We start from the raw sequence: 72,089 nt of genomic DNA, 5'->3' as shown, positions 1-72,089 counted from the left end.
TTTTGGGTGTTTGGCCGAGCTCCTCCTTCTATTTGTGGTGTGGGTCTTGATGTTGTTCCACAAATGGAGGGACCTACAGTTTCAAGCCGACTCCGAACGGCACATATTTTTATGAGGAGCTTTTTCATGGCAGAAATACACTCGAAGGTTTGCCATTGCCTGCCGAGGGGCTACCCTTATTAGAAAAATGTTTTTCTGGTGTTTTACCGAGATTCGAACCGACGGTCTCTCGGTGAATTCCGAATGGTAGTCACGCACCAACCCATTTGGCTACGGCGACCGCCGGTTGGGAAAAGTATGCGTACCAGATTTTCTAGAAAAATAGGACAAGTTGGTGTCTGTCCTTTACCTTCTTTGACATTCGCCATAACAATCCTGTACCCATCACCTCATGGTTTTTCGTCAACTTTCTAACATGGCTTCTTAAAGCTTATCATCTTGCTCCTTTCCACATCATGCGTTCCCACCCTTCATGTATCCGCCCGGGCTCGTCAGGATTCATCCAAATGGCAAGATGATCGCTGTGTGTATAAGCGTCGTGCACCTGCCAGTTTGCCGAACGAACAAGTGCTCTGCTGACAAAAGCAATGCCAATTATTGATCCCAAACCATTCATTTCGAAGGTGTTTTTTTCACCCGTATTCAGAGAGCAAACCTTTTTCTATTTGTATATCTGCCACCCCATTCCAGGGCCAAAGCATTGAAGTCTCCTGCAATTACGTTGTTTTATCTCGAACGTCTTTCGCAAGCTCATCAAGGAAGTTTTCAAATTTGCCTTGCGACAACTTCGGTGGTGCGTAGCGACTATAGAAGTGAATACCACTAATTTTGTATTATACGTGCATAGCGTACCATGGTGCTACAATGAAAGTATTGCCGCATTTAAAAACAAAACAGATATTCCTGTCGTGAAAGTATTGTTATATTATTATATTTCGGGTTTCTGTTGATTATGAAATATATTGTTACGAATTTTCTTTCATTAAAATTCAATAAATCTCCTTCAATAACTCTCTGAGTGCGATCACTGGATTGTCGAATAAAACAAGCAAATTATTGGCAACACACTTCCTTCACACGTTCAGCTTAACACTGAATCACTCTATTACTTTTCGCTTATTCGTTTACAAGTTCCAACTGAATACCCTATGCGCATGCGCCACGTGCTTAATGACTATCGTAATTTCTAGACCGGGCGACTCGTATCTTCTGGCGAGTTCTGTCGTAGGAGCAGCTTACTAGTCGCCTTCTTCGTCTGGGTCTAATTCATCTAGCGGTAGGCCCAGAGACGGCGCACCGTATCGATATCTGTTAACAATATTTTAAAATTGATCCTTATTGAAGCGAAAGAGGGTTTAATGAAATTTATGGTAGACGTAGGCCGTGGGTGGGACCATAGCATCAAGATCGGACGCGTATTCATTTTTCTGGGCAACTTGATTGCAGCTAGCCTTTTCTCTACTCTCTCAAGCTTTTATCGAAATATTTTTTTTTTTTTTTTTTTTATTAGAAAATTGAAAAAGTAATGAATTACAATCACAATGAAATTAAAAAAGCATTAGCGACTAGGCCATCAGCTTAATAATAAGGGCGCATTTGAATTGATTAATTTAAATTCCATTTCTTTCCGCATTTAACTCGATAATCAAAAACACGATCGACAAAAATTTGCGCGATACGAATTGTTCTTCTCTAAACAGTTGTCACTTTCGCCTATGGCAAGACAAAAGTAAAAAGTTGACAGTTTTTGTGAATTCCGGCGTGGCGCACATCACGCATGTGGGGTCTTCGACTTAAATACACATAATCTAATTCGTAGTCTCTCAAAATCGTTGCCGCACCGGACGCGATGGACACATTGCGACGGGCCTATAAAGTTTGTTGTTGGGAATTTTCATACCGTCTTTTCTTCCTCCGTTGTTTATTATCGCTGCATTATTATCAAATTGATCCCAGCGCACTTTGCTTTTCGATATATATGTATTCACACTTATTTATTGTTGGATGGCAAACCCTTTTTCATATACATACATACATATATTAGTTTCAAAAATAAATTTATATATAAGCTTCAATTTCTGAAGTGCATTCGTTTCGGTTTCGAGAGTTATATTCTGTTGATTTGCCACAAGGAGCATTTTCTATTGTCTATTTACTAAAGTCGCGAAGAATTTTCCGTTGTATCCCATATTTACAATATGGATACCTATAAGTATACGATATACTATACGTATAGTAGATACCGTTACGGAGTTCGAGTCCGACTTCAATGGCACACCGTCGAGTGAACATCGAAGTATTCATTACGGATCCAACAGGAGGAGTTGCTAACAACTGAAACACTTGCTCTTAAGGGTTTAGCTGCGTTAAAAAGAAGAACAAAATGTGTTACTTTACATATTTGCGAGGCACGTCGACAATATTCCCTCTGAGAGATTAGAACAAGCTGACCCGGAAGATTAAGACACGACCAATGGTTTCCCCACGTCCTGGAAAAATATTTGCGAAAGATATAAAAATAAACGATTCTGGTGAATATTATGTTGAATATCCTCTTCAACCTGGATGCAGTCGAAACTGAATGTGGCAGTTCTATCATCATCTCTTTAAAATCACGAGATTGGTATATCAAGCTGGAATGCAATTAGCACATATTTATGCTTCACGAAATCGCCAGAAAGTATCTATCGCTTTGGGAACAGACGATAAAAAACAAAGCAGAAATTTCAAAGTTTACGAATATAGACAAATTTTTTTCAAACGCTTGAAACCATATCAGGGTTAAAAAGAAGATATAAAGCACATTAAGCGCCAAAGGTGCAAAGTTTACATAGTCCCAAAGGATAGGCAACTTTCATGTAAGTGTCGCCAAAGAAATGTGCTAAATATGTGTAAATGAGGAACACAGGATGCAAAGCTGTCCAAAGCTTCACAAGTAAGCAGTAACCGATAGAATCAAATGCGTTAATAGCAATGACTGCTATTTGAGAATGCGAAGACATCCCAAGAAAAGAGAGGCTTAGTGAAAATGGTATCTACTGTGAGGAGTTATACTGACCACTACGAATCGCAAATAAGATGGAAAGTGCATCGTACCTTACCATTTGTTTAATAAAAATCGTGAGCTCAGCTTATTTGCACATCCAGTTTATTCAAAATCCAAATTAAAAAGAGAACGACAAATGGGCGAACAGTAAATAGCAAAATAAAGAAGAATAGATAATAGCAAAAGAAATAAAACCACAGGGTAATTCCAATGACATAGTTTAAGAGAATTTCATAATCTTAGACATCCTCGCCGGTTGAAACGTTGGTTTCAATGAGATCCTCCAAAAGAAGGCATAGCTTCTGCACGGCCCGGGTGCACGAACCATGTGCGGTTGCAAGTGTAACATTTCCGACTGCTCCGTCGGTGCCTGGGTGGAGTTCAGTGACGCGTGCTAGCCTCCACTGAGTAGGTGGTAGATTTTCGTGGCGTATTACCACGATGTTACCCAGTATTATGTTAGGAACTCGTCGTTGTCACTTTGTCCTCGCCTGTAAGGTTGCCAAATACTCCTCATTTCATCTTTTCCAAAAGAGCTGATGCATCTGCCGTAACCATTGCCAGTGCTTCACTCGGTTGGCAGGAATCTCCGAAACGTCTGGCTCTGGGATAGCTATTATTGGAGATCCTATTAAGAAGTCTGCTGGAGTTAATGCATACTTGTCATCCGGGTCATTGTGCAATGGGTACGAGTGGGCGAGAATTCAGACAAGTCTCGATGCGAGTCGCCAACGTCTGTAACTGAGAGTACCAAAGTGCTTGCGTACCCACTACGCGTACTAAGTGCCGCTTTGCAGACTTCACAGCTGCTTCCCATAGGCCTCCCTGATGAGGAGCGCTCGGCGTTATAAAATGCCTCCGGGTACCCAAATCAGTGAGTGAATACTCCGTTCATTAAACCAGGCGGCTAAGTCTTCCTTCAGAACGCAGTTTCCGCTGTACAAGTCCCTGCATGGACCTCGCCGGCTACCAAACCGAGTAAATACGTCCAAAAAAGCCGGTGTGGAGAGATCATCAGCAACCTCAATATGGGCAGCTTTCGTCGCCGTACAAACAAAAATTGCCAAGTACGTTTTCACTGTAGTAAGCGATCTTTTGGTTCCAATACGCAAGTTGAACGGGCCACAGTAATTAACACCGGACGCAATGAAGGGTCGAGCTGCCTGAACCCGATGCCGAGGTAGCGAGGCCATTTGTTGTGTTAAAACAGCTCCCCGGTTGCGACGACATATGACACATTTGAGAATCAGACTACGTACTGCTACTCTCCCATGAATAGTCCAAAAGCGACATCGAAGAGTTTGAAGAGTCAGCTGAGTTCCGCCGTGAAGAGTGTCGATATGTGCCTGTGTAATAAGCAGCCGGACTAGCCCCGTCGACTTCGAAAGAATGATTGGGTGTCTATGTGCCTCGCTTAGTTTCAAAGTGTCGAATTAAACCAAAAGTTACCGTGACTAGGTACCAGCGATTGGATACCCGTCTTGGATATCAGCAAAATCACTTGGAACAAATTGATAAGTAAACAAATAGATAAGTAAGCAAAACAAAAAAAAAAAAAAACTGAAACAATTGCGGCAGAGAGAGGAGAGCGGCCTTCAGCTGTACTTGTTTATCAAAATTAAACACTGTGCGGCGCGCCACCTATGCACTGGCATAGAAATCTTACACCACCTGCATTATCGACGCCAAATCGAATAGGACAAAAAATTAATTTGCAAAGAATACCTCCACCGGGCGGTGGAAATTCGTTAAAAAATCGAGCCACTATTAATCGCTCCCCACCACTAGGTGGCGCTGCAAACCAAACTGATGCCGACAAGTGTGGCTCAAAACAAAAAACAAAAAATTACTATAATTGCGAATCTCAAATTTTCTTAGAAAACAAGATCTCTGAACTTGAAGCAATATGTATACAACTTAAGCAAGAAATGATTCAACTTAAAGCTGATAATGCTAAGCTAAAAGATGAAAATCTAAATTTAAAAGGTTCACTAAGTACAGGGACATTGAAAGATAAAATTATCGCTAATTATGAAAATGATGAGGAAGAACTTAACCGAGAAGCCGACTGGATCCTAAAAAAAACAAGAAGGCCAGCTAAAAAGAGAAAAGCTGATGAATCGTTGGAAGACGCTGACCAAACAACTCCTACAGCAAAACCAACAACAGCATTGGTGATGAAAAAATCAATTGCTAAGCGTCCGTCCCCTATAATGGTGACAAATGTAAGTGATTACCAAAAACTATATTATTATATAAAAGATAACTCGGAAAACGAATTTAATATTAAATTACTAAATAATGATGTGCACAAAATAAACATGTTTGATGTAAATGACTACAGAAATGACCACTAGATATGTTTCTTGCCAGCTTTGAACCGACCTATAAAATAGAAGATATATTCAAGATAAATAGAATATTAAATACTGTAGTTAATGCAGTTAAAGGTTCGACATTAATACCACAATGTAAGAACTTCCAATCCTATGGACATACTAAAAATTATTGTGGAAAACCACCAAGACGTAAAATGTGGAGAAAAGCACCTTACACCTATTGTACAAAACTGTCAACTGAAAAACCAAAATGTAGCAACTGCGGAGAAGCGCACCCAGCAAACTATAGGGGATGTGCAGTTGCCAAGGAACTGCAAAAGCTCAGAAATAAATCTCGCAATATTTTAAATACTAAATCGCATGAAAAAGAACCTGAAAATAAAAATTTAGAAACAAGAGCACAACAGACATATGCTACTATAATTCGATCTGATAATGCACCGCAGCCAACCGAAAACTTTGATACTAGTCAAATCTTACAAAATATTTTGTCCAAGCTATTAAATATGGAAGAAGCTATTACAAATATTGATGAACGATTAAAACAACAAGAATATAATTGCGGAAGGAGTATCCAAAAGAAGAAGTAAACATTTTGAATACCTTCAAAGTAATGCTATGGAATGCAAACATGAACATGAGTTACAAATTGTTTTAGACGAAAACAACATAGATGTCTGCTTAATAGCAGAAACACATTTCACAAAACAGTCGTTTATAAAATTTAAAGGTTACAACTTGTATCACACAATACATCCATCAAATTCAGCAAGAGGAGGTAGTGCCATAATCATCAAAGAAACGTTAAAGTACAGTGAAGCACCAAAATATCAAACGGAAAAAATTCAGGCAACACTAATTAAAATTTATACACGCTGTACATAACGCTAGCAAGTCTATATAGTCCACCAAAACATGCACTTAAAAAAGAAGATTATATTGTATTCTTCAAACATGTTGGAGATCGCTTTATTATAGGTGGCGACTTCAACGCAAAGCACACGCATTGGGGATCCAGATTGACAACAACGAAAGGAAAGGAGTTACTATGTGCAATAAACCAGTATAATTGCGAAACTTTTTCATCAGGGAGTCCAACTTACTGGCCCTCAGATCAAAACAAAGTTCCAGACTTAATAGACTTTTTCATAGTAAAAAATATCAGTTGCAACTATCTACAAGTAGAAGAAAGCGCTGATTTAAACTCTGATCACTCACCAATTGTATTCACTTTAAGCGAATACTTAATATCAAAAATAAACAAACCAACACTCGTGAATCATATAACCGACTGGCAAAGTTTTAAGGTAATTCTAAAGGAAAATAGAAATCTGAATGCTTCCATAAAATCGAGAAAGAAATTAGACGAAGAGATCGAAAAATATATCAAAATTATCCAACAAGCGGCCTGGCAATGCATACCGGAAATAAAAAGAAGACTTAAAAGAAATAGTTATCCGAGGGAGATTTTAATGATAATAAATAATTGACGTAGATTGAGAAGAAAATGGCAACAAACCAGAGCACCACAAGACAAAGTCAAACTCAATAAACTCTCTACACAACTAAAAGAAGAAATAAAACAACTTAAAAATGACTCCATTAGAGATGCTCTAGAAAATTTAACGAGCGATAAACGTACGGACTATTCACCTTGGAAGGCAACTAAAACCTTGAAATGGCCTATTATGCATTTCCCACCAATAAAAAATTATGATGGCAGCTGGGCCAAATCTAACGAACAAAAAGCTGAGAGATTTGCCGAATATCTTCAAAACATTTTTCATCCTAACGAAGGAGATGAGCTAGAAAATATACCTCATCCTATTCGACAAAAAATCGATAAAATCCCCTTGACTTCCTTTAAAGAGGTAAAGGACACTATTAAAAATAAAATAGATAGCAAAAAAGCACCCGGTTATGACCTTATAACAGGGAAAATATTAAAAGAATGGCCCAATAATGCTATTGTCAAATTAACACATTTGATTAATGCTGCATTTCGTTTAGAATATGTACCGCAACAATGGAAAATAGCGGAAGTTATTATGCTTCCAAAACCAGGAAAGCCACCACACGATGTGACATCATACCGACCAATATCGTTGTTACCAATTTTATGTAAAAAAAAAGAAAATAAACAATTGGCGCGTACACTTCTGTTAGGTGTTTGGCCGAGCTCCTCCTCCTATTTGTGGTGTGCGTGTTGATGTTGTTCCACAAATGGAGGGACCTAGAGTTTCAAGCCGACTCCGAACGGCAGATATTTTTATGAGGAGCTTTTTCATGGCAGAAATACACTCGGAGGTTTGCCATTGCCTGCCGAGGGGCGACCGCTATTAGAAAAATGTTTTTATTAATTTTGCTTTCACCGAGATTCGAACCAACGATCTCTCTGTGAATTCCGAATGGTAATCACGCACCAACCCATTCGATTTTTGAAAAAATCTTGCTAAAAAGATTAAAACCATTGTTAGATGCAAAATGCCTTGTACCAAACTATCAATTTGGTTTTCGAAATGAGCACTCAACGATTGATGAAGTGCACCGCATTACTAATGTAATTGAAAAATCACTGGAAGAAAAACAAATCTGTTCTGCGGTATTCCTCGATGTATCGCAAGCTTTTGTGGCATGAGGGACTAATCCATAAACTTCAAGCAGCTCTACCAATCCAGTACTCAAACATTTCAAAATCCTACTTAACGAGCAGATACTTTAGAATAAAGCAAGCAGATGTCTATTCCGAACTGAAAGATATTAATGCAGGTGTCCCGTAAGGCAGTGTACTCGGGCCAGTTTTGTATCTCTTGTATACTAACGATATACCCACATGCAGCAATACAACAACTGCAACATTTGCCGATGATACTGCTGTATTAGCAACTGATGAAGAACACTTAGAAGCAATTCAGAAGTAACAAGCATCAGTAAAAGCAATTCAAAATTGGTCCAAACCAAACGAAACCAAGTCTGTGCATGTTGACTTCACTAATAGAAATATAAATTATAAACCAGTATTTATCAATAATAGCGCAATCCGCTGGGTTTTGCGATGAACGTACATAATGCCATTCATCCCTCAAAGTTAACTCTTGTATTTGCCGGACCCTATTTGATATATAGGGTTTAAGCGTCTCAGGCTGCTTTCGCAACCAACAGAGGGTGATAGTAGAGTCTGACCACAAAGATGCTACTTGGTCGACTAATCCTAATGCCCTTCGGACGTTTCGAAGAGTCTCAGGTAGTAACTGTGCCGCACATACATAGCTCTATGCGAGGTATAGTGGCTCCTCTTAGGGGTGCTACCTTGGTTCGGGCCGTAATTAAAGCTACGTGAACGTCCCCCTGAGAATTTGTTGTTCGAGCGTACACCACGGCAGCATATGCCTTTTGGTTGGCATCGCAGAACCCATAAAGCGTGGTAGTCGGCCCTTCTTTCATCCCAAGCCAACGAGGTATCCGAAGCATGTTGAGAGCAATAAGGTCATTGCGAAATGTTAGCCAAATTTCGCGTAATTCCGTTGTTAGAGCAGTATCCCAATCAATACCTGCGGACCAAAGAGTTTGAATAAATATATTACCCACCACCACTACGGGTGACAAGAATCCTGTTGGGTCAAACAGCTTCGCCACCTCGCTGAGCACACTGCGCTTTGTGTATATACCGCCGGGTTGCTTGAGTTCCACGTTGAACAGCAGGATGTCGTCCACTGGACTCCATCGCAAACCTAGCAAAGAGGCAATTGATGCATCAATAGGGCATTCCGTAGGTGATAAGTCTTTCCCTAATGGAATCAATACGGCGGCGTCAGTAGAATTTATATATATTTGTTTTGTTGCTAAAGTGATTGCACTTTCGACGGTGCTACAACTGGTGAGGAAATCATCCACGTAGAATGATGAGCCCTTATCGCATTATGAGGACTCCATGCCATGCCAGACGTGACAGTAGACAGTCGGTAAGCACTTACTTCCTCTGATGGAGATTCACGCCAAAGTATACGCCGAAAGTCTCTGTCTTGCGGTGCCACGAGAACCTGGCGAAACATCTTCTCCACATCGGCTGTGATCGCGTTGGCATAGCGTCGGAAGCGGAGGATAATGTTGATTAACGAATCTTGAATGGGGGTCCAACCAGTTGGATATCGTTAAGCGAAAGCCCGTTGGAGGTAGGAGCGGATGCATTGAACACCACTCTAAATTTTCCCAATACAGCATGGTGGGGAATATAATAGCATCCGGATTGAACAACTGGCTCAACAACTCTTTCATATTCCCTCATAAACGCTATATATTTTGCATGCATGTCCGGATCAGCTGCCAGACGTCGCTCCAAACGCGAGAACTAACGTCGAGCGTTGACATAAGAGTCGCCTAACGGTTGACCATCTTGACGGAATGGCAATCTCACAACATAGCGTCCGTCGGTCATACGTTGGTGTGTAGTGGCAAAGAACCGCTCGCATTCATCATCCGAGCTCTTAGTTGTCACCGGTACTTCTTCGAGCTTCCAAAAATTACGAATGAGATCCTCCAAGTAAGACTCGTCTCTAATCTGCGCGCAATAATTGCCAACTGTTGTACTCGAATGGCCTCGAATGACGGACGCTGGCCCAAATACAACCCAACCAAGTCGGGTAAGCTGTGCGTGAGGTTCATCATGCCCTCCATGTATGACATCCCCTTCTACAATCGGAGATTAGCCAAATGTCTCCATTGCCCAATATCGACACTAACCGCTGGTGTAACTGAAGTAATCGAACCAATAACCAATGCATGAATGTCCAGTTCAAATTTAGAAAAAATGCTTTTTATCGTAAATCGGACGCTACCCTTGGTCCTCGAACATGCAGCTCCACTAATTCCCTCCACCATAATCTCACACTTGCTCCTATAAAGACCCAAACCATTAGCCAAACCCTCCGAGATCAGACTTACTTGAGATCCAGGATCGCATAATACACGAGACACCCGTTGCTTGAGATCCTTGCCGATGACGTGGGCACGTGCTGTAGCTAATAGAACAGTCTGGCTTCCCTTTTCGACGCTAGTAACGATTGTATTGCTTGCTAGTCATAATGATGGTGGATGGGATATAATGTCTGGCTTAGCCACAGAAGAATCTACCTCGTTGCTTGAAATAGGTTGTTGTGATTTGTGGCGGCGAAAAATAGTATGATGTCTGTGGCCGCACTGGCGACAGTGACCAGAAGAACAAAGCTTGGATGAATGCCCGGACCGGAAGCAATTAAAGCATAAGTTAGAACGCTTTAAAGCTTCAAAATGTTGCTCTGGTTTCAAAGCTAGAATCACCGGACCACGCATAACCTTGTGTGATCCTCTACAGTGTTGACAGTTGCCATCATCAGTTGTGGCGAGGTTAGACTTTAGAAGGCGGAGTGTGTTTTTCTGCTTTGACGAAGAATGCAGCACTTCATGATGATCCGCTACCTGGCAAAATTCTGTCGAAAGACTGTGCGCTCGTTTTTCTAAAAACGCTAGCAACTCATTTAAAGTGGATAGCTCGGTAGGGGAGCAATTCATGCACCATTCTCGCTGTGTGCGAGTAGAGAGTTTAGAAACCACAATGGGGAAGGTAAGGGCATCCCACTTGTCGACAGGTAACTTCATTACCGCTAACGCTCGCAAGGACTCGTTTACCACATCAACGACACCCAGTAACGCCCTGGACGTATCCTCAGTCTGTGACTTCATGTTCAGAAATCTAGCAACGTGGATCTCCGCTAATTGCTTAGGGTTGTCATATCGATTTTTCAGCGCCGTCCACAATTCTTCATACCCACCCGAATACAAACCTCCTACCAGCGGAACCGACTCTGCCTTAACTGCCTGGCGCAATTTCCCCAACTTGTATGCCACCGGCAAATCCCGCTGATGAACCAATGTCTCAAATGTATCCTTAAATGCAAGCCACTTATAAGCGGATCCGTCAAACGATGGTATACAAAGCGGCTCTATTTTTAATTCCATTGGCGAAACTTTGTGCGAAGTGTTGGCAGGCAGAGGTTCACCCTCCAACTTCTTTCGTCGTTGATTCAGCGTTGCGCACAAATCTATGTAGGTAGCTTCGGTGGAGTCCCACCATCCTGAATGTACCTCTAAGTCCTCCTCCTTGGCTGCGGCAACCAAAGCCTCATGATTTGTGAGCATCCGATCAAAATGGACGGCAGCAGATTTTATACGCAGATCAATTTGAACGACATTGAGGTCACCAGCCTTTGCCTCTTTCATTTGGTCATATATCCGCAAAATAGCGGCCGCATGGAACTGGCGTAGATTTAATTCCGACATGTTCCAACCTCGAATAAGTTATCTGCAATTATCCAGGAAATCAGGCCTAATCCAACGCGAAGCCTTTGTGCACCGTAATCGTGCGAATTAAGCTGATGTTATAGTGAATTTATCGTCCTCACAGGAGGCACCAAAAAATGTTTAATAAAAATCGTGAGCTCAGCTTATTTGCACATCCAGTTTATTCAAAGTCCAAATTAAAAAGAGAACGACAAATGGGCGAACAGTAAACAACAAAATAAAGAAGAATAGATAATAGCAAAAGAAATAAAACTACAGGGTAATTCCAATAACATAGTTTCAGATAATTTCGTAATCTTAGACACCATTCAAACACGATTTTCTATCAAATTTAAGTTCGGACCGTCACTCAATTCTTCTGGAATGTGACGTGCCTTGCCAAAAAACCATCCCTGCAGAAGGAATACATTAGAGTTTTGTTAGAATATGAATTATTACGTCATATGGACAAAATTACAGCCAACTTACGAACAGAACCCAGTGGCAACTACTCGTGGTGAAGAAGAGAGAACCTCCACCAAACTGCAAGTTGTACCCAACGCCTAATGCCCGAATGCCAATGGAATGAGACTTTACGGCGTCCTTGGTCCAGGTACGGTACTCCAATCTGATATGACTATCCTGATCCTCCGCTGGTGATTATACAAGTATGTCTTCAATACTGATATTGAGAAGATGTACCGCCAAATAGTCAGCAATAAATATCAGAGTAGGGAATAGTACCCTAAATAATTACTGCAAGAAGCGAAGAAAGACTCTGAAAAATGAAAATTTTGTGATAATGGAAGTCTTATATTAACTACCACTACAAAATTAGTTGCAGTGCAAAATGCCCAACTCTGATACACATACAAAATACCAGCGAATAGTTTCTCACCACCCAATCAGTCTATGCGAGATAAATACTGTTATTTTCGGCATTAATTGTGATCCTTACCTAGCAATAAGGACATTGCTCCAATAAGCTGACGATGTAGCATCCTTCGAAAATGCATGTATGTACATATCTCGACGACGTTCTTACCGGGGCACATAGCATTGACTGCGCAATACTAGCTAGGGATGAAATATCGCAAGCTTTACAGTCTGCTGGGTTTCCATTACGAAAATAGATTTTCAAGTATAACAAAATTCTAAAGGGCATTTCAAAAGCTCATTTGATCAGTGAAGATTTTCTAGCATTCCAAGTTACTAGTTCGGTAAAGGCACTTGATATAAGATGGAATGCTTATTCCTACTATATTTCATAGATGAACCAATAGAAAACCACGACGATCATACAAACAGAGCGATTCACCCGGTTGGCTCGCCCTAATAATAATTACAGCCAAAATTATAAACCGAAATATTTGGTTAACAGGTACATCAGGACAAGAGCGCGTCTGCAGCTGCCCTAGACCACTGGCAGACCTTTATGCGGAAATCGACAATATTCGCATACTCCGTTGGGTGCACTACCACCAGTGAACAACGCCGAAATGGTTTTTTCCAATCTTCGAAGCACTTCAAAAATCATTTTAGTTTTTATCTTGTTCAGCTCCTCCTTCGATGCAGTATTTATCTCGACAATCATAGCGTAGCGTCGTTCTTTCACGAGCCTCTTCAGTTTTGGGAACAAGAAAAAGTCATAGGGAGCCAGATCGAGGGAATAGTGTGTTGTTTTTGGTCAAAAAGCTACGATGTGTGAGCAGGGGCGTTATCGTGATGCAAGACCCTATTTTTGTTCTTCCACAAATCCGGGTGTTTCTGGCGGATTGCTTCGCGCATATTGCGCATAACTTGCAGGAAATATTCCTTATTGACCGTTTTACCCTGTGGCAAGAACTCATGATGCACAACGCCCCTGCTATAGAAGAAAACGGTAAGCAAAACTTTTACATTCGACCGAACTTGGCGCGCTTTTTTCGGTCTTGGCTCGTGCGGCAGCTTCCATTGGTTTCCACGTCATAACCATAAACCCACGATTCGTCACCAGTTATGACCCTCTGAAGCAAATTTGGGTCGTCGCGGACAGAGTCCAACATCTCATTAGCAATGTTCCAGCATCGCATGAAATTGGTCGAAATTGAGCAGTTTTGGTACGAATTTCGCGGCGACCCGTCTCATGTCCAAGCCATTGAAAAAATCGAATAGCACGAGTCAATCGATATGTCTAGGTCCTCAGCAATTTCTCTAACGGTGATTGGGCGATTGGCCAATACCATTTTTTTCACTTCATCAATTTTTTCGTCTGTTGTTGAAGTGCTCGTGCGTCCGGCACGCTTTTCGTCGTTCACATTTTCTCGGCCTTCTGAGAACATTTTGTACAACCGACATGACTACCAACATATCGCCACAAAAAAATTGAAATTCGAATATTCATACGTAACCTGCGAAACTTCAAAATTCGCGATACTTTTCGAACACACCTCATATGTTTGCACCTTTACATGTATGTAAATACGTGTTCTAAATGCTCGACAACCGCAGCTGCTTGTTCGTCAAGTGTGCGCAGAGGCATACAATAAGATATAGAAAATACGGGCAAATAGCTTTTAAAAAAGCTATGGAAAGCTGGGGAAATTTCAAAGCCAATATTGTTTGTTTTCTGATAATACGTAAATATTAAATTAATAGGTTCATTTACGTATGGCGTTATTCAATTGATAAAAAGTGCACAGAACTATGTGCACATATGGAAAAATTAGAAACCTGGACTGAAACAGAGGTGCGGACTCAGAATTAACGGTTATCATGCTCAGCGCCTGTTTTTCTTGTTTGGAGCGGCTGAATTCAGCACAATGGCGCGGTTTGCGGGCCATTAGGACCGATTCCAGTAAGATCCTAATTATGACATACTGGAGTGGAAGAGGATTGCAAGCGGGCTGGACCAGTGTATCTCTGTAGACGGTGTAAGCGGAGTGAAATCTTGTTGAAACTACTTTAGGAGGAGCTCTATCATAAGCATGATCCCACCAGAAAAAGTAGCAACGGCAAGTAATACACAGGTGGTGACCAGCCAACGACGGGCAAACAAAATGGCTGCTCATACAATATCCACCCTCGTCAGGTATTCCTACAAGCCAGCAGCAGCTAGTGATCACCCCGAAGGAGAGCAATGGCCAGCAAACTCGGACAATTCGCAACCCTGCGCCCAAAACAGGGCTGTTAGTGGAATTGATCAAGCGCATGGGAAAAGATATCGACGGTCTTTAACAGTACATTGAATCTCGTCGAAATGTACATGGCGACATCAGAAAATCAATACAGCTGAAAATCGATGAGCGCACCACCGGCGCTTTGTCTGCACCAGCGCATACAAACAACGACAGCTGAAAACACTGCAACTCTATCCGCAAAAAGAGAGAGAACTACAGCTAGTCCTAATGCAGCTCATGGAACAGAAATATCGCCAGACCCCAAGAAGAGAAGGTCGAAATCTCCACAGAATTTACATCCCAAGGAACGTAAGGAAAAATGTCAGAGAGTGCAGAGTAAAAACAATAGAAAGACCTACGGCTCACTTCGCCCGCATTCCGGTGTGATCATATTCGAAAAAGGCGGCAGGAACCACACACGTTGACATGCCTCAGACTATTAAATCCAATGAGCGAAATCGGCGATAAAGTGAGGACTATTGACAGAGCTCCAAAGAAACAAGGACCGCAATCATCTACATAGCGAATCTCCTACTGTTTTCAAAAAAGCCCTAGAAGGTTGTGAAATAATCAACTTAAAGACTCATTATAATACGATTGCAGAGGAAGCACAAGTGAAGAAGCTAGATAAATCTGCCATCAAAAGTGTGCATGCCACGTACGGCGGTATCCAATCAGCCTAAATTTCGCTGCATGCTGTGGATGCCGAAAAGGTTCAGGCGCTCAGTTTCCTTAGGGTAAAATGGGTACGTTGCCGGGTATCAGAGATCATCTCTCCAAAAAAATGTTACAGATGTTGTTAATACGATCATGTAGCGACAGTATTCAATCATCTGATGGCACGAAACTCTGTTGTCGTTGTGGTGAGGACGGCCACTTGGCAGTGAGCTGTAGTAATGTAGAAAAATCCGCACTATCCCAGGGCATACAATGCTGCTCAGGACCTACTCGGGCAAACAGTCGTCGAAAAGAATGTGGGCATCGTAAAACTTTCAGAACTCTTCGAAATGTTGAACTCCCACAGTTGGCTCGCAGACACCGAAGAACAAGCAGTAATCTGGGCAGTAAACGACAAATTTACTCAGAGCAGAATGTCCACACCTTGTAAGGGGTACTCGTGGATGAAGCTGGAATATATTTTTTGTGAGGCGCATAACACGATGGTCAATCGAAAACTTTACCTCAATGGTAGAGGCACTAGCGATAGACTTTAGAGGTAAGCGACCGATTCTACTTGCAGGTGACTTCAACGCATGGTCCAGAGGTTGGGGCAGCACGTATACAAACGCAAGGGGGGAAATTTTAGAAGAAACGATTGCAGCAATGGATCTTGTATTGCTTAACACTCGGGGGGTATATACTTTTGATTGCACTAGAGCGCTCTCTATAATTGACCTAGCATTTGCCGATCGTACCACAGCGAATCACACAAATTGGAATTTGGACGATTAAGAAGATAGTTGTGATTAGCTGTGATTGTGACAGCTGTCCGGTTCTCATGGTACAAGTATTTTCTGTCCTCTTTCCCCACAGGTAGCCATCCCAGCGAGATGGAAAATTCAACATCTAATTCTCCTGCTTAAACCTGATAAACAACCCGACTTACCTTTGTCATACAGACTCCTATGCATGCTGAACTCAGTGGAGAAGGTAATCGAACGCATTATCTACGAACGACTTCAGGAGCATCTAGAAGGCTCGACAGGTTTCCCTGACAACCGATTCGGCTTCCGGAAAGCTAGATCTACGGTCCAATTCTACCATTTCACCTACCTACCTACCTATGATTGCATTGACGTTTCTTGACAGAAATTACATTGCTGAATAAAGCTAATTTTTTAACAAAAAAACAACCGTGTTTTCTTTATTAGACTCTTTTCAGCTCATGTGTTATATGTAAATAAATGTATACATGCGGCTTAGTATCAGAAAACAAGTTTTTTTAATGTAAAATCACGTGATTTTACTTAAATAAGTATATATAAGAACATCATTTATATTCAAATATTAAGATATATCAAAATAATATTTATACCTACTAAAATTTTAATGGCGCGATTTTTTATTACAAATTTTCACTTTATTGTAAAAAAGTATAATATTTACGATATATTAAAATTTTAATGCATGTATAATATTTGAATTATTCACTATATTTCATGAGTGTGGATATAATGGCATGTACTTAAACTTTTAAAAATTCGACATGTTTTGAAGCGTGGTGGTATACCCAGAGAACGTTAATGTATAGAGAAGTCTCAAGACCTACGAATAGTGTGAATTGTCAAAAAAGATGATCTAACCACCGCCGGGGTGTGGTGAAACTTTTAACAGAGCTGATTGCAGTGAATTCTCTCTTTCCTATATTGGCTCTGCACAGTTTGTTTTCCAGAGAACGGTAATGTATATCATAACGTTCTCTGCTTTTGCTTCTGTAGAAAATCAAATTGACAAATGGCCGACTGCAAGGCATTTGACAGGCATTCTTTGACAAATGAAATTTGTTGAAAATTACGTGCGTTTTATATTATTTTATACAATATATTATTATTTTTTTAATACAAATTTCATGAGGCGAGATTCAGAGAACCTGCCAGTGTTTTTGCATATTATTCTTAAATTTGTGTATATAAATACAAGTGTATTGTGAATGTATGTGCGTAGAAAATAAAATTGTCTGAATATCGACGGCATTTTGCAGCCATTTTAATGTATGTAATTTCTATGTTTATGTGTTTATTCTGTTTTTTACTGTCGAATTATATTATTGGTATATGTTTATTTAAGTTCCTCTTACCAAATAAATATTATTATCCTTAAGAAAATTTAAACACTATTTTTTTTAATTTTTATTTTTATCAACAAGTAAGTTAACTACTCATATATACATAGTATATATAGTTATATGCGCCTCCGTTAGTTTCGGACAAATTTTAAAATGGGGATTCTTTTTATCTATATTAAACATCACCTTGAAGCTTGTCACTCCATCTGATGTTAAGATGTCATATTTCATTAAGGTATTTCGGACGGACTTTATCAAGTGACAATAATCGTACATGCAAAAAATCTTTGTGTCTTCGTGCAAGAAAAAGGGGATACTTCTCAGAAATTCCTAAAGTATTGAAGATACTAGTGTTGGAGGGCCTTTTATCGCAAACTATTCCTTTCAAATTTAACCCCATTTTTTTTAGTTGTGCGATATTTTTTTCCAAAATGGACAATAATGTCTCCGTATGTATACCACCACTGGAGATATAATACGAAAACACGTATTTCCATTTGGAGCACAATCCCTTAACCATAAAAAATAAACATTTGTGGCTGCTCAAAAAATTGTTTGTCCTTGGAGCCAAAATACGCTTCCATATCCCTTTTTATAGCTTTTTTGAGGAGTAGTTCTTGTTACTCATATGGGTTTGAAGTCCACGGAAAAGGTGATAATCACAAGGCAATATCCGGAGAGTATGGTGGATGCGGCATTAGCTCCCATTCGAGCTCGTTCAGCTTGCCTAACGTTTGCCTTGCGGTATGAGGTCTTGGGTCGGGCCCAAGCCTGTCCGCCTCGAGGAAAGGCGTACAATGTGTAACCCTTTTCTACGAAGCAGAATCCCACGTAACAGCTCCGTTGCTTCTTTGTCCTGTTTAAAAATTAAGTTTTATTACTACTTTGTACGAATTTATAAATATTTTGAATAAATTACTTTTTTTATTACTTCTTTTGCACGGGTTTTTGAAAAATATTTACAAACATATCCCCAAATTTAAAATACCCGCCCATAATTATGAAAGTGGTGTAAGTCATATATTTTATGGTTTCGAGATATTTAATGAGTGAGTTAAAAAATATTTGTATATTGCTACATTTTAATTTACAATTTTGTTAGGAAATTTATTTTTCTCTGGAAATTTATTTTTCTCTGGAAATTTATTATCAATATGAGGTTAGGTTAGGTTAGCCTGGTTGGCAACAAGCCACGAATAGACTTCTTGGTCCCTAGCGATACCATATGGAGACCGACCTCTATGAATACCGAAAGTAGACATCATGTAGGATGTCAGCACTTTTGACGAATCTAAGTAGCGCCAGGAGATCCGCTTTTGAGACGTCCTGCAGACCCTTAAACAATGGGGCTCCCAGGCATTTTAAACGTGTTTTTAATAATGATGGACAAACGCACAGAAGGTATTCTAAAGTTTCCTCAACATCCTCTCTGCAATTCCTGCATTTGTCCATGTAAGCAATCCCTATCTTGTACGCATGTGCAGGCAATAGATTATGACCTGTTAGCATACCTTTGATAGTTCTGCAGTCCTTTCGCGAGAGCGTAAGTACGAAATGAGTCATTAATTTGTCGTAAAAGCTACAAATGACTTTTGCTGTTTTGCATGTGGTCAGATTAGTCCACCTAGCTTCCACCCGCCTTTTCATGTAGTCGTCCATTTCATTGTATATTGCATTTAGCGGGTTTGGTATGTCGTTCTCTTGTTCAAATGGTAGTCTAACAGCACTTTTTGCTATCTCATCTACTACTCATCTCCCCATAATGCCTTTGTGACCAGGTACCCAATAGATATGCAGCCTACTGCTTGCGGCTAGCCTTTCTATGGCCTTCCTGCTCCGTCGAACATTTTTGGACTTAATAAAACATGAGCTTATTGCTTTTATTGCTGCTTAACTATCCACCTAAATATTAATTGCTGAGTTCTTTCTTGTTCTAGTGTAGGCTAGCTTTGCGGCTTTCCCCACAGCAAAAGCTTCTGCTTCGAAAATACTGCTGTGGTCTGGCAGCTTGATAGGCTGCCTTATCCCTAGTTTTGAGCAGTAAATACCCGCTCCCACTCCCTCTTAAATTTTAGAGCCGTCTGTATAGATATGAAAAGTTCCATGACCAGGCTTCAAGCCTTTGCGCCATCCTTCCTCTTCAATTGTATCGCGAAACCTTCTCTCTCAATTAAAGTACGGAGTCATGTAGTCTGTGCAACCTGAGCTCCACTTTCCTATTGAGCTGTGTCCGATGGTTTTACAGGGGAATACTCCAGCAGCCACCAACTTCCTCGCGGATTTCGCTGCCATGGTTTCCGCCGTAAGGTCAATAGGTGGCATGCTGAGTATCATTTTCAGCGCCGCCATTGGAGTGGTTTTCATCGCTCCTGTTATGCACAGAGCAGCGAGTCGTTGAATCCTTTCCAGTGGCATTAAGTATGTCAGTTTTCTTGTCGCAGTCCACCATACTAAGGCCCCATGCAGCAATATCGGTCTAACTACTGCCGTGTAGCACCAATGCATCAGAGAGGGTGATAGACCCCAAGTAACGCCCGGCATTCTTTTACATGCGTACAACGCATTACTGGCATTTTTAACCCTTTCCTCAACATTATGCTTCCACAGCAATTCACTGTCTAGTATTACTCCGAGGTACCTTGCATGATCTTTGAGAAGTAGTTCGTTGTTGCCTAGCTTCAGGAGGTTCCACGTCGGAACCTTGTACTTCCTGGTAAAAGGTACCATGTCCGTTTTTCCGGCGTTTATCTTTAGCCTTGTGCGAGATGTCCATTGGTGTACCGTTTTAAGTGTGTTATTCATCACATAAAAGATGGTGTCCAGGTACTTTCCCGTAACTACTATAGCTGTGCCGTCTGCATATGCCACTAGTTTTGGCGCCCCTCCGCCAAATTTCTTGAGCAGTTTGTTTGCTACAAGTAACCATAATAGCGGCCATAGTACCCCACCTTGCGGAGTGCCACTGCATGCATATATGGTGACGCTCGTATCGTTCCATTCCGCTCTTATCTTCCTGCTAGCTAATAGCTGCCTTATCCATAGATAAATCGCGGGCTGCGCATTAAGTGACTCTTCTTCTTCCTAATTGGCGCTATAACCGCTTACGCGATTTTGGCCGAGTTTAACAAAGCGCGCCAGTCGTTTCTTTCTCGTGCTAACCGGCGCCAGTTGGACACACCAAGTGAAGTCAAGTCCTTCTCCACCTGATCTTTCCAACGCAGAGGAGGCCTTCCTATTCCTCTGCTACCACCAGTTGGTACCGCATCGAATACTTTCAGAGCTGGAGCGTTTGTATCCATTCGGATGACATGACCAAGCCAGCGTAGCCGCTGGATCTTTATTCGCTGCGCTATGTCTATATCGTCGTAAAGCTCATACAGCTCATCGTTCCATCGTCTGCGATATTCGCCGTTGCCAACGTGCAAAGGTCCAAAAATCTTACGATTGGGGTATCGGGATCTTGCGTGGCGTGTGCGCAGTTTGGCTGCAACAAGGTATTGATCCGAGTCGATGTTGGGTCCTCGGATCGTACGTACATCTAATACACTAGAAGCGTGTCTTCCATCTATCACAACATGATCGATCTGGTTTCGCGTTTTTCGATCAGGAGGCAGCCAGTTAGCTTGGTGTATCTTTTTATGCTGGAATCTGGTGCTGCAGACTACCATGTTTCGGGCCGCGGCGAAGTCGATCAGCCTCTGTCCGTTACCGGATGTTTCGTTGTGCAGGCTGAATTTTCCGACTGTGGGACCAAAAATTCCCTCCTTGCCCGCCCTGGCGTTGAAGTTGCCAAGCACGATTTTTATGTCGTGGCGGGGGCAGCGCTCATAGGAGCGTTCCAAGCGCTCATAGAAGGAATCTATGGTCCCATCGTCCTTCTCTTCCGTCGGGGAGTGGGCGCAAATTAGCGATATGTTAAAAAGTCGCACTTTGGTGCGGATTATTGCGAGACGCTCGTCCACCGGAGTGAACGACAGTACTTGGCGACGAAGTGTCTCTCCCACAACAAATCCAACACCGAATTTGCGCTCCCTTACATGGCACAAGGTCCTACGCTTTTCTTGCCTTGTCCCGTCCATCGCATTTCAAGAATGGCAGTGATGTCAGCCTTTACTCTCGCGAGGACATCAACCAGCCGGGCAGTGGACCTTCCCCATTGAGGGGCCGGACATTCCAGGTGCATGTCCTTAAATCGTAATCCTTATTTCGTTTGCAGTGGTCGTCATCAGTATAGGGAGGTCTCATCCGAGGCTTTTTTAATCTTTTCAAGGTGATATTCCAGCTATCCTGGAATGTTTCGCCTTCTCACGTTAGCTCACTCCCGAACGGGTTTTCGGAAGCTACCCAGAGGATACGTGGGCTAATCCCGGCCGTTGTGAGCTGCTTGAACCATATGCAGAAGAATCGTCCTGGCCATTCCCAAGTGAATGGCGATCAGTAACTATCCCCACTTGCGTGGACCTCTACACATGGAACCATCCTCCATATATCTCCAGGCCTCTGATATATCTAGAAATACTCCAAGAGCATACTCCTCATACTCTAACGCCTTTTCTATGTTTAGTACAAGTGAGTGAAGTGCAGTTTAAGTAGATCTGCCTTTAGTGTAAGCGTGCTGCGCCTGGGACAATACGTCCGGCGCAATTGTGTCTCTAATGTATGTGTCTAGAATTTTCTCTAACGTCTTCAGGAGAAATGAGGTCAGACTAATGGGTCTGTATTCCTTCGAGTAGAGAGGGTTGCTTTTTCCAGCTTTTGGAATAAACACAACTCTCGCTTCTCTCCACAATACAGGAACATAGCTGAATCTCAAGCATCCCCTGAATATCCCCTGAATACCTTAACCATGGTACCACAAGATGGATTACCTTTTGGAGCATGGCTGGGAAGATTCCATCCAGTCCTGGCGATTTATATGGGTCGGAACTTTATATAGACCATTCTATCTTGTTGGTCGTAATTACGTTCGTCGGGATGTCGTGCACAATATCTCCTCTAGGTTCGAGATCTATAGTGTCCGCACATCTGACAACCCACTCCCCGTTAATTTTTCGTATTGTTCTTGGCATTGACGGATAACAGTTTCCTAAGTCTAGCCACTTCGTTAGTGTCTTCCATACTGCTACAGAAGTCCAACAGAACTTATTGTCAGCAACTTTGGCTAACCTATAGAACTCATGTACCCTAAGCCTTTGTGCTCCTAATTCCTTGTTCCACCAAGGAGGCTTCACCTTGCGTCTATAACGTGCTGGGGGGCAGGATCTGCAAACAATTCAACGCCTTTCTCAAGTGTGACGTGTGACCTGTGACCTGTATTTCCGGGGTATCATTGGTGTTTTTGATAGTATATCCCAGTTCGTATTCCTAGGATTTCTAAAAGATATAAGTTTATTTTTTGAGCGTAATATAACCTGAAAGCTCATGTATCTGTGATCAGAGGACGAGGGCCTACTCAACATTTCCCATTCCTGTACCATAACATGCTTGCTTGTGTAAAGTGTTAAATCAAGTACATTCTTCGAGGTTGGTCCAACATATGTTGGTTCTTCACCTCTATTAGCTATTTCTAGGCTACTCTGAAGAATATAGTTAAATAGTGACTCACCTCGGTCGTTGATGTCTGCACTACCCCAGACCATGTGATGTACGTTAGCATCAGTTCCTACCACCAGAGCGTGCTTCTTTCTGGCAACTGTTTCTACCAGCTCTCGAAATTCTATCTGTGGTGCTTCTTCATCATGTGGCATATAGCAAGACCCAAAGAGTAACGACTCATCCTTGCAGCCTTCCAGCGCCACCACTGTCAGATCGTCTGAAGAGAGATTATTATCCATATAAGAACATATACTTTTTTTAAACATTATCGCTGTTTTTACCTTATTCTTTGCAATCGGGATGTAGGTGTTGTAGTTGTGTGACTTTAGACCGGAGACTATGTTGCCCGATGCTGTCCATGGTTCCTGGACTAGAGCCACATCGGAGCCGACTGCGTCTATGTTGACCAGGAGCACGGCCGAGGCGTTCTTACTTTTGTGGAGGTTTATCTCAAGGACCTTCACCATCTGGCTTCAGTACCTTCTCGGGGTTGGATACTTCCTCCAGCTCACCCTTCTCCACTTCCTATATATTGAGGGAGGCTTCAAGCAACTCTAAGGGAATGCAGCTGCGATCTACAATTTCTTCTGATGCCCCCTCCCACAGGTCTTGGAGCGTTTTTACTGCTTCCTTTAGTCATGTGAGCGTGGGACCATCCTTACATTTTATAATTTTGACGCATCTGAACCACCCTGTTCCGTCGAATGCTGGCCTGGGTGCGTTCGGCTCTGCGTCCATTTTCGTATACAGGGTTTCCAGTAGATTCATTTCCACTACCCTCCACTGTTCCTGCGACATTCGCCCCAGCTGGTCACTACGGTCAGTGAGTGCCACTATGAGGTGCCTCTTGGCAATTTCACTGACCGCTGCCGCTGCTTTCGACGTCGCAGGTCTTTCGTCTCCGTTTTTCGGTTTAGCCATCTCATCCCTGTGCTTCTGCTTTTTCGATGGCACTGATGCCTCGCTATCCGTAGAACGCTGCCTCTTGATGGCTAGCTCTTCTTCTATTTTGTTCGCATACTTCGGATTGGAGGCTGCGAACATTGGTTTTGCTGCGTAGAAGGCCCGGCCATTTTTGATCTCTTCTCTGGCCCAAGCCAACCGTTCCTCCTCTTGCTTCGTCAGGTTAGACTTGCTGCCAAATCGATCACAAACTTTGACCGACTTGATGCTTGGCCTGTTCTTGCTATCCGAGGCAGCACCATTGGACCACACCGGAGAACGGAGAAGAGCCTCTTCCTCAGATGTGTTTGTGCTCCCGACGCTTTCGTGGTCCGAGTCCTCGTGGACAACGGCACCTCCGCAATGAACAGCGTTATGTGTGTGTTTACCAGTAGCATTATGACGACTGTAGCCTGCATTACGACCACTGTAGCCCGCTACAATGGAAGTTTGTCGTTTAAATTGTTATTTGTATTCATCTTTTTCGTACGACTACCAGCTCGACGAGGCGAGCGCAGTGGTCTATTTAAATAATTATGAATATGAAAGATTGTATGAATTTCATACGAAAATGTGGCTTTTAAAGCTCTAAACTTAGACCATATTCAAAATTAATTGGATGTCCTATAAATGACTTAATGAAGTAAAGAACTATGAGTTTTATTTCAAACAATAATTTTTATGAAATAATTCATCATATTATCAATTATCCATCAGATGTATTTTTTTACGCGATTGTTTCGCAATCAATCAATCCTCCCTAATACTATATCATTTGAACATACATAGGTACAGGGTGGGCCATATAGCGTTTGCTTTTTGAACCACCTATTTTTTTGAGAATGGTAACACAAATGACATGTCAAATGTGTTCATAATTTACTTAAAGGCTTGACATTTACGAAATGGGACGCTATACGCTTGAACAAAATTGGGAAATATTGAAAACCTATTTCCAAAGTGGTGAGTCTTCTTCTTCTTTTCTGATTTTCACATCGGTGGCTACGTCAATAAGCAAAATTGTCGGGTTTGGGGCTTAGAAAATCCACACGTTACTGTAGAGAAGCAAATGCATCCACAACGAGCCACTGTTTGGTGCGGTTTTGGTCTGGCGGCATCATCGGGCCATTTTTTTCGAAAATGAGGGAGGAGCCGCGGTTACAGTAAATGGCGAGCGTTACCGTGACATGCTCAACGAGTTTTTGTTTTCAAAAATTGAAGAGTATGACATGGACGACATTTGGTTTCAACAGGACGGTGCAACTTGTTACACTGCCAACGTTACACGCGAACTTTTGGCTACCGTTTTTGAAAACCGAATAATCAACCGAAATTCCGATATCAATTGGCCGCCTCGGAGCTGTGATTTAAGCCCGTTGGACTATTTTTTGTGGGGAGCCGTTAAGGACAAGTGAAATGCGAACCATCCAGACACGATTGATGCTTTAAAACACGAAATCGAAGTTGCCATTCATGCAATTGGAGCCCAAACAATCGAAAATGTGCTTAAAAATTGGGTTGATCGAATGGCCTACTGTCTAGCCAGTCGTGGCAATCATTTGAACGATATTTTTTTTCATTCATAAATGACAATGTTCAATCCTCAAAATTAAAAAAAAAAATTTGAAAAAATATTGATTAGGTTTTTTTTATAGCCGATTCAAAAAGCAAATTTTACATGGCCCACCCTATACATATGTGTGTGTTTCCCAATTAGTAAGCTTACTTTACTGAAATACAGCACAATATAAAAACACACATTCATGCTTATGTTTGCACATTTCATATTATTGAAAAACTTACCTAAGTTGAGGGTGGGAATAGCACACTTCTTTAAGCATTGCCCCCCATAACACATGCCTCAAAATGTTTTATACAAACAAATGAGTTGTGGGGTGGAAGATTATCCGTACTGGGAATATGCAGATTCTGCCTCCATTTTTCGGCTAGTATGGTCTCCTGTGGGAAGGAAAACAACTTCACTTCGCTATTTTTTAAATTGCACCCACGCACACGACACGTTCTGCTCATTTTAAATAAAAAAGTTTTTCTCAAACTAAAGTTCATTTGATGGCGCAAATAACGCAAAAATCAATTCAAATTCAAAAATGATTTTAATTTGCATGCAAATAAAGAGATGAAAAAGCACCTGTCATCTAACTTTGCGCACCAAAGGGAAACTTTCCAAAATAAATGCTCTTAATTCTCAATTTGCTGTTAAATTTCGCCAGTTGAGCATATTTCTGTTAACTTTGGTGAAAAATGTGGCTGTGGTGTACTTCGCGCGCAAAACGAGTACCCCTGAAAATTCCATGCGTTCCTGTCATTGAGACTTCTCTATACATTAACGTTCTCTGGTATCACTATGATTCATATTTACTGTTATTTTTCTGTTGTGGAGAGAATGACGTGGGAAAAATGTCATCGTTCATTAATGGGGTCCTGGCCAATAAGAAAAACTATATCAAATGTGGCGGCTTGTGCAGGAACACTAAAAATAATTTGCGATGCTCAAATACACGAGTTTTAACTGTTCATAAAAAGAAGAAGAAGATAGCGTTCAATTTTAGACAAAGTTGACACAGTGGATAATTTTTTTCTGGCTCGCACCTCTGAGTGGAACAAATCTGCCGCTGTGTTGCGTTTCTTATTTGCATTTGAAAGCGGAAGCGGCAATATCGTCGCAGACGTGCTGCGACTTTGTCAGCTTTACAGATAAGTTTTAATTAAGTGGGCAATGCCCAACGGTAATAGCATGCTGGGCGGCAACGGATGTATCGTCTAAATTGACGATGAGACAAAATCCATCGGTGAGGCAAAATCCATTGAGAAAACAGGTACATGCAGCATTTGTGAAAAGGATACTGAAGCAGTTGCTGAGCCACAAAATGATGATGATACCGATGATGCAGAGAGTAGCAGCACAAGGCGAATTGAGTATCTATGCTGGCGCCTTTAGGACTATAGTCGCGTCGCTGGGGAGAAAAAGAAGATGGTGTATTACGGCAATTTGGTGCGTTAGTGCATGAGAAGCTATTGGTACAAAATACCAATTTTACGAAACGGTTTTTTGTTAAAAACTTTTGAACGGTTTAAAAAAATTACGCTCCGTTTTTGGAATATACTGGGTCTAAAACGCTTCCTTTGGTACCCACAACAAATTTAATAAATTATGGCCGTTGGCCTGTATACTAGACAATTACCGAGATCACTACTGAAATACCAATACTTTTATGATCGAGAATCGCTGCGACCTGTACCGGTGATACATGAACATTATTTAAAATTTAGAGAAATAGTCTGCACAAACTGCCGCAAGCTATTGCTAATTTAGGCATCATAAATTCATGTATACACATGCTAAACTTAATATATTTAAATATAGGTACATATGAGTATTTGAAAGAGGTTTTACCAGTGTTGTTCTTATCATGGACAAATAATAACAACAAAAAAAATTAAAGTTAGAACTACTGGTCACCTTGCACTTGGTTACGATGTACACATAACCAAGACGTTATTCCTTTTTGCGGCGAATAGTTTTAAATACATAAATATGAGCAATAACATGAAAGAGTGACGGACGAGAATAATTAAGGGTAGTAACCGAAACTACCCACACAATTTGTGGGCGACAGGTTATGTCGGCTGTCTCTTAGGACTATGAAACTTACTCATGGCCAAATGTTATTTTTTGTTATTTTAATTTTGTTCTTTTTTGGACACTTTCACAAGCATTATTAGAAAAACAAACTGTCAACACTGGCCCGCAAATGCACCAGTGATAGTGTGTCCCACAAATTCCAGTCGTACATTGAGGTAATATACAATAACAACCAAAAAGCCGTGTAAACACTACACATTTTAGGTGTGAATCTAGCAAATTAGATTCACAACTTTTTTTCCAAAAACATTTCACCACCCTACAAGTAACAATTTATCATACTATACTATGTATACTATATATAAAAATAACTTGCTACTCATCAATGCGCCAAAGAGCTGAACTACACCCTCATCGCTACCCCACAGCCTGCTGCTTGTTCAACGCTAGGCACCCTATACGCCCGTGCACCGTTTTCCGGGCAAAGAAGACAATAGACAAACTACGGGAAACGCTCCTAGGTCGCTACTGGGCGAATTGCTTATCGGTATCGCGCAATTGCACGAGGGAGGGGAGATGCAGACAATGCGGCGAAGCGATGATAAAATATCCGTCTATGCATCGAACATTGGCACGGAGCCCAGGTTACTCCGTTAAACTGAAGAAACTGGAGCGGAAACTAGTCCTTTCCGGTGCAAGCGTGGATCGGAAACAAGGTCTCTTTTGTTGGTCCGACGTAATAGGAAGACACAAGACAACTGACTGGCGTCTAGGCCTTGCCAGCTACCATGGCCACCCGCTTTCCGGGCGGGAACCTTAGCTGCGTGACTGATGCTACTGCCGATGACTTCAACAGCGCCAGCAGCAGTCGTAAAAACTAGGGCTGGAGGGCAGCTCCTCTTGGTGCGCGCCCTCATCGATGTATGTACGTATGTGCGAAACTGTAATCCGACATTATAATGTCAGGAATCCTACCAGGCTCTTTCGGCACCCTCCTGGCACAAAGCACTATATTTGACTGGGTACTGTCTGGGGTGTGCCCCTCCTAAAAATTAGATATTATATATATATATACTCATATGTACATGACATTTTTTGTGAACATACATCAAAAATAAATAGCAATGAACTACAAAAGCAAACACCGAATAATTAAAGCCAAAACTTCGTTGTACTAATTTCTTTTCGCCCTTACAGCAAGAAACAACTCTGGCGGCTTTAGATGTTTCAAACTTAACGATGGATTTCCAATGGCTGAAACCAGCGCCCTCACGCAACCATTGTTTATTGCAAGGGGGCCGGTATGTTTAAGCCACACCCTAAAAACCTAAAACCTAAAGCTGATGCGACCATTTTGCTAGCCAACCGGTTCTGGCCGTTGCAATGTTAAGACCGTTAACCCATTTTCCCGCCGAACTGTTACAACGTAAACTATGCTAAAGCGCTGTTCCGCGAGGTTATACATACCGGTATATGTATGTGTTTTATGTGTTTGGCCGAGTTCCTCCTCCTATTAGCCATTGCCTGCCGAGGGGCGACCATTATTAGAAAAAGCTTTTGCTTCATTTTGGTGTTTCACGGAGATTCAAACCAACGTACTCCGAATTCCGAATAGTATTCACGTACCAAGCCATTCGGATACGGCGGCCGCGAGGTTACTTTCCTTTAAATTTAACTATAAAACAATGCTTGAAATTCAGAAGCGAGGAATCTATCCAAAAAAAAACTTTAATTATACCTAATTTATATCTACTCGTACTCAGTAGGTACTGTAGGTATATATTGTACTACAAAATAAAGTGGTGGTGGGATAGAAATAATACGCTTTCCTTTTCAAATCAAAAAACATTGGGGCGACCGTGAAAAACACAATATTCATTTTGCGTCGCCACCTTTGAACAGATGGATTTTTTAATAGGCTACAAGTTGACTACGTACCTATATATAGGTTTTTCAAAAGCCTTTCACAAGCTTATGATTAACAGGTGTGCGTGTCTCGACGAAGGTATTCTCCACTCCCTTCCTGAGGCGTGCTCCAAGGAAGTATTCTAAGACCTTTACTATTTAAATTTACATAAATAATATACTATATGTACTTCACGTTTTGAAGATCCTTGCTCTAAGCAGACAATCAAAAAGTTTTTTCGACTGTAAAAATTCTAAAGATGTAGTACGGCTTCAGTATGATTTTACTAAATTATATTTTTGGTGTTGTAGCTTTAACTTGGATCTAGTTTTTTCAAATATTTCTAACATCTTTCGTTCGTCCCAAGTTCTAATATGCTGCTCCCTTAAATTTTCTAATCTCATGACTTCCTTCCCTATAAATCCCTCTCTTTTTAATTTACCTAAAGTCACTTGAAAGCAGAAGACTCTCTCTATATTTTGTGTTTGGCGTGATAAATGACAATACTGACTTCCCCCAAATTCTCCGGGATATTTCGTTCCTTATGTAAACAAGGTTCTAGGTTCTTATTTTCTTCTTATATCAAGAGATTTAGTACGAGAACTAAATGAGATTTTAAACTGTACTCCGCTTGATTTTTCTTCATCAAAAAACATGTTCTTTAAATTATTAATTTCAATATTATTTTAATATTTTCCTCAAAATATTTCAATCTAGATTATCGTTTTAGTCAGTAAGAACTTTTGCAGTTTATTTACTATCTCGATAAAAATAAACAAATAACTATAGAGGGATGGGAGGAGACTATATGTATAAGGAATCCCCATCTCTTTTCGAACCTGAAAGACGCATAACCTTATATCAGGTGCTCTTTAAGAGCTTGAGAACATAAAATAATAATACAAAACAGAAATATTGTTGAAATATTTGTTTTATTTATTATAATATGGTCCATAAATTAATGGCATTTATTTTTGGAAAATAATGCATGGTCAATTCCATCAGTCCTAAAGGGTTTTCCAATAACAGGTGTTACAGGTGAATGGATTGCGCTATCGAGAGATGATCAACCATTTTTTATGGCCAGAATTAAAGGGTATTGATCTGGACAACGTTTATTTTCAACAAGACGGCGCTACGTGCCACACCATTGATCTTTTACGGGAAAAGTTTCCGGACCGTATTATCCCTCGAAGAGGTGATCACAATTGGCCACCGAGATCTTGTGGTTTAACATCTTGTGACTTTTTTCTTTGGGGCCACGTGAAAGAGAAGATCTACGTCAACAGCCCAGGGTCGATTCAAGACCTCAAAGATGGAATTCGGGGGCTATTGAGGACATAGGGCAGCCACTTTGCAATTCGGTTATGGAAATTTTCAGAAAAGGATATTGTCCTGTAAGCATGGTCGCGGTGGTCATTGGCCTAATGTTATTTTCTACTATTAACGGCGTACTTTCCTCTTTATAATGAAATAAACATCCAATCATTTATATTATGTAAAAAATAACATTTTTCTTTGAATATCAAATGAACACTAATAACCCCTTTTTTCTTACTACTTCTTCCAATAAACCTGGCCGTATGGCGTGCCAGGTGGTTTGAATGTTGCAATAAATCGATTGTTAAGTGCGCTGTATGGCAAGTTGCGCCAACTTGTTGCCGTCGATGTTTAAATGAATAATTTTTCCAAACATATTTAGAAGAAATAAAAACCGATGATGCTGCCAGCGTGTAAAGCGCACGTAAAATAGGCGAAGTGCTTTATAAACATCACGAACAGATTTATTTTTTTCAAATGAAATGCCCACAATTTAGAGGCGCTGTTCTGGCGTCAAACAATTCATGAAGTCTTACCAAACATTACTGAACAAAAATGCTAGCACAGTTTGCCATTCTCAGCTGTCTAACTAGAGTTATCGATATCGAGAACTCTCATACAGCTAGAAAACACCCGATAGAAGATGTAAGTATTACAGAAAAACCTAAATCAAACTTCTTAGAGAAAAGCGTGCATACATCGTATGTATGTTTATTTTCATACCACGTTATAACAATTATAAAAAGTGAAACATGGCCTTTTTAACTTAACTTCTAACCGGAGTTAGTTTTAAATCATAAATAGAAAAAAAAAAACGTAATGCCCGTTGTAGATATATTCATAATTATTAACTTCTTTTCATTCAAGGGGGACACATGTTGTTGGATATGTGACAACTGCGAACCGTATGAATATGTAATAAATGAGTTTACATGTAAGGACTGTGGCCCAGGCTTTTGGCCATATCCGGATAAATTATCGTGCTTTGCTCTGGAAGTGTTATACATTCGCTGGCAATCCTTATTTGCTTTGATCCCATTGGCAATTGCTTTATTTGGCATTATAATGACCGTCATCGTTATAGTATTATTTGCTAAGAACCATGACACGCCGCTGGTGCGGGCTTCAGGACGCGAACTAAGCTATACTCTGTTGTTTGGAATTTTAGTTTGCTATTGTAATACTTTTGTTTTGATAGCCAAACCTACGATAGTATCATGTATTTTACAACGATTTGGTATTGGTGTCGGATTTTCCATCATTTATAGCGCACTATTAACAAAAACCAACCGAATATCGCGTATATTTCATTCAGCGTCGAAATCGGCTCAACGACTAAAGTATATAAGTCCACAATCTCAGGTGTTTATAACAGTATCCCTTATAGGTAAATATAAAACTATGAGCTAGAAAACCTTAATTGATAATATGTTAATCTCACAGCTATACAAGTGCTGATCACCATGGTTTGGATGGTAGTCGAACCGCCAGGGACTCGTTTTTATTATCCTGATCGAAAAGAAGTTATTTTAAAATGCAAAATGCAAGATATGTCATTTTTATTCTCTCAACTATACAACATGATATTGATTACGGTCTGTACACTTTATGCCGTTAAAACACGTAAAATACCAGAAAACTTTAACGAATCCAAATTTATTGGATTAACAATGTACACAACATGCATAATATGGCTGGCATTTATACCTATTTATTTCGGAACGGGAAATTCATACGAGGTAAGTACATTTTTAACGTTAAAGCACATAGATCCCTTGAAAATTGTGTATTGAAATTTTGAGCTATTTTTTAAATTACACTTTACAATATATAAAAAGAACTTAATTTCGACAACGATTTTTGGTAGAGGTGATAAGAAAATATACGTGTATCGCCAATTTGAAAGTTTACGTCAGAATTTTTTCAAATTTCCACCTTTTGTGCACTTTTTATGGTAAATCGGCATAGGAAACTGGTAAAGAGGAGCAAAAAAACCGCATATACATTTACGTCTGAGTTTCATTTTGGTTAAAGTTTGCGATTTTTGCACATTCGTATGGGATCTTTACATTTTAGATATACCATATCATGTGTTTATCAGTTCTACGTAAAAAAAAACAACAGGGGACATTTTTCTTTAACATTTTACATTTTTGACTCTTCAATACTGGGATTGTTTTGCCTCTTTTGTGGAAAAGCGCAAGACATACTCATAGCAGAGGACATATATGTACATAAATGTATGTATACAAATGTAGGACCCACCGCAAATAAGCCTTCAGTTTCATGCCGTCTCTAAACGGCATAAGGTTGTTTCTATGAAGAGCTTTTAAATGGCAGAAATAAGTCAAAGCGTAATGTATGTACTATATAGTAGATAACTTACTATGGTATGTTGCATTTTTTTTTAAGCCTCGTTAGCGTGTATTGAAAAAATAGTTTTGGTAAAATTCCAATATGCCTATGTAAGTAAAGTTCGATTTTGTCTTACAGTGTTAAAAATCCTAATAATTTGATAATGTTTTAAAAAACCTGCAGAAAATGTTTTGTTACGTCACTTTTACACAAAAACTTCTATGCACATCTATAGGAGTATTTGTTCGTTTCCGAGCGGCCTACTAAGAATTAGGACATTCATACGATTTCTCACTGTAAATACTCTATTCCTAAATTTTCAAAGTACTGGCGGTAATGTCATCGCTTTTGCGGACGACTTTACGCTAACAGCAGGAGGGCGTCTCCAAATTCTGACCGAGCTGTGAAAGAATTCTCCCTACCTTGTGGATAGCTGGTCTAGGAAGAGTGGGCTGAATGTCAATGCCACAGAAATCATAATAGTGATATTCACAAATAATTATAAAATACCTGCTTTCAAGTCTCTTCACTTCTTACACTTGCTATCGGGGTCAAGTACCAAGAGCCAACTGGATCACAAGAACCCAAATCAAGGATCTTTAGACTCTATTAGACCTTATATTCATAAATATATTATCTAATGAAAATTCAGGTCTAACTGCATCACAAACAGATTGCATGAATGCCGACCCTGGAAACATTTCATGTTTTCTAGGAACACATGAGCTAGATTACACTGCTCCACAATTCTATTTTCAAAATATAATACTTTTTTCTACACAATGAAAATCTTTATTTATGGTTCAAATCTAAATAATGTGGTCGAAATTAGCATCCAGTCTTACAGCTACCGTACTATTGCAGCCTCTTTGAAGTTGAGTTAATAACCGAAAAGGTGGCTGCGTTGTGGATCAGGGAATCGTCTGTCGCAGTTGGCATGGAATCTCTACATTACCATAATACTTCCTCTAAAGTAGCAATTGAATGTAGAGCTATAATAAATGAACTGGCAAAGTAGTGCACCACGAACGTTGTCTGGGTCCCTAAACATAGAGGCGTTCGTGAAATTTGCAGTGCGGATGAGCTGGAAGGGAGAGAAACTGGCACAGAATAGGGCTGACATAGAAGGAATGAACACAGATCTAAATCTGTCTTCACTTCTATCAGTAGAGGTCGGTACGGAGAAACCATGTATAAAGGTCCATCAAGCCCACCAAGAGGCGCTGGATTAGAGTTATAACAAGGTCGATATAAATAATAGTGTAATGATATTAGCGTTAGTAGCGTAACGTTAACACTAAATTTAGCAGATGTTTGAATATACTTGTTTTTACCAAAACCATTAAAAATGACAAGTCGTTAAAAGAAGTACTTAGCGAGGTTTCCAGCCTTTATTTACCTTTAAAAGTGACAAAATAAATTTTAATAAATAAATAGATTTATGGGAATTACCAATTAATAATAACAATAATAATAAGACATTGCATAGGTATGCAAATTCGATTTTACGCAATATACGCAGAAGGTTTCATTAGTTTCATTCATTTAACCATTTTCAAAGCATGGTGATAACTATATAAATAAGTTGCAGCAAGGAGCGACCACATTTCCTGCTTTGACTGGTACTGGTATAATTGTCAATAACAGAAAATATATTTGTTGCGAATATATATGAAATAATATAAAGTTCATAAAACTGATTATTTAGTTATAACTACACTAATATCATTACGGAAAGAAAATGTTATATGTAATATTGAATGGTCTGGTAAATCTAGTGTTAAAATTAACAGCATCGTATTAAAAAAATTACCATAAATAAACTTCAGGGATTCTGTGATTCGTCCATACACTCTTATAGTTAGGGAATCTACACATACACAATGGACAGCACTGGAGTTATTCACCATAGATAACTAGATGCGATACTCGTGAGAGCGGTTTTAAAATGTGCATTTTTGAAGTGAAACTTCTTAGGCGTCGATGGACGAGCGAGAATGGAGTGTAAATATTCAAGGCCATGCAACGTTTTGGGCACTATCGTTCTACGGGAGAGAAAAAAGATTTAACGTAGAGGAAAAGGAGAGAGAGAGCTATATCTTATATATATTTTATGGCTGTTCGGCGCCGCCGCGACTATTTCAGACTGTTCAGCACTATGGCAACTAGAATAATGACCGCTTCGACTGCGCCTATTAATGCATTAGAGGAATAATACGCATTTAGAGGAATAAAGTGAGTGCCCTATGTGTGCGGTTATATGCACGTGCATATGTGTATATTAATAAGCATTGTTTTGCTGGAAGTTCAGAATACAAATATATATAATACTTACGTACATAAGCTATGGCGTCAAGTGTGCATACGCACATACAAATATGTACATGCATATGCAAAAAATAATTGTTTTAGCATTTGTTAGGCAGGAATTTGATCATTCGGATATTTACTCCCTAATTATTGCATGAAATATGATAAGACGATGCTCGTGAGGTAGGTCATGGTTGCTTCAGTGTATACATATGCGCGCAACACTATATTTAATGATGCAATTGAACATTGTTGTCGCATATATGCAAATACGTTTCTTTGAAGTTTTTTTTTTTTTTTTTAATTTCAAAGTTAATAGTTTATCTAGAAAATGTATACCTATATGTAGTAAAATGTAAATCGAAAAATATTTAGGTCATGGTTGCTGCAGTGCGTATGCTCATACTATGTAACACTATAAGAATTGAAGATGCAATTTAACTTTAGCACAAACATAAATAACATAATATGCATATCTATGTATATATTGTGCAACACTTACTTGTATGCTCTATGAATTCTCGTCTAAAATTATTTTTGTAAATTTTGTCTATTTGAATCCTCTGCAAATGTTGTGAATTTATTTAGATATATATTCTTTCTCATTCGTCAGTAATGCCACACCCGAAGAAACATCGATTGGGTATTTTTTAAAAAATTGGGAATTTTCCGTTTCCACACGTTAGTATTTAGTGTGCGGTTCCCCAGAAGATTTATACCACCCGTATACACATAAATACAATAAATATCAGCCCAATCCGTATAAAATATGTAAATAAGCAAATTATTCGATTTAAATTAAATTACCCAACATAAAAGTAGGTAGTATTTTTTTTTTTGTTTGTCCCCATTTATTTTATACATCTGTCCTTTGACATTAAGTATGTTGTTTAACAATTTGGTCAGGATTTATATACATCGCTTAATGGCCAGTGTCAAAAGCGATAAAATTAAAATAAACGAAATAATAGCAATTAAATAATATACAATAATACAATACAAGTTTCACTTTACGTGATTACATTTTACAACTATTTTTAATTATTTTTTTTACATATATGGTTTTTTAGCATTTATTATACTAGGTCGCTTTGTCGGGTTCTCTTTAAACGCCTTTTCCCGTTTCTTTCCCTTTCAAGAGGTTTGTTCATTTCTGCATTACTGTGTGTGCGTATTTTTTCAAAGTGCCTTGTTGTTATCGTTTTGATTTCTTCGTCTACTCTTGCTATATTGAAAGTCCTGTGGATGTCATCATTTTTTGTGTACCTGTCAGACATGGTCAAAATTCGAAGAATCTTTGATTGCTGTCGTTGGATTTTTTCTATATGAGTTTTTTTAGCCGTTCCCCACACCTGTAATCCATATAGCCAGATTGGTTTAATCATAGTTTTGTACACTAATAGCTTGTTTTGTGTAGTGAGCCTGGACTTAGAGCAGACTAACCAATGAAGTTGTCGAAGTTTTTCTTTTATTTGTTTAACCTTTTGCTTTATGTGGTGACTCCAATTTAGTTTGGAGTCCAAGTGAATTCCCAGATATTTAGTAGTTGATTCTGTTGTAATTGCTTTATCATTTATTTTAATTGGAACTGCAGTAAATTTTGTTTTGTTAGTAAATATAACCTGTACGGTTTTGTCTTCATTTATTTTTAGGCACCAGTTATCAAACCATTCCTTAACTGCGTTTGTGTATCGCTGCAGTTTTTCAGTAGCGATAATTAAGCTTTTGTCTGATGCTAATAGTATTGTATCGTCTGCGAACGTAGCAATTGAAGAATTAGTTTCGTCAGGAAGTGGTATATCTGCGGTGAATAAAACATATAGTAGAGGTCCAAGAACGCTTCCTTGCGGAACTCCAGCAGTTATTTGATGAATACCTGAACATTGATTGTCAAATTTAGTACAGAAGTTTCGGTCGGTTAGAAGCTTTTTATGATGAGATAGTAGTCAAAAGGTAGCATTCTTTTTATTTTGTGGAGTAAGCCTTCATGCCACACTTTGTCAAACGCTTTAGCTACGTCCAAAAATACTGAGGCACAGTATCGATTGTTTTCAAGATCTGATTGGATTTTATTTGTAATTCTATGGATCTGTTGAATAGTCGAATGTTTTTTTCTAAATCCAAATTGATGATCCGGTATTATACGTTTTTCGTCTAGAAGTTGGCTTATCCGATCATTAAGTAATTTTTCAGCAATTTTAGATATTGTCGGTAATAAGCTTATTGGTCTATATGATGACACGGTAGTTGGATCTTTACCCGGTTTTGGCAATACAATAATCTCTGTCACTTTCCAGAGCTTCGGAAAGTATTGTAAGCGAAACATTGCATTAAAAACGTTTCGCAAGTATATATATGCCTTGGTTGGTGGCTCCGCTAATGCTGTTCCTGTTATCATGTCATATCCGGGAGCTTTTTTATGTTTTATTCCTTTTTTGATGCAAGCTATTAATTCGTGTGTATTCGTCCTTTTTATTTTTGTAAAATCATAGTGGAAACTGTTTTGGTTGTTGATTTTCTTTTCTTCGTCATTTGATAGAACTTTTTCGAAGTAATTTGCCAATGTTTTCGCTTTTTCCTCTTTTGTAACAGCCCATGAATTGTCATCTTTTTTTAGTGGTGGTTGATGTTTTATTTGAGTTTTTAATTTTTTAGTACATTTCCATAAATAGTAGTTTGTATCTTGATAGGGAGTCAGATTCTTCAAACAGTTTTCGATTTCTTTGTTATTTCTCTTATTTAAGGTATCCTTAAGAATTTTTGTAGCTAGGTTTAGTTTTCTCTTGTCGTCAGGTGATCTATTGTAGTTTTTTGCCATCTTTTTCTTAACTTTCTTTTTTCTATAATTTGCTTTTTAGTAGTAATGTCAGTTGTTGGTGTATTTGTTCTATTTGCTTGCTTTGGTGCCGATCTGATCCCTGCTTCTAGTACTACGTCATTAAAATGGATAATGGCATGTTCAATGTCAAGTTGCGTTTTTAATATCACATTTGGTATAAGTTGATCGTCAATATGGTGGCGGAATTTTTCCCAGTTGGTTCTGTCATTAAGTACGCGAAAAGATGTATCTATAGATTTTATATGACTTACATATTCAAGTAATATCGGCGAGTGGTCAGAAGAAAGTTCATAGCACGACTGAATTGTCAATTGGTTATGGCTTAGGTTTTTGGTTATGCAGAAATCGATCAAGTCTGGAATTTTCTTTACGTCAGTTGGCCAATAGGTAGGTTCTCCGGTACTTATAAATCTGCAATTGTTTTTATTAATTGCGTTAATAAGAATACGCCCCTTTTTGTTGGTGAGTCTTGAGCCCCAATCAATGTGTTTTGCATTGAGATCTCCAGCTGCAATAAATCTATTGTTAAGCGTCTTTATGTATTTGTCATATTGATCCGAGTTTATTATGTGTCTAGGTGGACAGTATATGGAGGAGATAGATACTGGTCCATTTTTGTCATAGATTTGTACTGTCGTGGATTGAAGATAAGGCGTCGAATATTGGAGTTGTTCATTGTGCGTTATGCTTGATTTAATAATTATAGCAGTCCCTCCGTGGGCTCTTCCATCAGGATGGTTTGTCACATACACTTTGTATTTAGGAAATTTCAGAAGGCTTTTATCAGTGAAGTGTGTTTCTGCAATCAATGCTATGTCAATATCTTTTTCTACTAAAAATTGTTTCAGTTCTAAATAGTACTGTGTTAGTCCATTTGCATTCCAAATTAGAATTTTAATTTTTTCACTTTTGTCCATTCATATTCTTTAAAAGCATTGTAATTATATTCATCATATTTGTCATTTGGTTGACTAGGGATTTTACCATGCCTTTAAGCTCTTCAATATCATTGTTTTTTTCAGATCTGTTAATCAGTTCCGGCTCTGCTTTATATTCCCTTGAAGAAGATGCTACGTCAGCATAGCTTACTCCGGGAATTATGTTTGTTACGGCTGTTGTTATTGGTGTATTATTTTTATTTGTATTTAAAGTTGGTTCTTTATTACGCAGAGGTGGAAATCTTTGCATTTTAAGTGCTTTATAAATTTCGCATCCTTTGTATTTGGCGGTATGCTTACCTCCACGGTATGCTTCCTTCCTTTATTTGGTTTTTGCATTCCATTGTAAGATGTCTACCAGCGCATTTCACGCAAACTGGATCCCTTGTACAATAATTTTGTGTGTGCCCATATTTCTGGCATTTCGTGCACTGTGAAATGGTGCGCTTATGGTGAGGTGCTTCAAAAATGACTATGCAGTTCATTAGCTTGTTTATATTGTAAATGTCTTTGTTGTTATCACTTGCTTGCAGTTCGATGAAAAATAATGGTAGTGGTTTTTTTGTTGATCTTTGTATTATATTAGTAATGTTAAGTACTTTGTGGCCTTTTTCGTTTAGTTCTCTTTTAATTTCTTCTTGGTCTGTAGAGTGGTGCATATTTCGTAAGACTACCTTAAATCCTCTTTCACTTTTTGGCCTAAATGTATACAGTTTCGTACCTTTTTCTTTTAGCATGTGGGGTAATCTGTTATATATTTCTAAATTTTCTGCTTGAACGCGAACTTCGTTATTTGCTAAAATGTTTAGAGTGCAGCTGTTATTTGCTATTTCATTTAAAGCACTCTTTAATGTTTTTATGCATTCTACACCTTGAACATATATTGGCGGTGGCTTATTATTTTTTTCTTTTTCGTCTTTGTTTAAATTTTGTGACAGTGAATCTTTAAATTGCCCACTGTTTGCAGTTTGAGTAAATTCTTCTCCATCATCCACATCTAAAGCTGCAAATTTGTTTGCAGAAGAAGTCGCACTCAGCCAGTAGTTTGGCAGCTTACTTTGGTTGAGGGTTGATGTTGCTTTTATTTTTTTGTTACTAGCAGTCAATGTTGACACCTTTGTGGGTGAGTTTCGTGCTCTTTTAACCACAGGTTGCTTTATTAGTGCAGCTGATTGTATAGACGCTGACAAATGGGTCGCTAGCAGTAGTTCTGTTGATGCAGTTGTTGTTGTTGTAGAATTTAAAGAGACGGTTGAACAAGCTGTAGATGTATTTGTAGTCGTAGTAGTAGGCATACCAGTTGTGCTCAGGCATGATGCAGAGAATACGGGACTGCTGATATGAGAACTTATGCTCTCTGCGCTCCATGGCGATAATGTAGAGCGCATATTGTTGTTGCAGCTCATGGGAGCTGACCAAGGCGAATTTATTAAGGTGACAGCATTCACCCAGCTGAATTTTTCACCGTAGGTATGGCTTATGTCAAAATGATATGCTTTGTTTGTATGTATTGGTATGTTTACATTTGCTTGCTGATTTTGACGTGATGGTTGCACCAAACGCAACAACAAATACATGTAGGGTTTTACTTATATGTGTTTGCTGTCACCTGTAATAAATACGCCTTGGAGCTGACTGTGTTGACCCGTTTGCGTTTGATCCGCTCTGTGCTAAATTCGAGTGCGGCATTAAGAACGAGTTTTTGCTATGTAGCGGCATTTTTTGCGGAGTAAGAACTTTCGTCTCACTTTTGGATTCTATTCTCTCCCAAGGGGGAGAACGTAACACACTCATATTTATTTTTATTTATTTTGCCAGCTGCTTGGCTTGGTTTTAGTTTTTCTTTTTGTTTTTTTGTAATTAAAATGTTTGTTGGCTTTTCGAGTTTGATAATGCACTTTGCACTTTCTATGCAGTTTGCTATGTGTCCTATCTCTTGTTAGCAATAATACACTTTGAGTTTGTGGAGAAAACTTTTATTAACACGAATTGACAGTAAAACACGTCCGATACGCACAGTATAAAAATACTACATACATATATAAATCACAATTTTTGAATATGTATTATCATAAAAAGTGTGTAACAAAACATATTTGTAAAACAAGGAACAGAATAAGTCAAAGCAAAATAAAAATAAAAGTAACGATTAACGAAGATAAAATTTAGGTTAGGTTAGGTTAGCCTGGCTGGCATTAAGTTAAGCATAGACCATTTAGTCCTTTATGATACCAGATGGAGACCGACCTACATATAAAGACTTAGAATGTGCTCTAAAGTTTCCTCTATATTCTCTATGCACTTCCTGCTTTTGTCGTTGCTAGCAATCCCTATCTTGTAAGCGTGTGCAGACAATAGATTAAGACCTGTCAGCATACCTATAATAGATCTGCAGTCTTTTCTACACATGAATTTTGCAATTTTACATATGGTCAGATTAGTCCACCTAGCTTTCACTTGCTTATATTTACTGGTTTTATATCTCGTTCTGATGTTCAAATGGTAGGTTAACAGCACTACTATCAGAACTCAGCTATCTTATCTACTATTTCGTTTCCTATAACGACTTTGCGACCCGCCACACAATAGATATACAGCCTTCTGTTTGCGGTTAGCCTTTCTATGGGCTTCTGCTCCACTGGACATCTTTTGCCGTCAATATAATATGAGGCAGTATGAGGTCTTGAAGTATGACCTTGTGAATAAATTTTCCCACTTCATTGGTTATCAGGTTAATAGGGAAGCATCTCCAAATCAATATGTCGCCGCCACCGCACTTAACTGTTTTGGTTTTTGTGAACCGCGGTGAAAATTCTTGTCCTTTTGGACGTCTGACATATCGCCCAGCATCAGTTCCAAATAAATTTATTTTTGGTTTATCGTCCCACACTATATTATACCTTTTCTTTCACATCCTCTGGTCCACATCATGATTTCTGCTCTTGAGCAAGACTTTTCCTCTTCCTTAAATTTGCTTGTTTCAAGAGAGGAACTTTACGAGCTATTCTTCCTGGCAGGTTCGTGTTGTATAATCGATGCCGTACAGTTCTCGCTGATACAACGTTATTGATTTCCGCTGCGATGGCCTTTGGGACTTAAAAGGATTCGTCTTGGCAAGAGTCACAACTCAATTATCAGTATGTAGTGCCAGTCGTTTTCAACTTGCCACCACCGTTCTCTGGATTTTATGTTCTTAGCGTTAACAACAAAATATTTGAACAGTCCAAGTTACTAAGCGACAAATTTGTACGATTTTTGTTTTTGTTTTCGAAGATTGACAACAAGCCTCCGCTCCTTAACAGTGCTGGGCAGGACCCATTTTTGAAATCTTCTCTTCTTCTTAATTGACGCTATAACCGCTTCCGCGATTTTGGCCGAGTTTAACAAAGCGCGCCAGTCGTTTCTTTCTCGTGCTAACCGGCGCCAGTTGGACACACCAAGTGAAGCCAAGTCCTTCTCCACCTGATCTTTCTAACGCAGAGGAGGCCGCCCTCTTCCTCTGCTACCACCAGCTGGTACCGCATCGAATACTTTCAAAGCCGGAGCGTTTGTATCCATTCGGACGACGTGACCCAGCCAACGTAGCCGCTGGATCTTTATTCGCTGCGCCATGTCTATGTCGTCGTAAAGCTCATACAGCTCATCGCTCCATCGTCTGCGATATTCGCCGTTGCCAACGTGCAAAGGTCCAAAAATCTTCCGCGGAATATTTCTCTCAAACGCTTCAAGAGTCGCTTCATCGGATGTTGTCATCGTCCAAGCTTCTGCGCCATACGTTAGGACGGGCATGATGACAGTCTTGTAGAGTGTTAGTTTTGTTCGTCGAGAGAGGACTTTACTACTCAATTGCCTACTTAGTCCAAAGTAGCACTTGTTGGCAAGAGAGATTCTACGTTGGATTTCAAGGCTGACATTGTTATCGGTGTTAATGCTGGTTCCTAAATAAACGAAGTCTTTTACAACCTCGAAATTATAACTGTCTACAGTGACGTGGGTGCCGATACTCGAGTGCGCCGACTGTTTGTTTGAAGACAGGAGGTACTTCGTTTTGTCCTCGTTCACCACCAGACCCATTCGTTTTGCCCCTTTATCCAGTTTGGAGAAGGCAGAACTAACAGCGCGGTTGTTAAGGCCGATGATGTCAATATCATCGGCATACGCCAGTAATTGTACGCTCTTATGAAATATTCGGCCTGAGCGATTAAGTTCTGCGGCTCGCACGATGCTCTCCAACATCAGGGTAAGGAAGTCACACGACAGCGAGTCACCCTGTCTGAAACCTCGTTTGGTATCAATCGGCTCGGAGATGTCCTTCTCAATTCTGACGGCGCTGCTGGTGTTGAGCAACGTCATCTTACATAGCCGTATTAGTTTTGCGGGGATACCAAATTCAGACATAGCGGCATACAGGTAACTACTTTCCGTACTGTCGAATGCAGCTTTGAAGTCGACGAAAAGATGGTGTGTGTCGATTCTCCTTTCATGGGTCTTTTCCAAGATTTGGCGTATTGTGAATATTTGGTCGATGATAGACTTTCCAGGTCTGAAGCCTCACTGATAAGGTCCAATCAGTTGGTTGACGGTGGGCTTCAGCCTTTCACACAATACGCTCGCTAGAACCTTATAGGCGATATTTAGAAGACTAATCCCCGCGGTTGGAGGATGGTTCCATGTGTAGAAGTCCACGCAAGTGGGGAAAGTTACTGATCGCCATTCACTTGGGAGTGGCCAGGACGATTCTTCTACATATGGTTCAAGCAGCTCACAACGGCCGGGATTAGCCCATGTATCCTCTGGGTGGCTTCCGAACACCCGTTCGGGAGTGAGCTAACGTGAGAAGGCGAAGCATTCCAGGATAGCTGGTTGTGCGCTGGGTTTGCGACCCGCCACTTAAAAATCCCCCCCAATGAAAAGAACTGCAAAGCCTCGGATGAGAACTGCCTTTACTGATGACGACCCCTGCAAACGAAATAAGGAATATGATTTGAGGGCATGCACCTGGAATGTCCGGTTCCTTAATGGGGAAGGTGCCTCTGCCCGGCTGGTTGATGTCCTCGTGAGAGTAAAGGCTGACATCACTGCCATCCAAGAGATGCGATGGACGGGGCAAGGTAAGAAAACCATAGGGCCTTGCGACGTCTACTACAGCTGCCATTTAAAGGAGCGCAAATTCGGTGTCGGATTTGTTGTGGGAGAGAGACTTCGTCGCCAAGTACTGTCGTTCACTTCGGTGGACGAACGTCTCGCAATAATCCACATCAAAGCGCGATTTTTTAACATCTCGCTAATTTGCGCCCACGCCCCGACGGAAGAGAAGGACGATGCGACCAAAGATTCCTTCTATGAGCGCTTGGAACGCTCCTATGAGCGCTGCCCCGCCACGACATAAAAATCGTGCTTGGCAACTTCAACGCCAGGGTGGGCAAGGAGGGAATTTTTGGTCCCACAGTCGGAAAATTCAGCCTGCACAACGAAACATCCGGTAACGGACAGAGGCGGATCGACTTCGCCGGGGCCCGAAACATGGTAGTCTGCAGCACCAGATTCCAGCATAAAAAGATACACCAAACTAACTGGCTGTCTCCTGATCGAAAAACGCGAAACCAGATCGATCATGTTGTGATAGATGGAAGACACGCTTCTAGTGTATTAGATGTACGTACGATCCGAGGACCCAACATCGACTCGGATCATTACCTTGTTGCAGCCAAACTGAGCACCCGCCTCTGTGCAGCAAAAAACGTACATCTACCTACGAATGTTCGACATCGAAAAGCTGCAATCACAACAGACAGCCAGAAGATTCGCCACTCGACTCTCACTCCTGCTCTCGGAGAGCACTGCCCAACAAACCGGCATGCACGAGCAATGGAGCAACATTTCTTGTTCCCTACGTACCGTCGCCGAAGAAGAAATCGGATTCCGGCGAGCCCGAAAAAACAATTGGTATGACGAGGAATATCATGCTGCCGCAGAACGAAAGGATGCCGCCTATAGAGCCACGCTGCGATCGGGCGCAACGCGAGCCATGTGGGATCGCTACAGAGAGCTGAAAAAGGAAGAGAGACGTATTATCCGACAGAAGAAACGAGAGGCCGAAATACGTGAGTGCGAGGCGCTTGAGATGCTGGCCAATAGGAACAACGCCCGAAAATTCTATCAGAAAGTTCGGCGGCTTACAGAAGGTTTTAAGACCGGGGCGTTTTCCTGTAAGAACAAAGACGGCGATCTGGTGACTGACGTACAGAGCAATCTTAAATTATGGAGGGAACACTTCTCGAACCTCTTAAACGGTGACAGCTGCGCATATCATAGAGAATGTGAAGATCCCGATACCCCAATCGTTGACGACGGAATTGTCGTTCCGTTACCCGACCATGACGATGTGAGAATAGCAATATCACGGCTAAAGAACAACAAAGCCGCGGGCGCCGACGGACTGCCGGCTGAGCTATTCAAACATGGCGGCGAGGAGCTGGTAAGGTGCATGCATCAGCTCCTATGCAGAACATGGTCGGATGAAAGCATGCCTGCCGATTGGAATTTAAGTGTGCTCTGCCCAATCCATAAGAAGGGCCATCCTGCAATCTGTTCCAATTACCGTGGGATTAGTCTTCTAAATATCGCCTATAAGGTTCTAGCGAGCGTATTGTGTGAAAGGCTGAAGCCCACCGTCAACCAACTGATTGGACCTTATCAGTGTGGCTTCAGACCTGGAAAGTCTATCATCGACCAAATATTCACAATACGCCAAATCTTGGAAAAGACCCATGAAAGGAGAATCGACACACACCATCTTTTCGTCGACTTCAAAGCTGCATTCGACAGTACGGAAAGGAGTTACTTGTATGCCGCTATGTTTGAATTTGGTATCCCTGCAAAACTAATACGGCTATGTAAGATGACGTTGCTCAACACCAGCAGCGCCGTCAGAATTGAGAACGACCTCTCCGAGCCGGTTGATACCAAACGAGGTTTCAGACAGGGTGACTCGCTGTCGTGTGACTTCTTTAACCTGATGTTGGAGAGCATCGTACGAGCCGCAGAACTTAATCGCTCAGGCACAATTTTTTAAAAGAGCGTACAATTGCTGGCGTATGCCGATGATATTGACATCATCGGCCTTAACAACCGCGCTGTTAGTTCTGCCTTCTCCAAACTGGATAAAGAGGCAAAGCGAATGGGTTTGGTGGTGAACGAGGACAAAACGAAGTACCTCCTGTCTTCAAACAAACAGTCGGCGCACTCGCGTATCGGCACCCACGTCACTGTTGACAGTTATAATTTTGAGGTTGTAAAAGACTTCGTGTATTTAGGAACCAGCATTAACACCGATAACAATGTCAGCCTTGAAATCCAACGTAGAATCTCTCTTGCCAACAAGTGCTACTTTGGACTAAGTAGGCAATTGAGTAGTAAAGTCCTCTCTCGACGAACAAAACTAACACTCTACAAGACTCTCATCATGCCCGTCCTAACGTATGGCGCAGAAGCTTGGACGATGACAACATCCGATGAAGCGACGCTTGGAGTGTTCGAGAGAAAGATTCTGCGTAAGATTTTTGGACCTTCGCACGTTGGCAACGGCGAATATCGTAGACGATGGAACGATGAGCTGTATGAGCTTTACGACGACATAGACATGGCGCAGTGAATAAAGATGCAGCGGCTTCGTTGGCTGGGTCATGTCGTCCGAATGGATACAAACGCTCCGGCTTTGAAAGTATTCGATGCGGTACCAGCTGGTGGTAGCTGAGGAAGAGGAAGGCCTCCTCTGCGTTGGAAAGATCAGGTGGAGAAGGACTTGGCTTCACTTGGTGTGTCCAATTGGCGCCGGTTAGCACGAGAAAGAAACGACTGGAGCGCTTTGTTAATCTCGGCCAAAATCGCGTTATCGGTTATCGCGCCAATTAAGAAGAATACCGCGGTAATTGGCACAAATTGCAGGATCGCCCTTCTTATGGATTGGGCAGAGCACACTTAAATTCCAATCGGCAGGCATGCTTTCATCCGACCATATTTTGCATAGGAGCTGATGCATGCACCTTACCAGCTGGCAGTTCGTCGGCGCCCACGGCTTTGTTGTTCTTTACCCGCGTTATCGCTATTCTCACCTCGTCATGATCGGGTAGCGGAACGACAATTCCGTCGTCAACGATTGGGGTATCGGGATCTTCACTTTCTCGGTGACATGCGCAGCTATCACTGTTTAATAGGTTCGAGAAGTGTTCCCTCCATAATTTAAGATTGCTCTGTACGTTAGTCACCAGTTCGCCGTCTTTGTTCTTACAGGGTTGTATTTATTAGCTATTAGATTTATTAGCTATTAAATTACATCAAAATACCTATATCACGCTAAAGAAACCCAATGTGTGCAGCCAATAACACAATACAAATTTGTAAAAACAACCTAATTTCAAAAATTTTTCCGGGCGGTACAAAGAAATCGATAGAAAAAGGCAGCTTACCTATTTTAATGACCCTATACAATATGTATATGGATATACCACTTCGAGTGCCGAACCCTGTACTCGGCACGATGGTTTGCGTTTTTTTGTGCATTGGGTATGTAATAAAGGGTTTTCCAATATTAGGTGTTATTTTGAATAGCCCGCTATTCCCGTAGATGTCACTTTTGAAGCTGTCATTTTTTAATAATTAAAAAGTATGGAACGATACACGCTTAGACAACGCATTGAAATTATTAAAATTCTCTATAAAAATGGTGAACATTTGGCAGAGACGGTTCGTAAAGCTCGAACATTTTTGGGTCATCGTCAAGCACCTTGTTGGACCGCAATACAGAAATTCGTGAGATACGAAATATCATCATTCTTATGGAAACGTAGAAAAAAAACACATACAATAAAGCTTGCACTATTCCCTGCAACAATTTTTCCCTATCCCTAATCCATACATATGTATGTACGCACATATAAGTCGGCATACATATATGCATATGCACGGGCACGCACTCGCCACAGCAAAAACATCACCATTTGCCAAATTCGAACAAGTCTATGGTTGGTTGGTTAAATTAGTGATTCACTCAGAATCTGACTAGCGCTTCCGGACACTTGTTTGAGACTCTCGAACAGCGGTTTGCGCCGGGTTAACATTCTGTCCATCCATAAGGCAGGGCATCCACAGAGGAAATGGAAGATTGTTTCCTTTTTCTCCGGTTGTTTTCATCTGTGACATTATGTGTTGTGAGGGATGCCCATTTTGGCTGCCTGTTCTCTGGCATACCAAAAGGCGAGAGTCTTCAGGTGTGCCATCGTTTCATGTTTATCAGTATTGATGACTTTTTGAAGTTGTAGGTGGGCCATAACGCTCTGCTAATTTTACACTTCTCCTGATCTCTCCATCTACAATCCGCTATCCGGAGGTATTTTAGGGAAATTGTCTTTTTGACAGCACCTATTGGTGCAAGATTCAAGCGATATTCATGGCAGATCCCTCTCCTGCCAAGTCATCTGCTTTTTCGTTACCTACAATATTCCGATGTCCTGGGCCCAGATTAAGCTAACTTTATGGTTTTCACTCAAAGCGGTAAGGCTATTTCTACTTTGTTCCACCAGTTTAGAGGTTGTTGTAGCCTGGATTGCAGCTTGGCTATCCGAAAGAATAACGATGTTGCTATTAAAATAAAAATCTGAGATTAGTAACCTAAAAGGTTCCCCGATTGCCAGCACTTCCGCCTGAAAGAAACTGCAAGTCTTAGGAAGACGTACAGTTTTTTCAATTCTAAGTCTCTGAGAATGCTTATATACCTGCTCTAACACCTCAATCGGTTTTGAACTGTTTGTGTAGACAGTAGTGTCGAAGTTATTAAGTGAGAATCCCTTACTCCGTTCCTTCTGAGATGGAATGAGAGTGGCAAAGTTTCTATTGAAGATTACCTTAAGAATGATATAAGTAGTCCTCTCCACGGTATACTCAGTTTGTCGCAATAATAGACTAGCATGATCATAAGTTTTTTGCTTTCAGCGACCCGCTTCATTTAACCTTAATGCACTCATGGTTGTCATCTTCTTGATATGTTGATCTACCGGAATAACGTCTGTCCCATAATGCCCATAATGCATACTAGGGTTGAATACCCCATTTTCTTCCTAGCATACGTTTACAAGCATATAAAGCAACTTCTGCTTTCTTTACCCGTTCCTCAATGTTTGATTTCCAGCTAATTCTGGAGTCCAGAATTACTCCTAGGTACTTTGCACAGATTGAAACTGACAGAATTTGTCAATTAATATTTGGTTGAGTAAAAATTGGTACCTTATATCTGGTGGTAAAATTCATAAGTTCCGTTTTACGTGCTTTAAACTTAGGCCACAGCCTATGGCGAAGAATTAAGCTCACCCAGCGCCCGTTGAATCATCTCACTGATCATGTTTGGACACAGTCCTGATGCCATTAGCACCATCAGCGCGCGCCACCACTTCTACCCCACCTCTATCCCGTGCGGAGTTGCTTGTCTCCCATCGGGTGCGTCCCCAGGTGGCGGATTGGGGAATGCTCGGCAGATATGCAGGTTAGGTGAGAAATAAAAAACCACTCGTGGACCAAATCAAGCAAAACATTTAAGTGTTTTTCATTACGCACAGTCGATGTGAAAAAAAATCCAGCAGCGTCGGACTCAGGACTCCACGTTAGGACCGGCTGATTACAAAAGAATGGTGTGGCCAGAGGGCCATTAGGACCGATTCCAGTAAGATCCTGATCCCGGCATACTGGAGTGGAAACAGATTGCGAGCGGGCTGGAGCAGTGAACCTCTGTAATCCAAGTAAGCGTGAAATCTTACTGCAACAACTTACAAAAGGGTTTTCTGTTTCTCCGCCCTATTAAAACCTGAGAGGTCTTACAGAGCGCTCAAGGCGCGTAATCTTAATTGACTATGTAGGTTGGCTTGAGATAACTCCCCATTAGTCCCGTTTCGAAGTCTGGCTCTGAACACAGGTACCCATAAGGACCTGTGTCAACCCTAGTATGGCCTCCCTGCTTTCATAGATAATCATAGGACTTACGGGACCTACAAACACGCGCGGCGATAGCGTCTGTAAGTTTGGTCCCTATAGCATGGAAAATAATAAAAAAATAATTGAAAAAAAAGCAGTAAAATAACTTACAAGCACAAGGACGAAGTTGCTCCGCCCTTCAGGAGGACCTCTGTCAATAGCAGGACACCTCCAGAAAAAGCAGCAACCACAAGTAATACACCGGTGGCAGTAACAGCGGAAAGTAGTTCAGCAAACATGGCGGCCAGCCAACGACGGACAAACAAAATGGCTGCACATACAATTGCCCTCAGTGGCTCGGCAGCTACTCCGACAAGCCATCAGCAGCAGCTAGTGTTCACCCCAAAGGTGAGCAATGGACAGCGAACTCTGGCAATTAGTAACCCTGCGCCCAAAACAGGGGTGTTAGCGGAAATGATAGAGTGTATGGGAAAGGATATCGACGGTCTTTTACAGTACGCTGCATCCTATTGAAATGTACATAGTGACATCAGAAAAATGTGTAGCATTATAAAACGTGCACACAGAATTAACAGTACAGCTGAAAATCGATGAGCGCACCACCGGCGCTATGTCTGCATCAGCGCATACAAGGAAAACAACGGTGGCTGAAAACACTTCAACTCTATCCGCAAAAAGAGAGACAACTAAAACTAGTCCTAATGTAGCTCATGGAACAGAAATATCGCCAGACACCACAGAATTTACCCCCCAAGGATCATAGAGAAAATGGTTGAAAGTGCTAAGCAAAAATAAGCCGGCAAACAATAGGAAGACCAGCGGCTCACTCCGCCCGCGTTCCGATGTCATCATTATCGAAAGAAAGGTGGAAGGAACAACATACGCGGACATGTTTCGCGCTATCAAATCGAACGCTATGCTAAGCGGATTCGGCGATAAAGTTAAGACAATGAGACCTACGCAAAAAGGAGCGCTATTAAAAGAGTTCAAAACAAACAAGGACAGCGAATCATCTAGTTGTCAATCTGTTTTCAAAAAAGCCTTGGAAGGTGTTGCAACAGTACACCTAAAGACCCATTGCATCACACTGTAATGCAAGGGTTGCTGGACGCGATAGCAGAGCAAGCTCAGATAAAGAGGCCAGAAAAAACCGCCAGTAAAAGTATGCATGCCACGTACGGCGGTACCCAATCAGCCTACATTTCATTGCGCGCTGTGGAAGCCAAAAAGGTTCTGGCGCTCGGTTTCCTTAAGGTGGGATGGGTACGCTGCCGGGTATCAGAGGTCATATCTCCAAAAGGATGTTATAGATGCTGGTCATACGATCATGTAGTGACAGTATGTAAATCACCTGATCGCACGAAACTCTGCCGTCGCTCTGCCAAAGCTCCTCAGAGCAGGATGTCCACACCTTGTAAGGGGTTCACGTTGATGAAGTTGGGCGGCATTCTCTTTGTGAGCTGTTATGCACCTCCACGATGGTCAATTGAAAACTTTACTTCGATGATAGCGCACTAGAGTTAGAATATAGGGGTAAGCGACCTATTTTAAATGCAGGTGACTTCAACGCATGGTCCAGGGGTTCGGGCAGCACGTATACAAACGCAAGGGGGAAAATTTTAGAACAAAATATTCCAGAAGTGTACCCTGTATTGCTCAACACTCCGGGGGTATATACGTTTGATTGCACTAGAGGGCGCTCTATAATTGACCTAGCATTTGCTGATCGTACCACAGCGAATCGCACAAAATGGAAATTGCGCGAGTCAATTTATACTCATAGCGACCACCTAGCCATTGCAATGGACGTACGCACTGTAATGCCAAGATCTGCATCTAAGACAGTCAAGAAAAGATGGAAGCAAAACGATTTTGACGCAGTGGCTTTTGGACAAGTATGGACAGACACTTACATTTCCCGCAAACAAGCAGAGAAGGTGTCAGATAAAATAGCTGTGCGATTAGAAAGAGCTTGCGACGCAACGATACCAAGATCTAGATACGGGGGAAACCGAAAGCCAGCATATTGGTGGACAGATCAAATATCTAAACTACGTAAGGATAGTAACTTTGCTAGAAGAAAAGCTCAAAGAGCGCGAGGTCGTACAAACTACGATGGACTTCAGGGTGATTATAAATGCCGAAAATTGTGGGTTAAAAACCTAATTCAAAGCAAATATCGTTGCTTTAAAGAACTGCGAGAGCAAGCCGACAACGATTCTTGGGGATCGGCTTACAAGATAGTTATCAGCAAAATTAAAGGACCAAGAGCGCCACAGCCGACCTGTCCGGTACTAATGGGAGAAATAGTTTCAGTACTCTTTCCCCTACAGGAAGGACTCACAAAATGGCGTAATAACAGAAATTGAAATGGTTCCACAAGTTACAGAAGAAGAAGTTCCTTGGACTTTAACGAGAATAAAGGATAACAAAGCCCCCGGGCCTGACGGGATTCCCAATATAGCGTTAAAAGAAGCAATAGGGTCAACTCCGGAAATTTTTTCAGACCTATACCCGGCATGCCTTACTGAAGGAAAGTTCCCAGCGAGATGGAAAATACAACGCCTAGTTCTCCTGCCTAAACCGGGTAAACAACCCGACCTACCTCTGTCATACAGACCCCTATGTCTGCTGGACCCAGTGGGAAAGGTACTGGAACGCCTTATCTGCGAACGACTTCAGGAGCATCTGGAAGGCTCGACAGGTCTCTCAGACAGCCAATTTGGCTTCCGTAAAGCTAGATCTACGGTGGATGCAATAACAACTGTGGTGGAAATTGCACACAGCGCTATAAGTGCGGGAAGATCGCCAAGAAAGTTCTGCGCTGTGATCACTTTAGATGCTGGAAATGCTTTTAACTCGGCAAACTGGCCTAGCATTTCAAAGGTTTCACTGTACTAGCCTACCTTCTGCGCATTATCAGCAGTTATTTAGGTGATAGGAAACTGAAAATGGCCAAAAAACGTACAAGGTCTCCGGTGATGTACCACAAGGCTCATTGCTGGGACCAACTTTGTGAAACATCATGTATGATGCAGTCCTGAAGGTGAAGCTCCCGCCAAGTGCCAAAATTGTGGGATACGCCGATGATATTACCCGGGTGGTAGTTGATAGGAAACTTGACCACTTAAAGGAAAAGTGCAACGATGGCTGAACGAGGCTAAGTTAGATTTAGCAGGTCACATATCCGAGGCAGTTTTAATAACGGCTGGAGGGCGAAAGTCCTTTGAGCTGAGCATAGGTACACACCGTATAGTCTCGAAAAAGGCGATCAAATATCTTGGGGTCTGGATCGACAAAAGACTTTGTTTCATCTGTATGCAGCACCGATCTGGGCGAGGACCTCAAAGTCTAATCTATGGGAAGTCACCCAGAGATACAAGCAAGGCGCGCTGGTTTCTGATGCTGCAATCCGCGTAATAGCTAAAAAAGATACATCTGAACCTCTTGGCAGATGAAATGTTTCGGCTCTATAACGGACAAGGAGCGCGGCCTACACCAGGAGAAAAAGCAGCGGAGTGACTGCTGACAATAGGCCGGTAGCAGCAGCGGTGAGATAAGTTACAAAGTTATCGTTGGACCTACAAACTCATACCATGTGTTGATGAGTGGTTAATGAGAAAACATTTATCACCTCTCGCAGTTGCTCAGCGGACATGTCTGTTTTCAGAAATACCTGCACCGTTTTAAGCTGGCAGACAGCCCTTTCTGTCTAAACTGCCCTAATACTGACGAAAACGCAGAACACGTTTTATTGCGACTGCTTTAGAGAGGAACGAGCTATACTGGAGCAAGCCTTGGGTTACCAACCGTCCCCCAGCACCCTCATACGAGATATGTTCGCAACCAGCGGTAAGTGGGAGGCCGCGCAAACCTTCGCAGGTAATATTATGACGCGAGTTCTCCATATTGATTGGGAACGCAAAGCGTTTCAGCAACAGAGAAGGCGGACAGTTTCTGACGAACCGACAACAAGCACAGATGTTTGAGTGAAACACTCAATACAGTATCGTACAGAAGACAAGACGGTAGTGAGTTAAGATAACACAACTGCAAGTTTTCCGATTTCTCCTTTACTTTGATTGGGAACGCAAAGCGTTTCAGCAACAGAGAAGACGGACAGTTTCTGACGAACCGACAACAAGCACAGATGTTTGAGTAAAACACTCAATACAGTATCGTACAGAAGACAAGACGGTAGTGAGTTAAGATAACACTACTGCAAGTTTTCCGATTTCTCCTTTACTTTGGAACCACATATAAACGTAGTGGGAGTAATTGGGACTACCGACGGGGTATAGCCTGCATATGCCTGCAGAAGAGGAACCTGGAAGCAGGTACCTGTTGCGTCTTCGGACATAAACGCGGCTCTACCCAGAAGCTATACTTTTGTGGTCCCAGGGTAGAATTAGCCAAGGTGGAGGATTGTTATACATATATTTAAAAAAATAAATATTATCTTCTTCTTCGTTATCTCTAATTTTAAAACCACAACTAACTATTTCATGTATTTATTCATCTAATCTTATTCTTCTTGACTGGCGCGATAACCGCTTACACGATTTTGGCCGAGTTGAGAGGAGCGCGCCACTCGTTTCTTTCTCGCACTGACCGGCGGCAGTTGGACACACCAATTGAAGCAAAGTGTGCCTCCACCTGATTTTTTCAATGCAGATGAGGCCTTCCTCTTCCCCTGCTACCAATAGCTGGTACCGCATCGTATACTTTTAAAGCCGGAGGATTTGTATCCATTCAGACGATATGACCCAGCCAACCAAGGCGCTGGATCTTTATTCGTCTATGTCGTCGGGAAGCTCATAGAGCTTACTGTTCCATCGCCTACGATACTCATCATCGCCAACGTGAAAAGGTCCAAACATCTTTCGCAGAATCTTTCTCTTAAACAATCCAAGGGAGGTCTCATCGGAAACTGTCATCGCCCAAACTTCTGCGCCATACGTTAGGACCTGCATGATAAAAGCCTTGTAGAATACTTGAATACTTAATTGTCTTCTTAGTCCAAAGTAGAACTTGCTGGCAAGAGAGATTCTTCGTTAAATTCCAAGCCTGTTATCTCTTACAACCTCGAAATCGTAACTGCCAGCGTGGGTGCTGGTACGCGGGATGGCCGACGAAGAGCCTCTCGTTTCTTACTTCTGATAATACGTCTCTCTTATTCATTCAGCTTAACTCGTAGCGATTCCAAATGGCTCGCTTTGCGACCGAGCGCGGCATGGTTTTGTAGACGGCATCCTTTCTTTGCGCGGCAGCAGGCGTTCCCCGTCGTACCAATTGTTTTTTCGGACTCGCCAAAATCCAATTTCTTTTTCGGCGACAGTACGTAAAGAAGATGAAATGTTGCTAAATTGCTGACGCATACCAGATTGTTGGGTAGAGTGAAAGTCGAGTGGCGAATCTTCTGGCTGTCTGTTGCAATTGCAGCTTTCCAATGTCGAAAATTCTTTGCATAGTTAGATATACGTGTTTTGCTGCACAGAGGCATGTGTGTATTTTGGCTGCAGCAATGTAACAATCAGAGTCGATGTTGGGTCCTTGGATGGTACATAAGACTAAAACACTCGAAGCGTGTCTTCCGTTTGTCAAAAAATGAGTGATCTGTATTTTTTATACTTGAATTTGTGCTGCAGACTACTATGTTTCGAGCTGAAGTCGATCAGCCTCTTTCCGTTACCAGAGGTTTCATTGTGCCGGCTAAATTTTCTGACTGTGTGACCAAAAATTCCCTGGCGTGGAAAATTCCAAGCCCAGCGCACAACTAGATATCTTAAGTTACTTCTACTTCTCACATTAGCTCGCTCTCGAACGAATGTTCGGAAGCTAACCAAAGCTGGGGTGAAGTCCAGAAGTTGGGAGCCGCTTGGACCATATGCAGAAGAGTCGTTCTGGCCACTCCCAAGGGAATGGCGATCAGGAACTTTATCCGCTTGCTTGGACTTCTACATATGGAACCATCCTATTTATTAACTGAATATTAAACAGGGCATTAAAAATGGTGTTTTGGCTTTTTGAGATCCATGAAAACACCTTAACTCAATTAATAAACATAAATAAAATTCCTCAAAAAATTTTCAATAAATTGCAAATACCTCCACTAATTTTTGTAGTACTTACTTTTGAAAAAATAGTTTTCACTAGCCCAATTTTAAGTGCAGTGGCGACAAATATTTTCACTTGGCACAAGAGGCTGATTTTCGATATTTGCATTTACTTTTAAATTGTAGCATAATTTCCGGAAATATATAGTGTTTTTTTAACTGTATATATAAGAACTACCGATATCAGTAACTGTGGTTTGACAGCTGAGAATGGCAAACTGTGTTGCCATTTCTCTTCAGTTATTCACCCTTTTCGGGTGTTTGGACAGGTTCCTCCTCCCCCTATTTGTGGCATGTATATTGATGTCATTCCTCAAATGAAGAGACCTACAGCATATGAGCCGACTCCGAACGGCAGATGTTTTTTTATAAGGGTTTTTTTCATGGCAGAAATACACTCGGAGGTGTGTCATTGCCTGCCGTGGCGCAACTGCTATTAGGAAAACTTGTTCTATAATTTGGTATTTCATGCATCATTCAAATGAATCCATGTGTAGACTCTCAAGGAACATTGGTTTAATATTTGTATTATAATTATGTGAAACGCGTTAAATTTGGATTAAAACTATCCCCCTTCCCTATACCATGAAGATTTCCTGCTATGTTTATTTTATTTTTACAATTACAACAGTTAATATATTACAGAATGTCTTTATATACAACGTTCACAGATTTCTTGTCATTAGACAATACAAACATGCTTTCTCTAGAGGTTACTCTTGAGATAGCGACATACAGTTGGCCTTGTGAAAAACAGTCAACGCTCAAATCTAAGCCAGCTTCTTCTAAATAGAGAACGGTATCGGCCGAGCAGTATATTTTCGTCGGCGCATCAATCTTTGAAAGAATCAAGTTATTTACCTTGTCTACTTTGAAATCTCCTGAGAATCCTGTATTGCTTTAACTCACGCCGTCGTCGAATCAGAATATCACTGGCCATATTTTCTTCAATTCTATTCCATAGATTATAAAATCAGTTTCTTGATAAAACACTACAATGACGGCAAATAAATATCTTAATGATGTAGCTGAACTATATACAAACAGCTGCTTCTGATTATGTGTTTTCCCAGTGAGAATCGTCTTCCAAGAGTCCCATAGCTTTGCATGCCAAGAATGATAGAAACAAGATTGCGCCCCTCAGAGAGTACGTGGCGTCACTTTTGCCAAGTTGTGCAGTGTTGCCAACCATTTGCTCTTCGCAATAAATTTAGTGCTTTTTTATATATCAAAATGCGAAAATTTTTAAGGTGTTTGTTTTTCTATTTTTAATTTAAAGCTACCGAAACTGTAAGTTAAAAAAAACTGTATTATTAAACTAAAGAATGTTGAAAAGGGTCACTCTGAGAAGATTTTAGTGTTAATGAAAATTTGTTGGTTCTTATAAAGTTTGATATTTTGAAAGTGTAAATTTAATTATCCTTTTAAGGCTATGCAAGAATAAGAATGGCCCTCTCTCAACTCCTCTTAACATTGAAAACCTGTTTATACATTTTAAGAAGCGTTTGAATTTACTGAATGCGAATTAAAACCATAGAGGTGCAATCGTTTCTACCGGTCCTTAATCCTTTGTGGGACATAGGGCATTAAGAGGTGTATTCATAGTAAAAAAAAAAAAAAAAAAGAAAATGAAAACTGAAGAAACTATAAAGACATTTTTTCAAAAAGAGTACTTTATCTTGTTGCATGACCCCAAATATAATAAAAGAGTCGTTCTCTTAACAAAAGAGTTTCTCTTAACAAAAAACTTACAAATAAAATTGTACATGACTATATCACATTTATTTAAAAAGACGAACATTTTAAAACAATTCGTCACGCATACATAAGTTCTTTAAGTAATTCAAAAAAAATTTTGAGTTTTATTTTCTTTAAATGGGCATTTTAGTGCGTTTTTATATTCAAAGCTAGGCAACACTACAGTAGCAAGAGAGAGATTTGACTGCTGAAAGCAGAAGAGCACCAACAACAACTGCAATCGCGGGCAATGTGACCAGATGTTAAAAAAGTAAAGCTATATAAAACTGAGTGAATTATTGAACTGATTAAAAAAAATGTATATTTTACAAAGTTATAAACATTACTTTTAATTAGAACAGGCTAAAAAAATGTCATGAAAAAAGAACAAAAAAAATCCTACATTAAGTTACGAAAATGGTAACCTGGCCATCCTGGTGCTAGAACGACGTAATTCATTGTCAAATTTGCTGAGAACAAAGTAACGATAGCACGATAGGCGCCATCTCATTATTCTTTCCATTATGTTTGCATGCTGTTTGATAAGTATTGTAAACAACACCTTATACAGTTCTTAGGTGTGCAAGGGATGTCGGGCCTTTTACAATATGCGGTAACATTCTCAGATAAAAGCATTCGCTGTTGTTGGGATGAATCACGTAGGCTCTGCCAAGAGCAACCGTTTGTTTTACTCCGGGGAAACCATCAACCGCAGTACGTTGTTTTTGCCGTTGAAAAATTTTAGACTGGTTCCATGTATAGTAACTTGGAACTCTGTCATATGTCAATGTTTTCGCGAAATCATCTTGATCCCATAACTTGAAGAATGCTGTCAACGTCGTATCCAAAGGCTTATTAACAACTTCTTGTATATTGTTCTCAGTGAAATTACTCTTTGTCCATTTTCTAAATTAACTGCAAGGTGGACAATTGTAGGAGCCCGGTCGTGCACTTCGAATGATAGAATCCTCCATACAGCTTCAGAGCTGCAGATGCAACGTCCAGACTGATATATTTCCACTTCATTTGGTAATTGTATACTAAAAGTGGCTTGATCACTGTCTTTATTAATGATTTAAATAACATATTAGAGTGACTTTATTCAATTGCACAACTCTACGTTGATGTGTGCATTAAAAATTTTCAAAAGAAGTGGATTATAGGGAACGCTCCATCGGTTATCAATATCATGGTTTCGGGCGGTAGCATTTTGCCCACCCTGCTTTGGCGATCGTCGACGATATTTGGGATATCCGTCATCGATAGTACTTGTTTGAGTTTGGAACGACTTCGGAAATTTTTTGCTGCATTTAGAATCTTACATACATGGAGAATTCGGGTTTAAAGTCCCGCAAGGGCCGTGTACCATATGGCTCTTTACGATTTCGTACAGGATAGGATCTTCATCTTAACCCGGTAATTCAGCTGAAATAACCCTGTCTATTTGGTTTGGTCTAATTTTGTTCACTAACCACACCAGCAGATGTACATGTGGTAAGCCACGTTTCTGCCATTCTATTGTGTATATATGACAGCGCGGCGGACCGAATATATGAGACTTGTTAATGAGGTGCAGGAGTTTCTGTACTTTTAAATGAAATACTTTGATAATTATTTTGTATCTGTCTTGTGGAGTTAAATTTATATTACTTTAATTTTTAAATTGATAATACTTAATATTTTCTTTGATTTCCGACAATTTGGGTTAAATGTTGTAGTTATAAATAAATCAGGTTTGCCGTAATTTCTGACGTAAGCCATGGCGTCTTGCGATTTTTCGTGTAAATATCGAGGTCCACCTGTGAATGATGAAGGTAGTACAACCAACTGCCGTTGCGGTGATCATTCGCCTGTAAAGCATCCTGAAGATGAACGTAATTTTCGGCTCTCAATTTCGTTTGATTATTACGAATGTAGGTCAATATCTCAGATACAATTTTCGCATATTGATCTACCAAGTATTGGTTTGTTAACATTCCATATCTAACGAAAGTGTTGAAATTATTACGTCTTGTCATTATACGGTAGCAATAGTAGTTCATACATGACACGGTTTTACGCAGAGGTGTACCACACATTGGGTCAACTTTAGAAATATTAATGGCATAACCATTTTCTGCGCGACATAGCATCAAAGGAAATTTTTTGAAAATTGTGATCACAACTATGCAATACAATATCTCTCTTGCCAAATTGCTGTCCAGCTATCACCACTGCTACTTCACTCGTGGAAGGCGCATTATTTCGTCCTCTGTGCTCTGCAACAGGAACTTTATTTCAATGGATTATGACATTAAAGTCAAGAGTATCTGCTGGAACACTCTCAATCGCAGTTTTGAAAGACTGTATATAGCAATTATCAGAATGTATATTTGCAGAAATTTGTGATTATCAGGTCGATGTGGTAGCACATTCCCACCTAAGTGGAACACTTGCCCTTGAATTTTACATGTAGGCATAAACCCATGCTTAATGACTTTTTTATTTTTGTTTTTTTTTTTCGGGAGAACTAGCAAGTGTAGCACTCAGACATTAACTAAGCCCATTGAACTACTCTTGGATAGGCATAAACCCATGCTTAACGACTTTTTTATTTTATTTTTTTTTTCGGGACAACTAGCAAGTGTAGCACTCAGACATTAACTAAGCCCATTGAACTACTCTTGGATTCCCTTTTAATTTTCTTTAAATCTACCCGATCTCCGAAGAAATCTGAGTAGATCTTGTGGTGCCAAGGAGCCAAGATGGTCGCTTCTTAACACATCAGTGCCAAAGACCTCAAACCTGATTCGGGCGAAGGCGGGGCAGACACACAGGAAGTGGTCCGCCGTCTCATCCTCCTCTTCACAAGCTGGGCAGAGTACACTGTCTGAGATGCCCAACCTTTCCATGTGCTTTGCCCACAGAAAGTGGCCCCGTCATCAGTCCAACCAGCCGTCTGCACTCCCCTCTGCTTAATGACAGAAGGGTTTGCGACAGTCGATCGGACTTGACAGGTAACATCAGTTTTGTCCATCTGCAGCCTCTCTCAGCCTGCCAAGCTCGCTTGTGGGTAGTAGTTACCCATTTGCTAACCGTGGCCGTGATGGCCGCAGAGGGGAGTGGCAAAGCGGGCTCTGGGCCAAAGAAGTTGGCTTCAGAGCCCATCTTAGCTAAGGAGTCAGAGGTCTCGTTACCCGCGATACCCACGTGTCACGGGACCCATGTTAGCATCAGGCTATTATGTCTGCCGACATAGTTCAGCCTGGATTTACAGGACTTCACTACCCTTGATGTAGTTTGAGGGCTGTCTAAGGCCATAAGCGCAGCTTGGCTGTCGCTGCAGACACATATAGATCTGCCTCTCCATCGTTTTTCCACAACAAACTTCATCGCTTCTTGAACTGCATACACCTCCGCTTGAAACACAGATGCATGCATTCCAAGAGCAAAGTGCAGTTTTGTCCTGCTGGATTCCACGTAGACCCCAGAGCCGAAGTCAAGCTCGGTCCTGGAGCCATCCGTGAAAATGCGAGAACAGTGTTTGCCGGGCTCATTTTCAGAGTTTGACTACAACTGAGCCCCTGGCAGCACTAATCTGTATCTCTTTTCAAGTATGACTCTTGATGGTATGGAGAGAATCGTTCTATCGAAGTCTATGCCTTCTCTGTTTTCCAATGCAAGACAGGGGCCGTACCAGTTCCCATTGTGCTTCAGCATGCAGATGGCCTTCAAGGCCTCTCCTTGGATGAAAGCATCAAGTGGTGGTAAACCAATCAGAGCATGTAATGCCGGGCCTGAAGTAGTCGGAAAAGCTCCGGAGCAACAGGTGACCACAGTGCATTGCAGTCTCGATAAAGCCCTCCTGACTCCCACGAGAGAGAGTCTACTCATCCAGCTAGAAAGCTGGCAGGGCTTTGGATGTCTTTGTTTCAACGTCTGACTTCCAAAGAAGTTTACTATCGAAGATTACTCCAAGATATTTGTTTTCTTTGGATAGCTGGATTGTGACGCCTTTTAGCTAAGGCAGAACGAGTCCATCAAGCTTCCTCCTTCTGTTAAAGAGAACAATACTAGTTTTGGTAAGGTTTGCCGATAGCCCACTCGCACAGCAGCGAGTGTTAATCATATCCAGAGTTCTCTGCACTTTTCTACAGATGTTAATAAACGAAGGGCCCGTTATCAGACAGGCAACGTCGTCTGCATATGCTTGTGTGTAGATTCCAGCATCATTTAAGGTGGTGAGTAGAGAATCCATCACCACGCACAAGAGCAATGGAGACAGCATACCACTTTAGGGGCAGCCTCTATTGATCCCGTACGACACCTGGGCTAGCTTTGGGCTAGCATTGAACGAATCCTATCCACCAGCACCCGTTCTACACCATGTCTACTGGCAGAGCTGCACATACTGTCAAAATTAGCTTTATCAAAAGCCCCCTCTAAATCCAAAGAAATGCCCAAAGCGTAGTCTCTCCTTTCGATGGCCCGCTCTATACTAGCAACAGGGTTTTGCAGTGCCGACTCGCAGGATTTTCCGCTTTGATAGGCATGCTGAAATGGAGAGAGGGTGATCATTCAGCGACCTCTGACGCATATGCCACTCCACTACCCGTTCGAGACTTTTCAGTATGGAAGACGTCATTCTGATGGGTCTAAAGATTTTGGGGCTGGTGTAGTCATCTCTCCCAACCTTAGGGATGAAAACGACTCTCACCATCCTCCACGAGCGTGGTATAAAAGCTAATGCCAAGTATGCAGTGAAGATTTTCTTCAGGGCTGCAGTCACTGACTCTATGCCTTCCTTCAGCATGGCGGGATAAATGCCATTTGATCCGGGATACTTATAGCCGCCAAAATATTCGATGGCAAATCGAATGGCGGCTTCATTCACCACAGACCTGGCAACGTACCCGTCACACCGAGAAGGTGTACCAGCTCTGACAGCAGCTTCTTTCGTTAAGGGCTGCTGCCGGCCAATGCTTATCTGATTTCCAGGAAAATGAGAGTCCATTAACAAGCTGAATGTCTCACTTTGCTTCTCTGGGAAGGAGTTATCAGATTTCCCAAGTGACCCTTTCAGGATCCTATCCCAGCCGCATAATTCCCTAAAAGAAGCCCTTTTTGACTCATGAATTAGGTTCTTGTAGTTCGTCTGAATATGTCGGTATCGCTCCCAGTCCTCTTCAAGATTAGTCTTGAGGGCCCGGTTTAGAAGTTTTCTCGACTCACGCCTCAATGTTTGGAGCTCTCGGTTCCACCACGGAACGGTCCGATCAAAGAGAGGTCGAATTGGTCACACTGACTCCAAACATTCATTTTCGTCTTCTTTCTATAGTCTTGGTGGCGTCACGTCAGAGCCCCGCAACGCCCTCCTACACTTCAGCCAGTTTGTTTTTCTGGGGTTTCTAGGAGGCAATGGTATTTGTGCCTCCTCGACACACTGAAACTTAATTTACCTGTGGTCCGAGCTCGAATCTTCGGCAAGGACTCTCCAGTTCCTGATTGACCACCCAAATTTTGATATTAATAAGATGAGATCAATCACCTCCTGCCTTCTAGCAGTAAAAAACGTGGGCTATCTGCCCTTGTTGTGTATGTTTAGGCAATAGGAAGCGATAAACTCGAAAGGCCGAGAGCCCCGCTCATTGCATTTGCTGCTGGCCCAGATTGTACGGTGGGCATTAGCATCGCAGCAGACAACGAGGCTCAGACTGCGCCGCTTACAGAACCTTACGAGATTGGTGGCGGTTCCAGGGCATCGTAAGAAAAATAAGCAGATGCAATCCCAAATCTCAGCCATCCGCTTCTACCATTATAACACACCTCAGCAGCTACCAGGTCCTGACAACAGAATTGCTCAAGACTCGTCACAGTGAAATGGGATGACACTATAAGACCGGTCCAAGGTCTATTCGAACTCCGGTCATATAATGCCGTGCCCCCTTTCAACGCGCTAAGGCCACAGAGGCGGCCCCTAAAGACCCAGGGCTCTCGCACTGTTGTTATATGAGGTAATGTGAGCAGCTGGGTAATCTGTCTACTTAAGAGTGCAGTAGCGGCTATGGAATGCTGCAAGTTACCACAAGAGAAGCCTCTTCCTTTCCTTCCCGGTTACTACTCTTGGTTTGCGAGAGGGTTGGCCAAAGCCTCGTGTTGATGCCCGGGTTCTGGGCACTCCGGCAGGACAGGACATCAGCTGTGGACAGATCAGGATCCGGAATCCAGCAAATGGCCTTCCTGAAAGGTACACTCTCCTCCCTGCAGACCGCGAAGCGAGTGGTCCTCATGGGGGGCACGTTTTTGACAGCGATGCTGATCCACTCGAAGGTGGCCAGAGACGCGCACGTTACCCTTATGGTGCCGTCCTTTGTTTCATAGGCCTTCGCGGCTTCAGGACCGGAGGACACAATCCAACGCATCAGCCGGCTTTTGCAGTATTTCATATCTGCATCAGTCAGCTGATGGTCAGGCCCGAGTTTTCCAATCACAGCCATAGGTCGTGGGCGGTTAGACCGCGGGACAGTAGACCCATCGCCCACCACATTGACTGACGCCGTACCTTGGGGGTTCGTGGCGCGGATATTAGCATCAGCCTCAGGGCAGGGAGGAGGATACATACCTACGCAGAAGGGCCGAGAGAGCCGCATGAGGTTTTCTCCCGCATGAGCCTTGCCTGCCACTTTCTTCTTTCCTCTCTCTCTTCGATTTCCCGGTTCCTTTGGGAGGTCGTGCCGCCACCGAAGCAGCCTCACAACTCAGGCCTCCGAAACTGGGAAACGTTTTTCCGTCTCTGAAGAAGAGGATATTGCTATAGCAACCGCCGTCTCCTCCAGGATGTGCTCTCGCTCATAGAGCTGAGAGTCTTGGGTAATGGTTGGGGACTCCAGAATCCATTCTTCTAACGTGACTTTTCCTTGTAAGCAACACATGCCTTTCGATTCGTCTTTGAATTTCAATGCCAAGTAATGTTCACACACTACCGACATAGTACCTATTGATACTATACGATCGTCCTTGTAAGATATCGAAGGATCGTAATTCATGGCAGAATTTCCTTTACTTACCCAGGAATTAGTAACTCATGCTGATGATTCTCTGGCTCTTTGTACTCGATGTCTATCCCTATCTCGTCTGCGGAGAACCTCGTGCTCTATTCAAGATTCTCTCTCTCTCTAAGCTCCATATCTATCCCGAAGCGTACTGAGTCGAGCCTCTCGTTCCGTTGACGATTATTCACCTCTTGCTGAACGTACTCTTGTAACATTCACTGTACTACGACCTATGTTCGAACGACGACGTCTTCCAGACATGACTTTATAATTTCTGTACAAAATTTACTCAGTTCTATGAACAATTTGTCATATTATTATTTAGTATGTGCCGCAGTGAAACATATCTAAATAAATACTTACCATTTAGAAACAAAAGATAATTACTAATGTAATATGCATGCTCTAAAGGGCTATCTATATTAAATCAACAATGTGTTTAAGGTATTTAATTGGATTAGGATCGCTTCGAAAATTACCCATTAGTTGTAGTGTTGTAAAGTAAAGTAATGTAGTCGTTGGAATGGATAGCAAATTTAACGCGCTCCGATGTTATGATGTCCAGCTGATTTCGAAATATAAAATTTAGTAGCTTTTATAACTTTAAAAGTTCTTGCATGAATTGTTTTTACCTCTCCCAGGTTCCAATGCTTTCAAGTTCCCAAAAATTTCATTACAATGAAATACGTAAATAATAATTATGAAAAATTTACTTTATTTTACATATCTTAACTCTATAAATTATTTTTTCAAAGTAAGTGTTTAGCCAGTGAGCCTTTTTGGAGGTTAATATTTTAAATTTATTTATTTTCTGATTAAATTACTGCCGGTGGGTTTGAATTAACCCGCGAAGTCTTCACGGCAATAAACAACGAATAAACAAGCTGGAAAAAAGTAAAAGTGAAGGAACCTGCTGACGCAAACGTATAGGGCGAAATAGCACGTTTACATACTCGTGTTACGAGGCTAACGAGGTTATCTCCACTTTCAAGTTTCACTCGCTAAGTCGTAACCTACGAGGTTATCCATACAAAAGATAACCTCGTTCCAAAGTAGATTAGCTGCTAACCTCGAGTTAACCAGGTGGAGTAGCCAAGTTGTATTGGAAAATCTGTAAAAAAGTACGGAAAAATGCAGCTCTACTTTTTTTTTTTGTCGGGACAACTAGCAAGTGCAGCATTCAGACATTAATTAAGTCCATTGACTACACTTGGATTCCCTTTTAGTTAATTTTCTTTAAATCTGCCCGATCTCCGAAGGAATCTGTGTAGATCTTGTGGTGCCAAGGAGCGAAGGTGGTCGCTTCTTAACACATCAATGCCAAAGACCTCAAACCTGATTCGAGCGAAGGTGGGGCAGACGCATGGTATCACATTTTCATGGAGATAGAAGTCGAAATGAGTAAAGGCAAGGAGACGTTTTCCGCTTCGGAGATACAGGATAAAATCCATAACCTTACAAACCGCTATAAGTAAGTAAACTTCGAAACTAAAGTTTAACAATGTTGCCCGCCCGCCCGGTTATGAAGCCCCAGTCAGTCGTGATGTATAGTTGTGCAACGAATAAGAATAAATGTCGCCTACGCCCAATATTACGATTCACTCAGTTGTATTGCGCTACCATATGTCATTATTAACTGGGGCTAGATGCTTATAAACAGTGGGAATATCCGTTGTGTTTACTGTCAGCCGAAGCAGTGTACTTTTAGCAAAACCCTGATTTCATTGCAGGCAAGAAAAAAAAATGGGGTCTTCGGGCGGAGCTCCTTCCTCCTGGTCTTACTACTCGGAAGTACACTCAATTCTTAGCGGCAGCAAGGCTGTAAATTTCGAGCACCTCATGCAAGATAATTTTGGAAAGATAAAATCGAAATTTATTATATAATTTCCCATTTTCTATTGTTTTTTATTTCTTTAATTAATAGTGTCGGACAATGAAGGTGATGCGAATGACGATCCACTGTTTACGTCGGAGGCATCAATGAGCTCCAGAACATCGCTACCATCTCCAGTGCCAGCAACTTCGACTGAACCTAAAAAAAATAAAACAATGAGTCAGTAAGCGATTCTTAACTGCTTGGAGCGTTTGACTGCATGTCTAGAAAAAGGCTTGACTGATATCAAAGAAATTCAAGCCACAATGATGGATATTACGAAGAAGGCGTTGACTATAGATGAAAATAAGAATACTATTTTGGAGGAAATGAAGGAGAACTCGAACAGCTTTTACACGCGGCTTTTAAAGAAAATTTGAAGCTAAATATTTGTTTCATTTATTCCTTCGCAAACGAGAAATAAATTGGAATACTTACATAAAAACCATTGTCGATTACCATTCCGATTCTTCTGAAGCGGGCTGTCAGACGACCAAAAGCATTTTCAACTACCCTGCAGCGTTTGGATAGCTGCTGGTTGAACACTTTTCTTGCATTTGAGATTCAATGCTAAACGGTTAGGGTTTCATGCAAGTTTCCGAGAATCTGAAAGCCGAATCACGTATGACGCCCACAGAACTTTAACGGCAGAAATTATTCTTCTTTTTTCTTTGAAGATATGGTTCTGTTAAGTGCTTTTCATCTTGCAATTTTCGAAAATAATTGAATCATTGCATCGACCAGGGCACCCGACATTTATATAAAGAAAGCGATATCTGCAAATGAAAAATTATTGTGTACATTTTTAGCAAACAGTTATTCAATTACAATCCTACAGTCAACAAGTGCGAGTAATACTGTGGAATACCACCCCTTATAATTGTAGTAGTCCGTACAGTCCTTTGCAGAGGTTCTGACCTCGATATTGCAGGCGTCTATAGCTCCAAAGCATTGGGGAAAACTTGGGGCCTCAAAGCCTTTCAAACACTCGTCCACTCTTTCGTCATTAACGATATTTCCACTCAAATAAACAGGAGCAAGAACTTTCCACCCCTCACAGCAGAATGACTGCAACATGTTAAATACACTCGCCTTAGAAACACCAAAGAGACGTCCTACTGCTTCATACCCTGCGGAAGATCGCAGCGTGTATAAGGCGATAGCAACTCTCTTCTCCAGTCGTATGCAGTTTCTAAAGAAAGAATCTCGCTTGGCGATTTCAGCTTTTCTTGCAAGGTTCTAAGCCCCCTAGACGAAGTTTTAAAAAATTGTTTGATATGAATCGATATGAAAAAATTGCGCTGCAACAAAAGTTGGAACCCCCCCTAAATCTTAGGGTAAGCGCACGGGTCTGCTATAGATTATCTTTTCGGGTTAACTCTGAGATAACCTTAACCTCATAATATGTAAACGTGCTTAAAGGCGAGCATAGTGGATGGTAATAAATATTGCTTATTTACATTACATGCCGCATTGTGAACCTTGCTTCGCAGAGCAAGTTACAATATGGATGTATATATATGTATGTATGTACATATATAATATTAAGCACTAGTATGAAGGTGAGAGCCATGCCGCTAAGTCAATTTGTTGACTGCGCTGCTTGTGCTTGTTTCACCGCTTGCTTGAGCTGCATAACCAAACAGTAAGGCTGCACAAATTTTCTTTAGTGAGGCCTTTTCTGAAGCGTATGGACTGCAATTGTGACAATGTAAATACAGTTAAAAAGTGTACAAGTCATAGGTTCGGTCACCTTGAAAAATTTAGTTTTGAAAAACCACTTATATATATACCTACGTATATAATATTTTTTATTGCTTTTTTTCGTTTCAGATACAAATAACAACGTTATGCATATCGATAAGCCTAAGCGCATCCGTAGCACTCATTTGCTTATACTCTCCAAAGGTATACATTTTAGTATTCCATCCTGATAAAAATGTGCGCAAACTTACTATGAACAGCACAGTTTATCGCCGTTCAGCGGGAGCTTTTGGTGGCGGAACCACAGGTCAAGGAGCTCCTATTGGCACTTTTGGTGGTTTCGGATGTGGTGGGACTGGCAGCACTTCGGGCTGCAGTCGATCACATGGCGTCACTGGTAGCGCCAATGCAGTCATCACGTCTGGTTCGACAATCAACAAAAATGGACAGTCACAAATGATAGCACAAAGCGATCGAGTTGTCGCACAACCTTCTGAAAATCAACAGTTAACTCCAGAAATTGAGAAAGCAGGCTATATAAAAAATATAGCGGAAAATGATATATACATTTGTGCGAACTTACAATTAACCGCTTCTGACGATGATAAACATGCAAGCGAATTTTTGGCCATGGCAGAAACGATTCGACGGCGACTTAACGCAAGCACCAGCACAAATGGAGTTGCTATAGCAGATACAGCTATCGGATGCGAATGTGTCAATATTACTGATCAAAAAATGGATGATCGTGCAATGCTTAATATCAGCGCAAGTAGTAGCAGCATTAAATCAGTAAAAGGATAAATAATATGCGTTAACAATAAGGGCTAAGGTTACAATTATAAATTAAAAATATCTTGTGTTCAATAAACATTCGGAATTCATCAATAAAACGAAACCAATTCACAAAATTCTAATGTTTCTTCATAACTTTAAAGCACTATTCATAAGTCGACTTTGAAATCCGCATGGGAAGGGCAAAATGTGTCTCGGAGCCATTCCGTGAATATGAAGTTTGCAGAATTATATTAGCGTTGTTTTTGGTCAAATAGTTACGTATAAAGGAGTTACATGAGCTAGTTCATTGTCCTATTAATGAAATTGTTAATTGTATCTCTACAGTTCCAGCCATTTGCAAAGAACATTCTCCCTCCGACTCTTCCGCATACTCACATAATATCTACTTTGACTTTGACAAACAACTCTTCCGTACATAATATGATAGTATACCCTATGATCAGAAAGTATCGGGAATGTTTAATAAAACCAAACAGAGTTAAATTTCAGGTAAGTTTATTTTATCTCCTTCAAAATATGACCAAGCAACACACATGTGCCAACATTTAACCCAGTCCTCCATGCAACCCTGGTAGGCCGACGAAGGGATGGCCTTCAGCAGTGGCGGCGTTAGGCGTCGCGCCTCGCAGATAAACGTGTTACCTATTTATTTTCGTTTCGCCAATCATCCAGGCTTCGCCCTAATGAGCGTTTTCACACACACTGCCCGACACGATATCTGTATTGGGTGAAAATGTTTGTAAGTAATGTGTTTGGCATTTCTCATTTATTTATTGAATGAATGCAATAAATAAATCAGTTATACGTGCAAAATATCCTAGTTTAGCATATATACAAACATAATGTGTGTGTGCCCTCTTCATTATGAGCGTCCAATACCAATATCGAAAGCTCGATTTCGCGCACGGCGCACGAGACTCTGGACGGGGAATCCCCGAGTTGTTAAGTTTATCTATATATATATAAATTCAGCCGTTTTTCGTGTTGTGATGAACTTTACGGAGAATGGCTCAACCGATTTTAACCAAACTTTGCCACATTGAAGAGACACATGTGGAGAAGGTTTGTAACTATGTTAGGTTAAAATCCCTTTACTTCTGCGTCAACACACAGTATACACGAGGCAGCGTTCTTTTTACGCGTGTGGTTGTTATTGTAAACGGTTGCATGGAGCGTACATTTTACTCACATATGTACAAGTTAACGCAGCAGTATTTATGCCTAAATTTTCATTCCATTACATACATTTCAATGGAATACAAACATACATACACATACATATATTCATACAGCAGTGGCTGCACGCCTGCATTCGCATATAATAGAAACAAACAAATGCAATAATTAATCGTAACACAATGCTGCTGTGACTAACTTAACACTTTGCTTAAATACTTCTTCTTTACACCCACACTTCGGGATAACCGAAGCAAAACCATTAGCTCAACGAACCTGAACAGGTCGTCGCTAAAAAAATACTTAAGCAAGGCCGTTTCCTTAGAAGATTACCAAAGGTTATCAGTAATAGTGCATAGTGAAAGTAAGTGTTAAAACTAACAAGAAAGTGTTTTATTTGGTAAAGTGTTCAAGTGAAGCAGTTTCCAGGCATCAACCAAAGAGATAAAAAAAGAGCGTCAGAAATATTTAAGAGAAGAAATTGTTTTCACATTTTCCAACGATATTTTCACGAAAAATTTACAAAATATATTATATATTAATTTTGCAAATGATTGATAACAAGTGAAACAGTGAATAAATGGTGTGAAAAATACACACAACAGAAATTGGCAAAAATAATTAATATTTTAGAAGTTTTTACTTAAGATGTTTAAGAAAAGAGATTGCTTTCACACTTTCCGTAGATATTTTCAAGAAAAATTTCAAAAATATGTATTATTTTTGCTGATCATTTCCCATTTCTGTTCTATGTAATTTTCATTTCAACGTGTGCTCACAATTCAATTATATTTTTAAAAGATGGCGCTAACAGTATGTTAATTTGAATTCCAGTTTAAAAACAAGAAAAGTAGCAATCAAGAGCTCAGAGTGACATAAAGAAGACCACTTTGATTCGGTAAAAGAAATGCCAAGAGGTAGAAGACATGCTAACATCGGACGTAATACACGTCACAATAGAAATGTGCAAAATCACAGACAAAATGAAAGTGAGGAAAAGCATGATGATAGATTAAGTCAACAAAGAGATCGTACTAGGTCATGTTCTCAAAATCGGCCAATAAATATCAATTCTGTAAATTTGAATGATGCAGCATTTCCATATAATCCACAACTTGATTATTCATCTCACAAATACGTTGTCATTGGAAGTATGGATAAAATTTGCGGATTTTGTCAAGCATTGAAATTCAAAACTGAAACACCAGGCATGTGTTGC

At 40.9% G+C, this 72,089-nt stretch overlaps 2 protein-coding genes across 3 annotated transcripts; one reads left to right on the top strand and one right to left on the bottom strand.

The window, feature by feature from the left end:
- Positions 1-10,461: 10,461 nt before the first annotated feature.
- LOC128869907 (uncharacterized) lies at positions 10,462-11,700 on the bottom strand. The gene has a single exon (XM_054112507.1). It carries the CDS (start codon positions 11,698-11,700, stop codon positions 10,462-10,464), a length of 1,239 nt encoding a protein of 412 aa, XP_053968482.1.
- Positions 11,701-31,814: 20,114 nt separating this feature from the next.
- Positions 31,815-69,778, top strand: LOC128869555 (metabotropic glutamate receptor-like). Of its 2 annotated transcripts, XM_054112125.1 has the most exons (3): positions 31,815-32,397; positions 32,454-32,749; positions 69,026-69,778. In XM_054112125.1, exons 1-3 carry the CDS (start codon positions 31,830-31,832, stop codon positions 69,698-69,700), a joined length of 1,539 nt encoding a protein of 512 aa, XP_053968100.1. In that variant the 5' UTR covers positions 31,815-31,829; the 3' UTR covers positions 69,701-69,778. The 2 variants fall into 2 exon arrangements, with proteins under 2 accessions (XP_053968100.1, XP_053968101.1); XM_054112126.1 differs by lacking the exons at positions 31,815-32,397; positions 32,454-32,749 and adding an exon at positions 68,770-68,903.
- Positions 69,779-72,089: the final 2,311 nt, after the last annotated feature.

Source organism: Anastrepha ludens, chromosome X (genome assembly GCF_028408465.1).
Source record: "Anastrepha ludens isolate Willacy chromosome X, idAnaLude1.1, whole genome shotgun sequence".
Classification (NCBI taxonomy): domain Eukaryota; kingdom Metazoa; phylum Arthropoda; class Insecta; order Diptera; family Tephritidae; genus Anastrepha; species Anastrepha ludens.
Note: the sequence above shows the minus strand (reverse complement) of the source record. Positions and strands in the feature narration are given on the sequence as shown.

What these genes read in the sequence shown, in the direction of transcription:
- LOC128869907 (XM_054112507.1), bottom strand. Translation starts at nt 11,700, where the DNA reads ATGTCGGAATTAAATCTACGCCAGTTCCATGCGGCCGCTATTTTGCGG.
- LOC128869555 (XM_054112125.1), top strand. Translation starts at nt 31,830, where the DNA reads ATGCCCGTTGTAGATATATTCATAATTATTAACTTCTTTTCATTCAAG. An exon ending in TATAACAGTATCCCTTATAG is followed by an intron (nt 32,398 to 32,453) that starts GTAAATATAAAA and finishes TTAATCTCACAG; the next exon opens with CTATACAAGTGCTGATCACC. An exon ending in GAACGGGAAATTCATACGAG is followed by an intron (nt 32,750 to 69,025) that starts GTAAGTACATTT and finishes TTTTCGTTTCAG; the next exon opens with ATACAAATAACAACGTTATG.